At 36.6% G+C, this 72,089-nt stretch overlaps 1 protein-coding gene across 1 annotated transcript; it reads right to left on the bottom strand.

Annotated features, from left to right (window-relative positions):
* Positions 1–55,676: 55,676 nt before the first annotated feature.
* LOC149182488 (uncharacterized) lies at positions 55,677–58,486 on the bottom strand. The gene is made up of 3 exons (XM_089414575.1): positions 57,428–58,486; positions 57,236–57,315; positions 55,677–57,129 (listed from the first exon to the last, which is right to left on the bottom strand). The coding sequence occupies exons 1-3, from the start codon at positions 58,484–58,486 to the stop codon at positions 55,677–55,679; spliced, it is 2,592 nt and encodes an 863-aa protein (XP_089270701.1).
* Positions 58,487–72,089: the final 13,603 nt, after the last annotated feature.

Below are 72,089 nucleotides of genomic sequence, written 5' to 3'. Positions count from 1 at the left end.
AAAGTGAGGTGGAGGACTTGATCATAAGGTATATAAACCCACTTTTAGAAGGGGAAATGACTTATGGTGTAATGACAAGGAAACAGGAGACAAGCATTAAAAGTGACATCAAAATATTAAAGAAATAGTTTATTCAGGGTTTCAATTACACACACACACATTAGAAACATGTGCATATTTATTTAGGGTTTCAACTACACACACACACATTAGAAACATGTGCATATGGTATGGAGACAATATTTTTCTTTACGTCTTAATGTTGGTTTAAGGGGGCTTGACCCACGTTCAGAGTGTACTGCACAACAACAAAACACTCAACCACTGGCCCTTTTGGCAATGACCTACAAGAAGATCTCAATATTACCCAAAGTAGTTATGGGAGGTTGCAGAACCAGGTTTCTACAAATAGAGGGATATCCATGTAATGGCACCCATGTGTTGACTTATGTCTTATATCTATCTACAGCTTTACATACATGAATAACTTCATGATGATAATTAAATTCATAGATTGTTACTTAAACCATAAACATAAGAGAGAACAGTATAACATACGTTATCTCACATAATTTAGTAAAAAACACTCATGAGGATATATATAATTATAGATAATGAACCTAGAAAGATACTCAATACTTCCCAAAAAATTCTTCTTTATTAACAATATTTTCAATACATACACTTCTCCAACCTACACATCGAGTTGTAGGTGGTTTGCACACTTAGCTACAGACTCTTCAAGGCCTCCATGCACTCAGCTATGGAGCCTTCCCAAAATATAGACCCAAGAGAGAAAATATGATCAATCGATGAATTCTATCTATGCTTAGCTATCTTCAAATTCTTTATATAGGCTTCCTTACTACAAGACCATGGTCCACATACCAATGATCTAACAAAACAATGGACTAATAGCTGATACCTGTTACAAAATAAGGGACTTTAACCCACCCCAAAGCCCCTAAACACTGCGCGATGAATTGAACTTCATCACTCCTCTCCTCAAAATGCAGAGTCTTAGACCAGGACTTGGACTAGGTTTGGATGTGCCCAATAGGCCTCCAACACTCACCTATGACTCATCCTAAGTCACTCACTTGCAGTTCCTTTTATTTCCACTGTAATTCCATTCTATACTGTATTATATTATTGGAGTGTCTCTGCCATTTGTTTCTCCTCTTAGTGCACCTCTTCTAACAATGCCTCTATGGTTGGGCCAGCAGCCTTCTGTAATATTTTTGTCTCCCTTTTCTTCAAAAGTTTGAGCCTTTCACCCACTTCTTGAGAAATTTTGAGGGCATCATCCTATCACAGCTGAGTCCTTTGTTGCAAAATCTACTCTTTCCTTTGAAGATCATCTATCTACTTTTGGAGGTTCTTTCCTTCGGTAATACTAGTGAGGCTCTATAAGACTCATAAGGTCTTCATAGCTACCAAGATCTTGTCACGCTGCTTCTACTTCTACTGTAATTCCTCCTTTATCTTCTAGATGTTTGGATCCTCTTGTAGTGAGGTCCAAATCTACATCGTGTCATACAATAATTTCCCACTGTCTGCCACTATGTAGGAGATGCCTTTAAATGCTACTTTTAAGTCTTTCTACCTCTACTCCCATGATTTTTGTGGTGTGTCTAGCTGTAGGCACTTCCTTCGGCAACAACGAAGTGAACACATGAAACTTTCCATACTTTGGATCCTTAACCAGCTTGGACTCAGTTTTTGTGGTGGCATGTAAGGTCGGAGAACAACGGGAATCTCTTCGTCCTCAAGCTCCATGCAATGAAATTCATGCTCCTGTTCATTATCATTGATATTTTGAAGCACTTTCTACTGCATTACCTTCTTTCCTTTTTGTACAGGCTTCTTCCCCTTATCTTCTTTTTTCTTTGTGCACACTTCCTTCTGTGTTTTCTTCCTCTAGGATGTTCTGAGTTCCACAATAGTGACCTTAGGTGGCCTCTTCTCCTGCCTCTTCTATGGTTGTGGTTTTGTGGCTACCTACTTTCTTGGTGACCTCACGCGCCTTAGAGAAATGGGTGCATTCACTACTTGTGCTTCTATAATACCTGCTAATCCTCTTTCTGCAAATATCCCAACAAGTTCTTCAAAGCTCTTCTCAAACATAAAATATCTCCCTTCTCTTCACACTTAGATGCAACTTCTCAAATTCTCCAAAGAACGAAGTGTAAAATGTGGCATGGGATATGGTTTTTATAACGAATTTGAATTCCCAACCCCATGACTAGTTCAATATTTTCTCATTTAATGAAAATATGGGCTACATACAGCTAATTGTGCTTCATAAATGCTCTTCCCCTATGCCCCTTAATGGAAATTTACATTTAACGATAGCCTTTTCCTTCCAATGGTCATATTTTTGGCCAACTTCGATGAACCTTCCCTTGTAGCACAACCACCTTTTCTTTACCACATTTCCTTCGGACTTCATCATACTTATGAGTTCGTGTTGTAATCTTCTGTTGGTAGAATCCCTTTCTACAGAGTAGTTTATAGTTCCATGCCCACTTTCAACTGTAGATGGCACTGAGGATTTCCTCCCTTTGTCTTTCACCGCGAAGCTCCAAGGAAAGATTTGTCCCTGTATACCTTCAATCTGCTACCATTAACTCATCCCAGAATCAGCTGACCATTTAACTTCGCGATATGAACTACACCACATTTAGAGATGACCTTGATGATATATGGTCCTAACTATCATGTTTTAAATTTTCCAGGGAACTTTACGAATTTGATGTCATATAATAATACAAGATCTCCTTCCCAAAATGTCTTCTTCTTGATATGCATGTCATGCCAGACTTTCTCCCTTTCCCTCTACACTTGCTAATGGAACCTTGCTATGAACCTGCCTTCTTCTAGAGCTAGTATATGTGACATCCTTTCTATCTGTGAGAATTGAAATTCTCAAACTTGGCACAATGTATTCCATAGGCATAACTACATCTTACCCATATACCAACCTAAAATATGTCTGCCCTATCAATTTCTTGGATGTTGTTCTATATGCCCACAACATCACTGGAATCCTTAAATCCTAGACATCTCTTAAAGTTGCATACTTTGATTTAGCCTCTAACCCTGTATTCACCTTTTGTGTCCTCAATGTCTTCGTCATATCTGGAATGTCTATCTCAGGCCCATTTACTTTTCGATGACCTTTTGATTATTTGATGTGAATATTGTGACGACATTCATCCTCTTCCACAGTGAGATTATAGAATTCCATTACATTACGTATCTATGTAGCCCAATTAGGTTTCCATATAACTGGAACATTGTTCTCAAAAATATTCTTCTTAACTATATTCAGAGTTGCATCTACATGTTGGAAACCATCTTCAAATCTCAATTTCATTATAAATCAATCAACCATTTATACCCAGTTAGGAGTACCATGTCAAACCTCTCTTTCAAGATACCAATTCTAAGGAATTGTCTCTAGGGTATGGATCAAGCCATGCACCCATTCTTCTCACGAAATTTCTCCCCAAGATTCCTTACAGAGATGTCTGTGTTTTCTAGGATTAGTTTGGACATCATACTTATCTACGAGCTTTGTTTCTACTTGACCAAATCTTACCCACATCAACCTTCTAAGATTTTTCCAATCTCCTATATTCTTCTTATGAGTACCCCACCATCTAGTAGGAGTAGCTCTCAATTCTTATTCTAGAGATAACAATCTTTGACATTCGAGTAGCTGTCTTTCGTAATATATAAAGAAAATATTTATATTACCCAAGCCATCATACAAAGGTAAATCACATACCTCAGTTGTCATACATCACACTACATTAGTGATCCTTGCACATCACCTTATAGAAACTTCATAGAACCTATTCTGCTAGTTTTCCAAATCCTCTTTTCAATCTGAAGTGCAGGAACTATCTTGCTCCCAAGTCAGTTTTCCATCTCTAGTAGGGTTAATCCATTCTTCTTATTTTTTTGTTATTTAATAAATGTTGGTGATTTCATCTATGTTGTACTCTTCTTTGACAGGTTCAGTATACGTCACTCCCTCTGATGGATCTAATGGAACAATAACTCTCATATTATTGCTTTCAAATATCATTTGTCTTTTATTCAAGTTAAGTATAACCATTTTTAGCAAATGCCTAATCTAATTCAAGAAATGCGGAATAGGGATTACTATCACCCACAATCTCAATCACTTCGAAGTTGGTGGTAGTGTGCACTCCATCAATGTCTATTGTGATAGACGAGATTTTTCCTGGAGGGAAAATCTTCTATTGATTCATCATCTTTAGATAGATAGTTTACCATTGCAACTTCAAATAACCCATCAATTCCAAAGTCTTCTTTCGCAAGAAATTGACATTAGATCATAGATCCAAGATAACTTGATCCATGTCATATTCTCTAATCTACGATGTAAGCCTCATTTCCTATCCAATCAACTTCTTGTGTCTACGTAAATTATTTACTGCACGCATCTCACTCTGTGGTGCCTCTTTAGAAGCACAAGAATCTATTAATTCTTGCAATCCCTCTATGGCCTTTTGATTTCTCAACAACTTCATGCAAGTCTGTAGAAAAGACTTCAAGATATCCAAATACTCATCTTGTGTTGCAATCAATACTATCTCTCAGTTATCCTTCTGAGTTGGTTGCATGGTAGAGGTCAAGACCCCATCACCCATAAAGCTTCTCATTTCTTCCATAAACATTTATTTTCCTTCAATATATAAAATGCATGATATTTTTCAGTAGTTTTTCTTACCCATGTAGCTTCAACTTCATTTTTCCCATTGGCATTATCATTTCTAGTCACAGCTCTGCTTTTTGTTACAATGTCGATGCATGGTTGATCCTCCCTTATCTCATCGATCATAATTTGAATATTCTTTGAAGGTTATAGGTTTCTTCTGTCCTACATCTTCTCAATAAGGATGTGACATTATTCTATCACATGATCGCAAGAATTATAGTAGTTGCAGGTTGCCATAGGGTTCTAGCAGTCCCTTCCGAAGTCTCCTGCCTGTCCACAGTTATAACAGATAATCTTGCCACACCCTCGACCAATTCCTCCTCCTCATCCACTTCCTTGTCCTTGAAAGCCTTTATGACCAACGTGTTGGCCTGGCTCTTCATGTGTATATACTTCATCTTGAAGTCTATAACTATCAGCAGTTCATTCCATCATCAAGTCATAACTTCAACAATTTTCCTCATCATGGCCTACTGATCTACAAAAGTTGTAAAATAGTTGCTTCTAGGTTTGCACATACTTTTGTAATAGGTAGCAATCTTCAGAGTGATGTTGGCCTCTCATTTTATTAATCTCACACCATAGTCCTGGGTTTACTATATTATGTGCTCCACATGCCAAATAATCTCTAAACACAAGACATTGATCCTTATAATGACCTTCTGCTTTTCATTTTGTACACCATACTTTTGATATGGTATCTTTAACTTTCTTAAGATCCTACAATTCCAAGATTAAATTGGATAGCTGACTTTGAATATGTTTTACTCCTACATGATTATCCCTAATCGGTGAAGCTTCCAACTTCATCACAATCTCCAATGCTTTAGATTGAGTCGCAATATTCTGTTGTGTCAAAGGTAACCTAATATGTGGTAGTAGCGCAACTATGAACCATTCCTTATGGTATTCTATAGGTAGGATAAAGCTTACTTGTCCCATTAACACCTTGAATCACTGATCCAACTCCCGCACAGACTCAGTTTCTAACTATTTCATTTCTTTTAGCTCTGTGATACATAATGATTCTAAGTTTGGCTTCTTGAATTCTAATATCAATGGTTTCTTAATTTCTTCCAATGAAGCAGTCAGATTAGTAACAGAGTATACCATGTTAGTGCTCTTTCTCATAGAGATGTGATGAGTTACACCTTATTTACATCATCACTAGTGATCTGTCTTGATATCCATACTGCATGAGCTACAAACCAGAAATGATCAGGATCCTCTGATCCAAGTCCTTTAAAAATAGGTAGGTTAATGTCATTAACCATTTTCCTGATTCATGATCCGGATTAACCACAGTTCTTAGTTCATTTTGCCAACGTTTCAAACCCCAAAGGGGGTCCATCATCAGGACATCAAAGGGGGTTCATTTTGCCAACGTTTCAAACCCCAAATGGGGTTAATCCGGATCATGAATCAAAAAACGCCCACAGAAGTCTAAAATCTAACCATTTTCCTTCTTGGGGGGCTAGGTGGAGGGGGAGGGGGTGGGGATTTAGGGAAATTATGGGGAAGGGGATGGGGTGTAAGTGGGGTGGATGGATGGGGAATCCCAAAGATGCCTTGATTTTTATCAACTCCTAACCTCAACATGCCTTCAAGATGGGAGGGGAAATGTTCTAGGGTTGTAGCATTACTTCTTTCTTCTTCCCTCTCAGATCCTCCTAATAAGAGGCTATCGTTAGCCTTAATAAAATTCTTCGAATTTGTTCTATATTGTTTTCTACTTCACGTAGACCCTAGTTCAGGGTTATTCCATTTTCGTCCAAATATTAATTTGATTGCATTCATAGAATCCCCTTTTCACACAATAACATCTTAATCCAAAGATTAGGAGCTCCACTAGGTTTAGACCATTTAAAGGTACAGGGACCAAAGGAGCCGGCACCAAGAGAGTTTATAAACTTACCTCACGGTCCTTTCAAAAGTTTTCATTCGACTTCATTATGGGATATGATTGCATCCATCGTGAACTCAGTGATAATTACTCCAAAAATGCTATCAATCCATAACTCAAAAACTCTTGATATACTGTTCCTGATGTTCATGAGTCGCTGTATCAATTTAGGATTACCTCCTTTGGTTCTTCATTCTTAAAACAAGTGTTATGCTTGGTCAAATTGGATACCCACTTGTACAATTCAATGTGGAATGAACCAAACAAGATTTTGTATTTATATTCGAAGATATACTTTTGTAACTAGTATTCAACTAATAATCAAGGGTTTATGTTCTCTTTTTCTACAAATTCTCTTTCTTTTTGTTTAATCCACTCTTGGATTTCATTCTTCCATGGACGCCAAAACATATCCCTTAAGAAGATCTCGGTCCTGCCAATGGAACCATTTGTTGGTCTAAGGGGGCTTCACCCAGGTTTGGAGTGTACTGTGCACACACAAAACCCTTAACAACTGGCCCTTTCGGTAATGACCTGCAATCATATCGCAGTCTTACCCGAAGTGGTTATGGGAGGTTGCAGAACTGGGTTTCTGCAGCAAGAGGGATATCTGCATTGTGGTGCTCGTGTGTTGACTTATGCCTTATATCTATCTACATCTTCACATACATGAATAAATTTGTGATGATGATTAACTTCACAGGTTGGTATGTATTGCATAAACATAACAGAGAACAATATAACATATATTCTTTCACATAACTTAGTAAAAAGAATTCATGACGATATATATAACAATAGATAATGAACACGGAAATATAGTCAATACTTTCTTCAAAACTTCTTCTTTATTAATAAGATATTCAATACATACACTTATCTGACCTATGCACCCAACTGTAGGTGGTCTGCACACCCAGCTACAGACTCTTCAAGGCCTTCATGCACTTAGCTGCGAAGCCTTCCAAAAATGCAAACCCAAGACATAAAATATTACCAATAAATAAATTCTATCTATGCTTAGTTATTTTTGACAAAGTATTACATCTTCCTAATATAGGCTTCCTTACTGGAAGGCCATGGTTCCCATACCATGGATCCGATAAAACAATTGAATAATACCCGATACCCGTTGCAATATAAGGAACTTTAAGCAACCCCAAAGCCCCTAAACATTGCACGATGAATAGAACTTCGCCATCTCTACACGCTCCACTCCTCAAAATGTAGAGTCTTTGACCAAGACTTGGACCAAGTTGGGTTGCGCCCAGCACTTGAATTAAACGTAAAATAAAAATGAGATGTTGAATTATAATTAAGACATAGATAATTACATTATGTAGTTATACAAATGATAGAAGAGTAAAAGTTCAAGAATTGGTATTGGAGACCTTATTAGAAGAAAAAGGGGAATTGATTTGGACAAACTACTATATTTGGTAATGAACACATTCATGTATCACTGTAGAGAATCAAAATTAGAGAAAATTGAAAACATAAGAGAAATACGATGAAATGGTCAAAATAAGAATGTCAAGAGAATTTAATTTCTTATCAAGATCAATCACTAGAAGTGATAGTGAAATTACATATGATAGTAGTTTCAAGGCATAAGATGTAATTTATATTGGAAATGTAACTAGTTTCAATCTTCATAATTGTTGTACTCATTCCAATATGTATCCTAAGTAACAAACATGAGAAGAAAAATGAAAAAATTATTATTATTAAAGTGTGGGTTTCTTGCTCTTCATTGATGGTATTCTAGGTAAAAGCATGTTATTCATAATTTTAGGGTTTGTTAGGTCTTAGGATTTATTGTCATAAGTCAAAAGAGTCAACTTAATTCTTATATGACCCTTCCAGGAAAATTGTAATTGTAATTGTAATAAGAATTATTTTTTGAGTCTAGAAAGTTTTGGAATCTCCAAGAGTACAAGCTTTCTATGAGATCATCAGGTTGGGCGTAAGGAAAAAATTCAACCCCTTTAGAAGGCTATATAAAGGAGAGGCTTGAATTCATTCGAGAGACACACACTCATAAGTTTGATCTAGAAAATGGATTTTGATCTATAGTTAGAAGAGGCAAAAAAAGGAGAGTGAAGGTCTAAGAAGAAGCTCGAAGGATAAAATTTCTTATCATTGGTTTTATCTCTCTCACACATGCAATATTATAGGGTTTATGGGTTTCATAAATAAGCTGAAGTTATAGGTCTGAATTACATTAAGACAAAGTGTATAATTAGGTAGTTTATAGAGGTAAAACAATTATCCTGACCTTGTTAACTTTGGGAGATTGATCTTTCTCTAAGTAGGTCGCAGGAGGAGTATATATTATGGTTTCCAAGAAGCTGCAAGGAAAAACTTGTTTGGTTGAAGTTGCAGGATGGGTAGTAGTGTTGTAGCTAGTAGGTCGAAGTTGTAAGGAGTAGCAGTTTGGTGCAGAATATAGGAAGGACTTGAGTAAGGTCCGATTTGGTACTAGGAGAAGGACTTGATATAGGGATTGGGTCTTTTTATTTCATTTGAAGAAGATTCTAAGAAAGGAGAAGAGTTTCTTGGTTTTCCCTTTTAGGGGATTTTTCCCTAACTTGGAGCCTAATTTTTGTGTCATTTGTTGTTGTTTCATTATTAATATTTACTTGATGAAAATATATAACTAAATAAAAAAATAATAATAACTAAGTTCACAAGCAAATATTAAGGTTAAGGAATTATATATATATATATATATATATATATATATATATATATATATATATTCCACCTTTTGCTTTTTCCAACGTGGTTTTAGAGCTAAGGTGAGCAAGGAAAGAAATTGGAAGGACAACATAAGGATTCACTTATCAAGAGGAGGGGAAGCTCAATATTTAGCCCCAAGTTCAACACTGTGGTTGAGTTCCCTTAGATGGTATAGCCATTGATCTAGGAAGGGTCTTGAAGCATCTTCCCCTCCTATAGTAGACATTGAAATTTTGTATCAATTCCTCATTTTAGCTCTATTATTTATTTTAGAGAGTTAACATAGTTTGAACTCCTTGACCAAAAAATACAAGTCTTTCATTTATATGTTTGATAAAAATTTGAAAGGTGCTCTTTTCCCTCTCATCCTAAGTAACATTCATCTTGGATCGAAAAGAACAAAGGGACATTCTTTGAGGAGAAGGAACCCTTTCTCACACTGTTTGTACTGTGGCTACTGCGAGTAAAGGAGAACGTATGGGAGAAACATCCAAATGCATAAATAACTTCTCCACCATCGGCTACCATAAACACCAAGTAGAAAAATCATAAAAACCCAAATAAAAATGTAGAAGAGTACAAACATTGAACCTATTCGCCACTCCCACTTCAACTGCACCATATATGAAAAGAAGGTATCGAAATTGTTTATTAGTCATTCATTATAACTTTTGAGATGGGTAACATTCACAAAAAGGGCCCTGACAAATGAATCTTCCTTAAGATTGGATCCACAGATGATTTCAAACTCCTTTGACCCACAACATCAAAAATACAATTGAATTTTCACATGAATAAACCCGCAAAAGTCCACAATCTAGACAATGCACACAACACAACTTGATCTCCCCATGCCTTTCATCTCCGAGGACTCCAGGGATGGGTAGAAACATGGTAGTGGTACATTTCACATCATTGTAACTAGCAAAAACCCTAGCACTCCGTTCCACCATTTGTTTTCATCCCTATGCGCCAATTCATTAATTTTTAATTATTAATGTAAATAAGATTTTATAATGTTGTTTTGTTTAGGTTATTAATATTTTCAAAGAGTTTTATAGATACTAACAGAGTCGTTAAAATTTAAAATATAAACTTTGTACCCCATTATTTTACTTTAACTACACAACTCTATTATATTAATTTTAGAATTTTTTATATATTAACTTTTTAAACTAGCCAAGATCCATCTTAACACCAAATCTATCAGGCACTTAGGAGGATCAAATATCTAGATTTGTAAATCCATTTTTGAGTGGAAAACATAAGGAAAGGTTTGTACCTTAAGAGAATTGATCTCTCATAGTGCTTGATAGATGTAGAGTGAAGATGGATCTAGCCTAATTAATTATAAAAGGAAATCTTGTGCTTTTTTCATTTGACTTTGTGAGGAAGATGTATAAGTTTTTTAAAAGTATTTAGATAAATTATTTGAATATTGATGTCAATTTATTTATTTCAATATCATATTATATATATATGTGTGTGTGTGTGTGTGTGTGTGTGTGTGTGTGTGTGTGTGTATATATATATATATATATATATATATATATATATATATATATATATATATATATGTATGTATGTATGTATGTATGTATGTATGTATGTATGTATGTATGTATGTATGTATGTATGTATGTATGTATGTATGTATGTATGTATGTATGTAGCCCTGAGGGTTAGCTCAATTAGTCGAGTCCCTATTGTTAAAGCCCATTTTCTATTAGTAAGTCATTGCTTCAATTCTTTTGATTCTCTCGAGGCCAGGCTCCATGGTTAAGCAAGTAGGAAGTGATTCCTTCGGGTGGATAATCCTAATACAAATATTCTGCATCTATGAGTTTTGTGAACTGTACAAAAATTACACACACACCAACTATAATAAAATATTTTAATACCTAAAATGGTGGAGTTATAAAAGTAAAAAACAAGATGAGTATTTTTTAATAGGAGTAATAATATACAATTTAGAATTCATTTAATTTTTAATATAAAATGAATATGTCGTATTTGAAAGGTATAAATATAAATAATAAAAGTAATGTGAGTCATAAACAGAATATTTCAATGTCATATATATATATATATATATATATATATATATATATATATAGATATAGATATATATTAAAATTCAAATCCTTCATGATGAGAAAGATGGGATGCCGAGGTTTGTGGCATGTGTTTTCTTGCAACCAAGTAGTCATAGTAAACTTCATGGAAATTTCTTCACTCTTTGTATAGGGATACATGGGAATATATATGGTTACTAGAGGGTTTGTTACCTCAAAATTTTGTCACAAGCAAGTGAGTGAAAGATTCCGATTTATCAAGGATTTATGCAAGATTTTGGTGACAATTTCTTTTATCATGAAAGAGAATGGAGGGCTCATGGAGATGGAATTGGACCCGAGGGACATTCTAGTAGTTTTGGGCCTCAAGCCTACTCAGAGAAACATGGTAATACTGAGGCATCCACTTAGTCTTTTGGATGAATATAATAATCACTCGTGATCATCCTGCACAATTTTTTGGGTTTTTAGCACTTTATGTTGTGGACACGTGAATTAGGATTAGAGTTTTGGTAGGGATGAGGTGCTGACAGTGGATGATGATTTGGTAAACACTTGTCATTTTCCCCTTCCTAGGAATTCTAAAGCACCTCCTTTGAATGGTTAGATTATTTTTTCTCCTTCAAGACTAGATGTAGGAGAAATGTCATTTTCCTAAGGGTTTATAGTGATAGAAGACCGAGATTTTCATGTGTTTGGTAATATCATAGATGTGGTTTGAAATAGTGTTGGTTTAAGCCAAGGTTAGGGTTTTCTTCATTTTATCTATTGATTGTCACCCTCTAGGCTCATATGAAATGAAACCCTTGATTGATTTGAGTAGTTTGGTACGGTGACAAATGCATTAGATCTTCACTCAATAAGCCTTTAACACATCATGTGAGTTCATGGCATTTTAAGAAATACCCTTAATTTGACCACATATTGGAAAATACCTCTAAAAATCGCATTATATAACCCTCTACCAATACAAACCCAATGCATCTTCCCAATTCCAAAAACCCCTACTTTCACTAGATATTGTAGGTATCCATTTTTTCATTAACATTTGTTATACCCCTTTATATTTTCTCACTAACTTTGAGCTCCATTTTTTATATCATCCAATATAAAAACCCTTTACCACCTATATATCCCCCAATATATTATGTCCTTTTTTCCTCAATATATATCCCCGAATATGAATGTACATGGTATGGTATTGCTCCCCTAGTGAAGGCCCCATAAATGAACAGAGGAATAAGCAGGTCACAAACATAAGAACATGAAACCATTATCGCTATCGAAAATTTTTGATTGGATGGATGTCCTAAGGAAATTAGGTGAGACCCTTAGGTTTCTGAAACCCTAAAAGTGGAAAGTTTGGGGGGTTAACAAATAAAAAGGATAGTTGACAAGGAATTTTCCACATAAGGTAGTGGGACTTGAAGGGTAAGGGTTAAGAGGATGAAAGGAAAATGTATATGATCAAAACTTGAATACTACAACATAGTTTTGGGAGAGGATATACAAGTTGATGAAACTATGGAAATGGCAAATAATGTATTGGTCAATAGAGTAAATGGTAGAATGTTCTAGTTGGAGGGCTTGTGTGAATGGATAAGTAAGACATGGGGTGATACCCTAGAGAAAATCATAGAGGTAGATATATTAGTTGGTGGTTGGTTCATGCTCAAGTTTGATTCAAACGAAGTGGTTGAATGGGTCTTCGATAGAGATTATATCATAGAATCCTCCCCGATCATGCTAAAGTGATAGAAACCACTTATTTATTATTTTCATGAATATATGGACATTCTCCTGGTATAGGTAAAGTTACCTAGGCTCCTTCCCCCTCTCTAGCTTTGGATGTATTTTGTGTGATTAAGAATAAATTGCGGCAATTTCTTGAAGTTTGTATGACTTTCAAAACCTCAAGGGTGAAGAATGTTGCTTTAATTTTCGTCAATCTAGACCCACAAGAGGGTTTGTTTCCTAATATTTCCCTCACCTTCAGAGGATAACATTATTTGTAGTAGATTGACCATGAGGAACTACCCTTTCAGTTTAGGTGTTGTCACTACTAGGGCCATCTTGTGAGGGATTGTCCACTGAGATATATGGGGAAAAGGGGACCTAAATTATAGCAGGTTGATAGTACATAAGATATATAGGTGGAGGAAGGATTTGGAGCCATTCTAGAGAAAAATAGGGTAGGCCAGTAGGATAAGGACCATGCCCCATTGATTAGTGAAGAGATTTTAGATAAGGGAGCATATCTATCAAAGAGAGGTACAATGGATGAATGAGTAGAGTAAGGAGATGAAGATTAGGATACATCCTCTATTAGTACACGTGTCTCCTCTATGCCCCCCCCACCCTTTGTTTGTTTCAAATGTTGTTTTTATGCATATGGAGCTCGTTCCTTCTAGGATTTCCCCTACTTCATGTTTATCATCTCCTCTTGTTTCACTAGATATCCCAATTGACAATGTCATTATTTCAACTATCTCATCAACTCCTCCCTAAAAGCCCCTTTGAGTGTAAGATCCCATGCCTCCTTTAGATTCTCATTACAATCTCTAACCCATAATATTCAATGGAGAGTTTATAGAAGAAATTTCCATTGGGTAGGAGGGTCTGGGTATACTTCAATCCATTATGGGCGAAGACTACACTAGAGGAATAAAATCGCATATTTCTACGTCCACACTAAAGGCTTTCCTTGATATTGCTAAATGGAAACATAAATATATCTATGGGGAACCTAGAGTAACATAGGACCTATTATCCATTTTGTCTTGATTCTCATTTCCTTCAATTGCATGGGTCTAGATAGCCCCAAGAAAAAACTATACCTAAAAAGGATGATACAATCCAAAAAAATTGGCATTATACTCTTGGAAAGTCAATGTGATTGTAGATGAAAATTGATTCTGCTTACTTGATAATTGCTTGTTATATTTGTTGGATTTTTATTACTTAGTTTTACTTCTTTATCAAATAATTACAAAAACATGAAGACCACATAGAAACAATATATAGGCCCCAAACCAAGGAAAAATCCCACAATTGGGGAAAACCTAAAAATCCTTTTTCTTATAGAAAGAGATAAAAATGACACTTCCAATAGGCAAAGACCAACATCTCCTCCAAGCACCAATTTAGCCCTCCATTCTTTTCCAAAATTAATTTTCAATAAGATAACTTATTATGTCACCACATCCCTTCTTCCATAGTGATCCTTTTTCCTTCTTGTAGCTTGTGTTTCATGGATCTTATAGCCTTCAAATAGCTTTCTTATCATAGATACTACAACTCACACTTCACATGTACTGCAGTTGTTCTTCAGCTCATATACCATCATGGAGGAAGTTTGATATAACTCATATTATTTCACAGAATTATGAACATAGAAAACTTGTATCTACTCCACATAGAACTCACACATGTTCTTCCATCTTTATTTAGAACTTCCACAAACTTTCTACAAAAAAATTCAACGAAATTTCCTTGAGAACTCCCACAAACATACTATAGAAACTCACATATCCTCTTACAGAAACTAGCGTATCTTTCCATAGAACAACAATGAAAAATTGCATACCAAAATTAATAAGAACATTTGTTGATTAGGATGGCTTGACTATTTGGAGGGATGACTTGGTCTTATGGAGATAAATTTGACTCCTTAGGACCAAACAAAAAAAAATTGTTTTTCTTACAAAGAGTCCAAATGGAATTTGACTCAAATTTAATTCTTTGACTTAATAAAAGCCTAAAATTGAGAAGAACATGCTTAACTAAAGAAATAATAATAATATAAATTATAGCCTTCAAATAGCTTTCTTATCATAGATACTACAACTCACACTTCACATGTACTGCAGTTGTTCTTCAGCTCATATACCATCATGGAGGAAGTTTGATATAACTCATATTATTTCACAGAATTATGAACATAGAAAACTTGTATCTACTCCACATAGAACTCACACATGTTCTTCCATCTTTATTTAGAACTTCCACAAACTTTCTACAAAAAAATTCAACGAAATTTCCTTGAGAACTCCCACAAACATACTATAGAAACTCACATATCCTCTTACAGAAACTAGCGTATCTTTCCATAGAACAACAATGAAAAATTGCATACCAAAATTAATAAGAACATTTGTTGATTAGGATGGCTTGACTATTTGGAGGGATGACTTGGTCTTATGGAGATAAATTTGACTCCTTAGGACCAAACAAAAAAAAATTGTTTTTCTTACAAAGAGTCCAAATGGAATTTGACTCAAATTTAATTCTTTGACTTAATAAAAGCCTAAAATTGAGAAGAACATGCTTAACTAAAGAAATAATAATAATATAAATTATAGCAGGTTGACTTACTTAACGCAGTTGAATCCCAAAAATGATATCTAATATAATGCACTGCGTAAATCCCCCATACTTAAATTCAAAAAGAGTCAAGGGATCTCTACTTGAATGGTTCATGAGGCACAATACTTGCTAAAGGTTTTGCAAATGGGGTAGCAAGCTAAGTGGGCTTGATTGTGGGGAAAAACTCCATAGTTAAGCGCGCTTGAGCCAGAGGAGTTCTGGGATGGGTGACCTCCTGGGAAGTCCTGGTTACCGGGTGCAAGCCCCAGAAGTGATGATTGATGCTATGTGATTCGTTCTCCACATTTCACTAGTTTCAATCCCACTTCTTCACCCCTGTGAGCATCACCCAATGCAATGAGTGCTAAGTGAACTATTCAAAAATCATGAGAAATTAGTCAGTTACGACTACCTCTCATGGAAATGGTCATACGTTTGAATGACTTACTTAACGCAGTTGAATCCCAAAAATGATATCTAATATAATGCACTGCGTAAATCCCCCATACTTAAATAATATAAATACTTTTCAATTTTTTTTATTTTGAAACAATTACAAAGATAAATATGAAGACTGAACCTAGTTACTTTTCCAACACTTCCTCTTAACTAGGGAGATATTCATAAAGATTCAATAGGTCAATATTAAGTTGAAATATTTACATGATAAGGGATGCAGATTGATAAGCCTCAATGATAATAGTATCATCAAAGCCAGCATTGTCACATTACCAAGGCCTTAATATGTACAATGTATATCTCCACAAGATTGGAGCACAATGTTGGGAGGAAATCTGTGGCACACCACACCACTTCTCTCAGGTACATCACCTATCATACCCAAGGTATGTCCTCCATCAGATGATTTGATGAGCCTCATCATTGGGTAGCTATATGGGCTTTAATTCACCTCCTGGCTTAGTCAAACCAACCATTCTCACAACGTATTACATACTTTTGATCATATTTTGTTTATGAGATGAGTTAGAGTTGGATATTTTTCTTTGTGGTCTAATGTCCATTTAATGTAGGATGAAAGGATAAAAGCAAGGAATTTTAGCAAAGACCTTGTTCAAAACTCGAATGGGACAAGGGAGAGGAACTATAGGAGGTAAATCCTCCTCATTTACTACCCCTCCATTCGAATATTCCTCCATCAGCGTGGAGTACAAACAGCCAAATCATGAGGACTAGAAAGCAGCTGAGAAAGTGAAAGTCAGAGCACCAGTTTATCTCCAGTTTGGGAGCCGAGCCTCCCTAATTTTAAGGAAGTCATTGGAGACTTTAGAAATATAAGTAGAGAGGCCTAGGACCTCAGTAGGATTTGGATTTTTTATTGTAAAACTCTACTTTATTTTTGAGCTACAAGACTTGCGACAATTTTGATGTAATCCATTGTTTTGATAATAAGAATGAATTTTGTTTTGAGCCAACAATGAGTTAACTCAAAGGGATGAAGCTCTCGGCTTAGGGCCCAACCCTATCAGATAAGGCTCCTCTTTATTGTACATGGATGCTAGCATAGATTCATGGTTTATTCATTCATTTGCTTAAGTAGCTGCATTTCCATTACAGTAGTGTAGCGTAGATTAGTTGTGTTTTAGTTTACTTCCATTTGTGCGTTCTTTCAATTAACAAGTTAGACAGGAGTTCTTGCATGAATTTTGTTGTCTTGATTTAGTACAAGGTTCATTTCATTGTCATCTTTTTCCATCACTTTTTTCTCATATGCTCATTTCCTTCAGCACGAAATGCTTAAGTGGAAGATAATAAAAGATGTCTTGATCATATTATGCTCGTAGATTTCCTTACTGTCTAATCCACAACAAACTTGACCAATCATCATCCAATTCATTTCAATGCTTGACTTTATGTGCTCCAGATCTCCACCGTCAATATGTCTACCTTGATCCAATGGCTATCGCATCACCTAATCGCCAACTAGCTTGGCCTATCTCCACTGTTGATCGATCCCGCATGATCCAATGGCTATCACACAATCTCGCGTGAATTCTTCCATAACCGATATCCTCCCGAGATCACGTGAGGAAAGTGGTTTTCTCATGGTATGTCTCCATCACTTAGGTTAATCACGTGAAAATTAGAAATACATCTTAAAGCTTTGAGGACGCGTAAGAAATTGCTTACCACCTACAAAACCTGCCCCATCATTCCGCATGTTTTTTTACCCTTCTGTCGCCACGTGACTTGATGTGATTCATCCATCTATTCACTTCATTGTCATGATAAGATCTCCACCATTTATGTCCCGTTAATCTTGTTCGTCCATCTATTGACTTAACCTCCTGCAATAAGATCTTCGCCACTCAATCTTTCTTTAATCTTGTTTGTTGATCGATCCATCTATCCCTCAATTCACTTAATCCCCTGCGATAAGATCTCTATCACTCATCTTCCATTTTTACTATTCATTGATCGATCCAATGTTTCCTATGCACTGTTGCCTCATTACGTCCTCCCTTCGCCGATTTCGATCTTCGATTGCTTTTCCGCTTGACTCCTTCCCAAAATTTGTTTTGTATATCATTTAAACGCTGCGACTTCAATCAGACTCTAAAACTATCTAATCATCAAAAAAATAAGAAAGTGAAAACTGATTTAGTTTAGTTTCCTTTCTTACTCATCAGTTTGGTTTGATGCTCTTTACTTCTGTAACTTAGATAGCCGCATTAGGTTAGTGTTGATTTAGCAATTCTTCTTAGCATAATTATTTAAATGGTTAATTAGGATATGGTGTGATTTAGGATTACATGTTGTATTCTTCATTATTGCAGTAGAGTAGATCTCTTAGAATAGATTTTCTCTTCTTCCATTAAAGAATCAAGCTTCTTCTAACTCTATAGAAGTCTGGCTTAGAACCCTTGGGGTCTCTGGCCAGATGAACAAGTGATAATAGGCAGGACTTTCACTTCTACTTGTGCATATAGCATTGTCACCTCCAAGTTTGTATGAACGCCAGGTTGATAAGTAAAGTTGGTAGCCCAGGAGTTGCAGCATCCTTGCTGCAATACTGGCGCTATCACTTTTTGGCACTGTTGTCGGGGTGGTGTCTGAGTAGAATGTGAGTACTGCTTTCTTTTCTTCTATTTCTAGTCTCCAATTTTATGCCATTAGTTTACTTCTGCAAAATTAATCTAGTAGCTTCCTCTCTTTCATTTGTCATTATCTGCTTTCCTTTCCATTCTACAAGTAGAATTTCAATTCAGCAAGTAGTTTATTTCTGTTAGTTGTTTTCATTCAGTTAGCAATTACATTTATGCAAAGTAATTTCTTGCTAAAAAAAATCACATAAAATCCCCCAAAAACATTTCCTTCCATGCCTCGTAGGAGTAGGGACAATTTAGGGAAATTCTTGCCAAATACCCCCACTAAGTCCAACAACCAACCTTCTCTCTTCTTCGGTGGTTGTGAACTGGAGGAACCTTTAGGTGAGAAACCTCACATAATTGAAGAACCTATAGGGGAATAAGAAGAAGAAGAACCCATTCCTACTGAACCAATGGATGAAAACAAAAATGACAGAGGGAATAGGGAGAGAGTTGACGGTGCCTTCCCCATCAGGGAAACCAATGGGGACACTAAGATGAAGAATATAAGCCCCTCTGTCCTACCCCATTTCCATGGAATGACCACAGACGACCTTGACACTTTCTTATTTGAGTTTGTTGTTTTATACTGAACCTATGACTATACAAATGATGAGAAAAAGTTAAAACTATTTCCATCTACCCTCAAGGATGCAACATTGTGTTGGTTCATGGGTTTACCTAGAGATAACATCACAACTTGGGCTTAGATGCAGCAGGATTTTAACAACAAATATAGGGACTACTATAGGCTAAAGGATACTAAATAAGATATTTTCAAGATGACCATAGGCTACGATGAATCCTTAGAAGACTATGAAGAAAGATTCTAGCTCAGTTACAAAAGGGTGAGGTGCACACTTGACCCCAAGTCACTAAAGTTGGTATTGCTCGTAGGACAAAGGGAATATCTTCTGGATACCTTACATTTGTTAGCAGGAGGGTATATCTACCAATTACCCTATGAGGATATCAATACTATATTTAGAAACCATTCTAGGGCAGCCAAGAAAAAGGGTAGGAGTAGTCAACCTATGGCCAGTACATCATCTTCCAACTCATCCATCAAGGGTGAAATTGGAAACACGCTGCAAGATTTAAAAAGTGAGATGTTGCAAACCGTTGCCTTACAATTGAATACCATGAACATCAAAAGGAAGCAAGAGGAAGCATAGAGAGCCTTGTCCATCTTTTGTCCTATATGCATCAGGAGGCATCCCAGGAACAAATGTCCACTGAACTGCATTGAGATTTGCTCGGTTTGTGAAGAAAACCACTCCACAGACAAGTGCCCTTCTTTACCCAGACTCAAAGCTTTATATTAAGGAGCTGAAGGGGTCACTGAGCAGCTTTGTTACATCAACCAAGGAATTCCTCCTGGGCCTAGACCATACCAGCAGGGTATGCAAGGGTCATCCCATGGATATTACAACCCCAACCAAACCACAGTTATACCTCCTTGGGGACCTCTTGCTCATCCTTCCTTGTCTACACTGCCTCCTTGGTCCTATGCATCTCAGTATCATTCTCAAACATCCAGCCAGTTATTTCAACCTTATGTTCTGCCACAACCTCAGTGGAATACCAAACTCTAGGGGTGGAGGCCCCAGTACAACAATGCTCCAACTCTATTGCCTTGACCACTTACCCAACCACAACTTCTACACTCTGCTCCACCCAAGAAACCCTAGATGCCTACCCAGCCAAATCCAAACATGAACAATAGGCAGGCTCAACAAGCATACAGTGGAGAGACATCATACCCAACTTATGCTGTAGAAATCCAGGAGATCAACCTAAGATCTGGGAGAATTCTCCCAGATAACCAACCTCCCTCTCCAAATAGGGAGGTTGAAGAAGAAAGAGAGGAAAGCAACCTTAAAGTAAATCCACCATTTCCTGAGAGATTATCCCAACCATTCCAGCCTACCCCAGAGGAACTTGAACTTCTATGAGAATTGAAAAATATATGTGTAAAGATCCCCCTTCTCAAATCAATAAAAGATGTTCCCATTTACAATAAGTTTATTAAGGAGAAATGCTTCAAGCATCCAGGATGAAGAAAAAGGGATTCCCCTACCATTAATGTCATCGGGAAACTATCTGACTTAATGCTGGGGTAGGTAATATGTCCAAAATATTTGGACCTTGGAAGCCTTGTAGTAGATGTGCACATCAATGGCACCATCATCCCACACACTCTGATCAATATTAGGGCTTCCATTAATGTGATGACCAAGGACACCATTCTCAAGCTCAACCTCCAAGGGTCATTGAGGAAGAACACAATAGTTTTTCAACTTACAGACCATTCCACAGTCACCCCTGAGGGAATTGTGGAGGATGTGATGGTCTCCATTGACTCCTGGGAGTACCCTGTAGATTTTCTAGTTCTTCGGCCTAAGGCTAAGCTTACTAGTTACCCTCTCATCCTTGAGAGGCCATGGTTGGCCACAACTGATGCTTACATTAGCTACAGAGCTGGGAACATGACCATTAAGAATGGCCATATGTCCAAGCAGTTAGTCCTATACCCTCTTGCTCAACCTTCTCTAGAGCATGATTTACCTTTATGGTTGGAGGAGGAGGAAGAAGATGAGGTTTATTGATCCCAACTTTATGCTTTGGAAGCAACCATAGGAGGAGGACAACAAGATGAGGATGACTTAATTGAACACTTGCTCCAAAGTCCAACTCCTAGTTCATTAACATTAGAAGAAGAAGTAAGGGAAACCCAGAACAATCATCCAATTGACTTATGCTTGGCCAATTCCAACCCACCTCATGTCAAAAACATAGAATTTGGCCTAGAGAAAACTTTGAAAATCAATCCATCTCTTTCTTCTCTCGAAGAGGAAAAGCTATGCAACATGTTGAGAGAAAACCTAGAAGCCTTCACTTGGAGTTACAAGGAAATGAAGGGAGTACACCCCTCAGTGTTTACTCACCACATATACATCAAAGAAGGTTGCAAGACAGTCTGACAACCATAAAGGAGGATGAATCTAGCTCTTAAAGATATAGTCAAAGAAGAATTGAAAAAACTGCGAGATGCAGGATTCATTTACCCTATCTCTAATAGTGAGTGGGTCTCTCCTTTAGTTTTAGTTCCCAAGAAAAATGATAAGTGGAGGATTTGTGTCGATTACATGGAGTTGAACAAAGCCACAAAGAAGGATCATTTTCCCCTACCCTTCATTGAGCAAGTGCTAGATGGCCTGGTAGGGAAGAAGTTTTTTTCTTTCCTAGATAGATTCAATGGGTACAACCAAATCCAAATCTACCTAGAAGACCAGGATAATGCCACATTCACCTGTCCTTGGGGTACTTTTCACTATAGGGTCCTTCCTTTTGGCATATGAAATACTTCTGCCACTTTCCAGAGATCGGCCTTGAGTATTTTTGTTGAATTAGTACATGATGCGATAGAAATCTATATGGATGATTTTACACCTTATGGCTATGATTTTCAAGAAGCCCTGACTAACCTAGGCAAAGTATTGCACAAATGCATTGAAATGAACCTGTCTCTCAGTCTAGAAAAATGTGAATTCTTAATTATTTAAGGGATGGTGCTAGGTCATTCAATATCTCAGCAAGGACCCAAACAAGATAGCAATCATCCAAAGGGTCCCACCTCCTCAAAAGTAGAGGGATGTCAGGAGTTTCTTGGGGTTAGCTGGCTACTACCAAAGGTTCATAAAGGACTTCAAAATGTTGGCCTCTCCTTTATTTGGGTTGTTGGCCAAAGATTCTGAGTTTATATGGTCAAAGAGCTATCAAGAGGCCTTAGACATTTTAAAGGGTAAGTTAACCACTGCACCAATTCTTCGAAGCCCAAACTAGGACCTCCCTTTTCGTATTCATGATGATGCCTCACACAAAGCCATAGGAGTAGCCTTAGGTGAGGTAGAGGAGAAATTGCCCTATGCCATCTACTTTATCAGTAAGAACCTGTCAAAGGCTAAGCTAAATTATACTGTGACTAAAAAGGAACTCCTGGTTGTTTTACATTCATTAAACAAATTTAGGCATTACATTACAAGCTATCAAACATTTGTTCATACTGCCCATGCTACAATCAAATATTTAATGAACAAACTAGATGTGAATGATAGAATTATAAGATGGTTGCTTTTATTACAGTAGTTTGATCTAACTATTGTTGATAAGCCTCATAAGGAAAATGTTGTTGCATACTTTCTATCTAAGATGAATCTGCCTGCAGGTGAAGAAAGAATGGTGGATGACCAGTTACCAGATGATCATTTGTTTAGTATTTTAGTTCTCTCCCCATGGTTTGCTAATATAGAAAACTATTTGGTATCAAAACAGTTCCCACCAAACATGCCCTCTAAAGAAAAGAGAAAGATAGCCAGGAAAAGTGCCCCCTTCACCTGGATTGTGGGCATTCTCTTCAAACTTAGTCCAAATCAAATCTTGAGAAGCTGTTTAAGGGAAGAGGAAGTTTTTGACATCCTTCTGACTTGTCATGATGGGCCTTGTGGAGGTCACTTTGCAACAAAGAGGACAACATTCAAAGTGTTACAAGTGGGCTATTATTGGCCCACTCTTCATCAGGATGTGAAGAACTACATTACTCAGTGTGATTGGTGCCAGAGGATGGGAAAGCCTACTCCAAGAGATGAAATTCCCCTACGACCTCAAGTGACTTTCGAGCCATTTGACAAGTACGGCATGGACTTCATTGGGCCTATCAACCCTCCTTAAAAAAAAACAGTACATTATTGTGTGCACTGATCATTTGACTAAGTGGGCTGAAACCAAGGTAATTAAGGTAGCAATAGAAGAGAAAATGGCTGAGTTCCTAAGGGAGAATGTATTCTATAAATTTGAGTACCTAGAGAGCTAGTCATAGACCAAGGCAGCCAATTTACCTCCAACATGATTGAAGAACTGCTCAACCATTAGAAAATCAAGCATAGGACCTGCACTCCTTATCATCCACAAGATAATGGGCAAGGGGAGGTGACCAACAGGGCACTTAAGTGCATCTTAACCAAGGTAGTGAGCAGCAGCAGGAAGGATTGGGCAGAGAGACTAGTTGAGGCCACCTGGGCCTATAATACAACATGGAAGACCACCACTAGATTTACACCCTATGAGCTGGTCTATGGGAAAAAGGCTTTGGTGTCCATTGAGTTTGAATATAACACATTGAGGACGGTAGCCCAACTATATTTAGATCTTAGTCATGCACAGAAAGAAATATTGTTCCATTTGAATGGCTTGGATGAATTCGTAATGCAGGACCTCCTACATAAAGAGATAGTTCAGCTTTAGAGGAAGATTTGGCATGATAGACATATTAAGGAGAAGCAATTTCAAGAGGGTGATTGGGAATTGTTATATGATTCGAGGTATAAATACTTCAAGGGCAAGCTAAGGACAAGATTTCTTAGACCTTATGTGGTGGAAAGATGCCATGATAATGTTTCAGTGCAAATCAGGTCTATAGATGAAGAAGCCATTCCATTGCTTGTTAATGGACTCTGATTGAAAATGTACAAGAGTCCTTTATCAAAACAAGAGTTCATTGACAATATTAATAATACAATGATGATGGTGGAGCAAGTTCTAACTCCTCCCTCATCAAGACACTGAAAAAAAAAAAAAGGAAAAAAAAAAGACAAAGGAATAAGGATTCAGGTGAAAACCTCCATGAGGCGCCTGAGTCCCATCTTTTGGTTGAAAACCTTGTGAAGCAGCCCAATGATGAAAAAAAATGAAAAAGGAATAAGGATATCCCTAGGTGAAAACCTTCCTTGAGGCGCCCAGGGCAAACATGTAGGGTGAAAACCTCTTTGAGGTACCCTAGGTGTTGTCTCAAAAAAAGAAGAAGAAGATATAATTGTTATTTGCAGGTCAGCAAGAAAGACAATCAAGGAGCAAAGAGAAGATCCAAAGGGAACCCTACCTCACATATATTCATCTCCTCCACTCCTTACCATGCATCCCTCCATCAATTCCATTGTTTTTTCAGTTCATTGCTTCTATTTAGGCGATGACTGTGTTTTCTACAAGATCCCCTTTATTCCTACAGGATCCCATGAAAACCTACAAGAAGCAATCCGAGGGTGAATGGTAGGTTGGTTAGGTCTTCTAGTAGCCTATCCCACAGCATATCAATTATCAGCTACAGGTCTTCACCAGGATGATCCAAGAGCTCCACAGCATAAACAACATCAGTTCTTCAGTCACAGACTGCAAAGGGGGAAGAAGAATGACCATGCAACAAATAAACAATGTAACATGTCTCATCTTTGACAACTATACCATGGCATCGAGACCAAGGGTAAGTATCCCACTCTCTCACTCATATGCATAAATTGATCAAAATTCGTAAAGGTTAGGAGGTAGTTGGTTTATAAGTGAAAAGGTGGCTAGTTAACTTGGCCACCTTCGTTTAGTCATCACATACAAAACCAAGTGTCCTCTCACACGTGGCCACAGTTAACTCAAAGACAAAGGAGGAGTAGGAAAGGAAGTGGTTAACTATGAATCTAAGAGGTGGGAGCTAATTACAAGGAGTGAGAAATAAAACATCATTTGCATGCATTCATACATTCCACCTCCTTGAAACTCCCTCACTCAAGTCGCACTTATAACTATGGCCACCCACCGGAAGTAAGGATCCATCATTCTGCAAGAGAATTTCTACAGGAGCATGCACAGGAGTTCTTACAATAATAGTCTACAAGAGCAGTCTATAGGATACACAGAAGTGGTCTACAAGATAGATAGAGAGGGGTTTAAGAGGTAATATCACGAGAACTATCCACTGCCACCATTCTAAAGAGGTAGGATGTAAAAATCCATCCCCATTTACAAGAAAATGAACTAGAAATGCTCTAAAAGCTAGTGGATATAACAACTATGGGAGGTGAATTACATACATGGGAAACTTTTTTTTCTCCTTAATTTAAAATTATTGTGTGAAACCTCTCATTTCCTCCTCAAGACTCACAAGAAAGATGATAGGAGAGTTTAATAGGAGAGAACCGACATACACTGTGAAGATACAACAACACTGTTAGGCCCCTATACTACTAGTGTAACCCCTTATTGTTATTAGTACAACCCACTTATTATATCGATGTAGCCATGTAGTGCCCATATTGTTACTATTGTGCCCCATCGAAGCCCACTATTGTTATTATTGTGCCCTTACATTATTATTGTTATGTTGGCTCTGATTATGTTATGACCCCTTAGACTCCTATATATAGAAAGGAGGTATTTTCATTTGTATCATCCAAGAATTGTTCATTTATGTAATTTAAAGGAGGTGTCCCCCTCGAAGAGACTGAATTATAAGGTGTTGATCTATCTTTTCTATCTTTTCTTTAGCTGGCTTCATAACATTTGGTATCAGAGCTTTGGATTCTAGGGTTTCACTGCTCCAAACAAGTCATCATGGAATTTTCGCTATAACTTCTTTTCTGCGATGTTTCAGAAGCTAAAAGAGGAACCCATTTGAGAAGAAATCGTATTGAATCTCAGGTCTGAATTTCAGAGCTTTTCGTGCTATATTTGCAGAGATATGATCTGAGGAGGTTGGTATTTTTGCAGACTCCCGAATTACATTCCAAACAGGTGACTTGGGGAAAATAGTCATAACTTTCTCTCTGAGCATTGGATTGAAATTTTGTAAGAAGGTATAGAAAGAGGAAGGACCATAGTTTCTTGTATATATTTTTTAGTGCCAAAGGTTGAAACAGTGACACGTGGCACTTCATACAAGTTCGCTCCTCTGGAAAGGTCTCTAGTCAGGTCATCTTGGGAGATTGTGCATAACTCTTTCTTGGAGAATCCAATTTGGATCAGACTGGTGGCATTGGAAAGAGGACGCAGAGGGCTATTGCAGGTCACAATTTCAGAACTTAAAGATTTGAAAGTACAGAGTTACAGTGATTTCAAAATCGAGCTCCTAAAATAAAGAAAAAGCAACATGAGGGAGTTTGATGGCAAGGATCTGGTAAATTGGATACTTCAGATGGAGCAATATTTTGATCTACATGGTGTATCACTATTACAAAAGGTATGTATTGCATCTTCATATTTAGAACCAAATCAATTTTTATTGTATGAAGGGCTTTGTTCTCGTAAACAACTTGTTACGTGGTAAATTTTCACGGAGGAAATGGTAGCACATTATGAGGATATAAAGAGCAACACCTTATTTAGATCAACAACACAACAATTGGAAAGAGTAAAAGGGCTTTGTGACATAGTGGAAAATTTTTTTATGGAAACTAGGAAGCATACCACTCACAACTATAAATATGGAAGTGTTGTTTCTCCTAGCCTTCCACAACGTATAATGGTTACACCACAACAATTGGAAGAAAAAAGAGAAAAGGGGCTCTGTTACAACTGTGATAGAAAATGCACTAGAGGTCATAAGTGTGATGAGAAGAAATTATTTTACATAGAATATGAAGAGGAGGAAGAAAAAGATCAAGAAACATCAAAAGAAGAGGATATACGCCAGGACTCCACCCTAGAGAAAGAAGAAATGAATCAGACCATATCTTGTAAAGCATTGGCAAGAACTACCACTCCTCAAACTCTCAAGATAGAAGGACATATCAAGAAGAAAAAGGTGCAAGAAGTGAAAGATCACATCGATAAAGAAGAAATGAATCCAACATATCTTGTAATTCATTGGTTGAAATTACCACTCCTCAAACTATCAAGATAGAAGGACATATCAAGAAGAAAAATGTTCAAGAAGTGAAAGATCACATCGAGCATCAAGAAATGAATCTGACCATATCTTGTAAAGGATTGGAAGAAATTGCCACTCCTCAAACTCTAGAGGTAGAAGGACATATCAAGAAGAAAAAGGTTCTTGCAGTGGAAGATCACATTGAGCATCAACAACAAGTTCTCCAACTTTTAAAGGATAACGCCACTTCGGTGCAAAATCAAATGAAACAATAGGTAGATCAACATCATAGTGAAAAATGTTTTGATGTAGGTAATTGGGCATTTTTACGGCTACATCTCAAGCAAGCCATTTATGAGAAGAAAATGTTGGCAATACTATATGCACTTAAAAAATGGCGACCTTACTGAATGGGAAGACTCTTCAAGGATGAGGATGTGGAAGCATTGTTTTATGCTATTTCTATTATCCAACTAGATTAGATAAACAAAGCAAGGGATGAATGGAAGAAGGACAAAGAAGTATGGCCACTTATTCAAAAGTTGCAAAAGATCCCAATTCAAACAATATTGCCAGAAATCGTAAAGGAAGAAAAAATCATATTGGAACATGGAGCAGTCATAGAAACAATAACTCGACAGCTATGAAATCGATCAGTTTCAGAGTATCTCATCAAGTGGAAGAACTTACCCACTAAAGATTCCACATGGGAGGACAAGAATTTTATACAGAAGCATCAAGAACTACTCAAGCGTTGAGGACAATGCTTTTTGAAGGAGAGGGGCATGTTAGGCCCCTATACTACTAGTGTAACCCCTTATTGTTATTAGTACAACCCACTTATTATATCGATGTACCCATGTAGTGCCCATATTGTTACTATTGTGCCCGATAGAAGCCCACTATTGTTATTATTGTGCCCTTACATTATTATTGTTATGTCGGCTCTGATTATGTTATCACCCCTTAGACTCCTATATATCGAAAGGAGGTCTTTTCATTTGTATCATCCAAGAATTGTTCATTTATGTAATGTAAAGGAAGTTTCCCCCTCGAAGAGGCTGAATTATAAGGCATTGATCTATCTTTTCTATCTTTTCTTGAGCTGGTTTTATAACAAACACCCCCAAGTGCTTGAAAACTTTATAAGACAACAATGGATGGGGTTTTTCAAAAAATTCACATGGTATGATGATGAGGTGGCTCAAGAATTTTCTCATTCCCTCACTCAACATAGCAAAATCCATACCACTATTATAGTTAGAGGGCTCACTATAGATGTCACCCCAGAGCTCATCAGTAGGGTCACCACACTGCCCCTAGGAATTCCATGGAGAAAAGAAGACAAAGTAGATAGTCAGGTGGCAAAAAGGAAATTATTTTTAGAAGGTGAAGAACCCACAAAGGATAACAATGGAGTAAGGAGACACAGTCTGCCATACCCATGGAGTGAGATAGGTTACGAACTCATCAAGTATATCTCATGTGAGGATAGATATAGTTTTGTTTATGGCTACCATTTTAGGATGCTTGAAGAATTAAGATTTGGGGTAGAAACACTAGTTCACTAAAGACTCAACATACCCTATTTCTTAATGCAATCACTCATAGACTCGAGCAACAAAGTAGAGGAAGGGAATTCCCAATAATTGGCTCACCATGGGTTGATCAGGATCCTCATTGATGATTCCGTCCAAAACCTCAGGATCCCTATAACATGGTCATTCTTCAAAGACTTACCAGTAGAGGATGACATCAAAACCCTCACCTATGATGTTAGTCCTTTTGTGAGTGAGGAGGAGGAAAAAAAAAAACAAGAAGATACAGAGCTAGATGGGTATGAGATGGATGAATAAGAAACTAATACAAATGAACATGATGAAGGAGAAGAGAAGGATGATGATGCTAAAACAGAGGAGGAAACGAAGGAAGAAACTGATGGAGATAAGAAAGAACAGCAAGAGGAAGAAGATAAGAAAAACGGAGAGGAAGAAGGCATTGAAACAAAAAGGGAAGAACACAAGGAGGAGTCACCTAGGGTGTCTCTAGAGGCCCCTGATAGGTAGGCAGCAGCTGCCTTCACTGCTCTCATCACCCGAGTCAAGAAAAATGGGAAAAGAAGGAGGAAAACCCCTCTACATTTCAGGACAAGAAGGAGTACAAGAATCAAACAAGGGAAGCCCCAAACATCAACAAAAATCCCTATTGAGATGGAAGATTCCCCTACACCAAGGGATATAGAAGCAATAATAAGAGATCAACTTGAGAGGGAAAATGCACGGCTAAGAGGATAGCTGCAGGAAAGGGAAAACCAACTAGCATGTATGGTTAGCCTCTCCTTGGAGGCCATCCAATGTAGGATGCCATCTAAATCCTATGCTCTTTACCTCAGAGAAAAATGGCTGCAGTTTCAAATTAAAACACTAGCACAAAGGGCCACCATGCCATTTCAAGACTACAGGAAATTTATTGATCTTGGTGACCAAAGTACACTAGAGGATAGGGCTAAAATGGTTGATTTTTACTTGCACAACATGGCCCTCACAGACATGAATGTTTGGGATCCTAATGCCAAGCTACGAGATCTACAATTAATGGCTTTGGCAACATGGATGAACCATGAGGAGTCAAGGGTTGCAGAGATGAAAAGAATATTGGCCAAAGAGAAAATGAACCTCTTTTCATCAGAGCTAAACAATCAAATCCCATGGCCCTAATTAGCACCCATAATCTAATTGCAAATGATCCTCAGCTCGCACCTAGATATCTTGTTGCCCAAGAGTAAGCAATTTCACATTTTGAGGATATGTTTAGGCTACTAGGAGAAGATAGTATACATGCCTTCTTAAGGAGATGGAACACACTACCACACTGCTTGAAGATTAGAGAATATCGCTCCCCTCAAAGCTTGAGAGAGGCACTCAACAGGACACAAATGTATAAGCAATCAATGCAAAGGTTGAAGGTCAATTGGATAGGCCTAAATCTCAGTCCACCACTACTCTTAGGGATGCTAGAAGGGAGAAAAGAAGAACAGGAAAAGAGGTAGTGGGAAGAAGTAGAAAGGAAAGTAGACTTCTATGAACAAGAAGAAGAGACCATAGCAGAAGCATGGGATGTTAGACAGGCTACCAGATCCATGAAGGACATGGACATTGACTCAGTTTCTCATGGGATGAGAAACACTTTCAATAGGGGGTGATGATGAGCCTCATCATTGGGTAATTATATGGGCCTTATTTCACCTCCTAGCTTAGTCAAACCAACTATTCTAACAACTTATTTCATACTTTTGATCATATTTTGTTTATGAGATGAGTTATAGTTGGATATTTTTATTTGTGGTCTAATGTGCATTTAATGTAGGATTAAAGGATAAAAGCAAGGAATTTTAGCAAATACCTTGGTCAAAACTCGAATGGGACAAAGGAGAGGATTTATAGGAGGGAAATCCTCCTCGTTTACTGCCCCTCCATTAAAATATTCCTCCATCATCTCAGAGTACAAACACCAAAATCATGAGGACTAGAAGGCATCCGAGCAAGTGGAAGTCAAAGCACCAGTTTATCTGAAGTTTGAGAGATGAGCCTCCGTAATTTTAAGGAAGTCATTGGAGATTTTAGATGTATAAGTAGAGAGGCCTAGGACATTAGTAGGATTTAGATTTTTGATTGTAAAACTCTACTTTATTTTCGAGCAGCAAGACTTGTGACAGTTTTGACGTAATTCATTGTTTTGATAATAAGAATGAGTGTTATGGCCCAAACCTATTTGCTAAGGTTCCTCTTTATTGTACATGTATGCTAGCGTAGATTCATAGTTTAGTCCTTCATTTGCTTAAGTAGTTGCATTTCCATTACAATAGTGTAGCATCGATTAATTGTGTTTTAGTTTGCTTCCATTTGTGCCTTCTTTCAATTAACAAGTTAGACAGGAGTTCCTGCATGAAGTTTTTTGTCTTGATTTAGTACGAGGTTCATTTCATTGTCGTCTTTTTCCATCACTTCTTGCTCATATGCTCATTTCCTTCAGCACGAAATGCTTAAGCAGAAGCTAATAAAACATGTCTTGATCAGATTATACCCATATATTTCCTTACCATCCAATCCACAACAAAGCTGACCAATCACCATCTGATTCATTTTAACACTTGAATTTATCCACTCTAGATCTCCACTGTCTATCTGTCTACCCCGATCCAACGACTATCACATCACCCTATCACCAACTAGCTTGGCTGATCTCCACCGTTGATCAATCCTACATGATCCAACGGCTATCATGCAATCTCACATGAATTCTTGCATGACCGATATCTGCCCAAGAGCATGTGAGAAATTTTTTTTTCCTATGCTACGTGTCACTCACTTAGCTTAATCGCATGAAAATTAGAAATACATCTTACATATTTGAGGGTGCATGAGAAACTGCTTACCACCTACGAAACCCGCTCCATCATTCTGCACATTTTTTACCCTTCTATCGCCACATGGCTTGATGTGATCCATCCATCTATTCACTTCATCGTCGGGATAAGATCTCCACCATTCATCACCCATTAATCATGTTCGTCCATCTATTGACTTAACCTCCCCCGATAAGATCTCCTCCACTCAATATTTCGTTAATCATGTTCATTGATCAATCCATCCATCTATTCACTTAATCCCCTGTGATAAGATCTTCATCGCTCATATTCCATTTTTATTGTTCGTTGATTGATCCAATGGTTCCTATGCACTACTGCATCATTACGTCCTCCCTTCATTGATTTCGATCTTTGATTGCTTTTCTGCTTGACTCCTTCCCGAACTTTATTTTGCATATCATTTTAATGCTGTGACTTCTGAGATTTGATTTGGTTATTCAATTAGGCTCTAACACTATCCGATAATAAAAAAACTAATAAAGTGAAAACCGATTTAGTTTAGTTTCCTTACTTACTCATTAGTTTGGTTTGATTCTCTTTACTTGTGTAACTTATATAGCTGCATTAGGTTAGGGTTGATTTAGAAATTCTTCTTAGCATAGTTGTTTAAATGGTTAATTAGGATATGGTGTGATTTCACATTACATGTTGTTTTCTTCATTACTGCAGTAGTGTAGCTCTCTTAGAATATATTTTCTCTCCTTCCATCAAAGAATCAAGCTTATTCTAACTCTATAGAAGTCTAGCTCGGAACCCCTAGGGTCTCTCGCTAGATGAATAAGTGACAACAGGCAGGACCTTCACTTCTACTTGTGCATATAACATTGTCACCTCCAAGTTTGTACGAACCACAGGTTGATAAGTAAAGTTGGTAACCCAGGATTTGCAGCATTCTTGATGCAATACTGGCGCTCATCATGATTTCCCTCAAGGACATGTCTATCCATGGGAGCAGTCTTTATCCAAGTCCATGTACTTAAGTTATGATCTCAATCCTTATCCATCATAGTACCTGACACAAGCATAACTAGTGTCTGAACATACTCCCTCTCAACCTGGGAGGAGAAATCAATGCTCACTCAATCTCAAATACGGGGAGCGCATCAACAAGCCTCAAATTGTGTCAGAGCTACTCATATTCCCCTTACATCAGCTACATGTGATTGTTGTAGTTTCCTTAACCAACATTATTATCACTAAGTTTTATCATCTTAAAACTCCTAAACTAGGGCTCCAAATCTACATTCTAATAGATTATGATTCCTTCTCTAATGATATTGTACTTAAGGATTTCATTTACTACATCCTTTAGATATTCCCATTTTCTATTCTCCTTTTCATTTCAAAAGATTGCTCGTAGGGATACCAAGCCTTCCCTTGTAGTGTGACAAATAAACTACTTTTGTCACTCTCCTTAGGGCCTTCAGATCTCCCTAACTTATCAACTATCCGAATACTCTAGGATGTTACATCTTAGGTATTTCATAGTCTTCCCTCTAAAAATCCTTCCAGTGGCATTGGAACATTTCTTATTATAACATCAACATCTTCCTACTATACATCTCCTTTCTACTACAAAGGCAACAGAACTGGGGCTTGACAACACTGCCCTCTAACAACTCTTTTTCTCCACCAAAGGACTGTACACAAGGAAATCAAACAAGAAACCCACTTAACATAACTATGCACCAAAAAACACTATAGTAGGCTTACTCTAAAGCACTATTCAAAACTCCATGAACAAATCTTCTCTTATTCTCTAGTCACAACCCTCCTTTCTACCCAATTTCATGTGCATGTATTAAACAACCTATGGAAACAACACTAAAAACAAATTACATTTACTTGGGACCCTATGGCCCTTATACAATCAACTTACCTGGGCTTCTTAGGTCTCCTTCAGTGTCTCAATATCTTTTCCTCCATCTGTCAGATAGATAAAATATCACAAGACTTAGGGTTTCTTGTCAACTTCCCACATAACACTCGATGCCCTCATGCATACAATGTAATTGGGATTTCATTAATCTTCACACTTATTATTGATATTCCCACCTACATACACCAAAATAGGGTACACGTTTATGCTATTCAAGCCATTGAACAATCCTTCCATTACACTTCTTCTTCTATTGTAACAATCCACTTCTACCCAACCTTCTTTGCATTATTCGTGTCTTGTGATTTGTGGCCTAAACATTGTACCATATCTAAGACAAACTTTGGCCTAAACATAGGTAAAAAATAGCTCCAAATCATAGTATTTTTTTCTCCTTATCAGAGATATATCCAACACTTGGTCCTCTCCACAAGGAATAAACTTAAGAAAGATAATACATACATGATAGGGAAAAATTATTTGACTATTAGGCATAGGAAGAAACTCTAACTAGGGCATACAAAGCTTTTATCCTACGTGCTTAGAATATACACTCACTCATTTCATTTAGCAACATAAGGAAAGGCATCCATACCTCTTTACAAGCTCGACACAATCCCTAAAGATCCTTAACATTTTTAGAATCCAACACACTAAAGTACCTTAGTCTATATGCCTCCTTACTGCAACCACTTCCTACCATTAGCCTCCACAGACCCTGTGGTTACTTTAATCATTTAAAGACACATGATAAACCTCCTCTCAAACCTATGATGTTCTATGTAGCTTTTTGAGGGAACTCAACCCTCACATGACCTTGATTCCAACTCTAGCTAGGAGTCTCATCCCACCTACAAACGCAAAAATCATGTTCAGACCCTATCATAGAGTATTACTATAGATACACATGAAATCATGTCCAAAACAACCCATGAACAAATCTCCTTTAACTTGGCCTGCTAGAACATTAAAAGGGACAACACCCTCTACTTTATACCTTCTTGCAAACACATCCATCTTGAGATATACAATTCTTATGCTTGTCTTTTCATTGATAATAGGCACTTGTGGATGGTCCTTCATAACTACTTCTTATTACAATTTTTTGATGATTTGTCACAAATTCTTTACAAATATGTTGAATTCTATTGATGAGTTTTAGATCTTCATGACATGTTCTATATTTCATTGTTCAATTCATTGTTATGTCTCTTAGATTCATGCAAATTTTACCAAAGAAATTCTAGAGTGCAGGAACTTGTTTCTTATTCTTCTTTGTCTATGCATCACATAGATAATGAACGTTTCACATCATAGAGGTTAGGATCATCATATAGATCATTCCATTTTCCAAGATGCTATAAGAAAGCATCCAGCCCAAGAGATAGTAGGCATATGAACTCATCCAATCCATAGAAGAATATGCATGAAACAGGTCATAGATGCCATCAATATAAGCCTGAAATTGTACCACTAATAAGAGTGTATATAGTGTTAGGTTTTTATATGTGAACCATAAGTCTTTTAATTGAAAGTTTCATACCTCATATGATAATTGCTACAAAAATGCCAATAGAAAATGATCTTCATCTCCATCCTATTAACCATAGCTCTGATACTATGTTGGGAAATCAATGTCCCGGTAGATTAAAATTGATTCTCCTTACTTGATACTTACTCGTGATATTTGTTTCCTTTTTAGACTTAGTTTTATTTCTTCATTAAGCAATTACCAAATAATTAGGAGCACAAAGACACAAGATATAGGCTCCAAGCTAGGGTAAAGCCCCATAGTTGGGGAAAACCCGAATAATCTTCTTCATATATCATTAGATCAAAATGAGCTCTAAGACCCAAAGACCAAGACCTCCTACAAGCATCAACTTAGCCCTCCATTCTCTATAATAATTAATCTTCAACAAGGTAGCTTGATATATGACAAGGTCCCTTGCTCCTCTGTGATCCTTCATCCTTCCTATAGGATATATGTCATGGATCATACATCCCTCCAAAATCTCACACATCATAGATGCTACACCTTGCACTTCACATGTACTATAGTTATTCTTAGTTATTCTTTTCTTATTTTGGTACAAGTACAAAGAGAAATGTCAAGACCAAACGTAGCTACTTTTCCAACCTTTACTACTTCGAAAAACACTAGGAGAAAATGATAAGGTATTTGATATATTGAAAAAAATGTTCCTTAGATGGTTTTAATTTTCGATTGATGCTAGAGGATGTTCAAAGGGATTTCCTATGGGCTTCAAAATAAAATCCATAAAATGTCTTAGTTTCTAGGGCTTTGAATATATGCTTTAGGAAAACGTTTTTTCACCAAAACTTAGTATGGAGTTATTTGTGGTCAATATTTATCGTCCATCGAATAAAATATTTCATTACTTGAATAATTTATTTAAAAAATCCTTTATGAAGAAATACAACCTCATTACAAGGGGTGACCTAAACTTCTCCTTGGGAACCTCCAAAGTATGGGGCCTCCAAGCACTCCTGGACCCTTCCACTGATTTTTTCATTAGGAAACTTATTGCCATTTATCTAATTAATGTAACCCACATCAAGTAAAAATAGTCATGGTGTAATAGGAGGACTGGAGATGCGATGGTAACCAAACTATTGGACAAACTTTTGATGGAAGAATATTTGGTTTGAAAAATTCCCTTATTTTGTTAATGGGTGGAATTAGCGAGTCTTTTGATCATCGCTCGATCTTCCTAGAGGTAAAAGGTGGACATTAAAAATTGGTAGTTGTTTCAAGTACAACCCCTCCTCAATAAATGATGATGGCTTTCTTGTAATTTGTAAAAGATACTTGGATCCCTTTCAAATATAATTTGTAATCTTCACCATCCCACCCATTTATGTACAACCTCAAAAAGGTGAAGTAGGTTATGATTCAATGGGCACATCAAAAAAGGATAGAGATGATGCGAGCTGAAATTTGTCGAAATAGAATCAGATATATTAGAATCTATAAAGGGTGGGGGATGTCAATTGGTGGAAGTAAAACAAAGAATTCTTCACTTAGAGGGATAGAAGAAGAGACTCCTACATGAAAAGAAGAACACTAGAGGCGAAAGAGCTAAGTATTTTGGTTAAAAAGTGGTGACAAAAATACAATTTTTTTTCAAAATTATGCAAAAGGGTGCAAAAGTTGTAACACTATCTAGGAGTTTCCCAAGTCAAATGGAAGTTGAGTTGTAAAATTTTAACAACTAGAATCCATGGGAAAATGTCACTTCAAGGTACCAAGGGAAGCCACAATTAATAATTTTAGTTAATGGATTCTATCCTAGCTAGGGAGTTGGAGGTTATTCTTAAAGGAATGCAAAAGGATAAAAATCCTAGCCCAGATGGTTGGACATTGGAATTTTATATGGGATTATTTGAATTAGTAGGGAGTCATTTACTCAAAGTGGTTGAATATTCCTTCCTATCTGGAAAAATCTATGACCCTTTAAATTCAAAATTCATCACCCATATCCCAAAGAATAATAACCCTTAAAAATTTTATGGCTACAGGCCAATCCCCTTATGCAATTATGTCTACAAAATTATCATTAAAATTATTATCAATAGAATTAGACCCATGTTGTCTAGAAATGTATCTAAAGAACAATTTGGCTTCTTAGAAGGGCATCAAGAACACAAAGCTATACAAGTGCCACGGGATTCATAGTCTCAAAATCAAGAAATTGAAAGGAATTATGGCCAAAATTGACCTGTTCAAAGCTGACAACAAAGTTGGTTGGGTTTTCATTTGGATGATTCTTACCCACCTTCAATCTGAAGTTCCTTTGATCAATTGTGTCATGATTTGTCTCACATTTAAATCATTAATCAAAATATTGACCTCCCCATTCTTTCATGCCCAAGAAGACCTAAGACGAGGCTACACACTATGTTGCTCCTATTTCTTCTAGTAGTAGATGGTCTGATCATGTTACTATTGGAAAAAAAAAGATGGGTATAACTAAAGCGCATTGAGGTGGTGGATAAACTTTTCATGACACATATCCTTTTTTTAAGACATATTTCCTTTTTTTAATGGGTTAGGACAAGATCTTAGCTCTATCCATGATGTTCATGCATCATTTAAAAAAGAAAGTAGGACAATCATAAATGTTTAGAAATATGCTCTTTCGTATGTTGGATTGTCTCATGGGGAGGTGTGTAGAGCGCAAAACTATTTTCCCTTCACCATCGAAATGTTTCACGTATTATGAAATACCTTGATTTTCGTCTAAAGATAAATGTAGCCAAGAATTCCAACTAACAATGGTTATTGGTTAGAGTGGGAAAAGGATTAAAACATTGGATTTTTCCAATGGCTATTGTGGGTCAAATGACTACTTTTTATCAAATCTGTGCTCAAAGCCATACTTTTATACTCGATGGCCCTAACTTGGCTCCTCATAGGAATTATTTAATCTATCAGAAACCTTCTAAATTAGGTGTTTTCTATGGTCGAGCTACAAGGATGAAGTTGTTATTCCATGGGTACACTATAACATGATATCCCTTCCAAAAGCATGGGGTGGTTGTGGCTTGAAATATCTTCCCATTTTTGCAAAGGATCTAGTTATGAACGTTCGGTGTGGATTGTTTTCTAATAACAACTTACGGGTAGCAGTCATATATCCTAAATATATAATTGCTCACTCTAGTGATGAATGGATGTGATTACTTAATATATGAATAACCAATTAATTTTTAATTTGGAAAGCGTTAATATCTTCTTTTGTAGTGGTTGGAAGCAGGGTTGTGTAGTGTGTGAGAAATGGGGAAAGAATTCGAATTTGATGAAATATATGGACTAGTTGTTTTGGAAATTTCTCTCTCCCAATGAGCTTGTGACACACTTAAATTATCAAGGAATAACCTTTCTCAACCAGATCATTGATGAAGGTTAGTTTACCTTTTGGGTACAAGGCTGGAAAGGTACCACAAAATTAGCTTTTCATGATGATTTTTCTACTCTATGGACAAATTATGTAAATTCTCTTAAATAATTACATATCATAATTAGATAGAGGGAATACTCCCTCATATGGGTCGATTAACCAACAAGGAACTGCACTCAAAAAACTAGGTATATCCACCAAATCATTGAAAGAGAAAGGGAAAACCATGAATGTTGGTGGAAACATATTTGAAAGATCAATTGTATAGAAAAATCGGTACTATTTTTGTGGTGTATTATTAACAATAAAATTCCTAGTTGGGACAACCAAAAAATATATTACAAGGAAGGTTTAAATTGGTGTATACTATGTAATGATGTTGGAAAATATGTCATACTTTTTTTCTTACATTTTCCCTTCACCTAGTTTATATATTCAAAAACAAAACAACTTATAGATCGGTGGGCTGATTCTTTCCTAGAGGTTTGGAAGTCCCAATAGGATACATCAAACAATGAATCCATCAGGAATATACCTCCCCTCATCTACTGAGGGATGTGTCTAGAAAGGAACAATGATATATTTCAAGACACGTCATTAGCTCCTGATCTCATATTTTTTCAATTGGCAGAATTTATGCTCTCCTACCATCAAAAGAAAAACATTATGATCCTTGCATCATCTCTAAAGAATTAATCAATACACAAATTCCTTGTTCATACATTGATGAAGGCTCCAACAAAAATAATATATGTGGGGGTGGTGTGCTCCTTTATATAAATGGACATCATTTCATGAAATATAAGATTATCCTCAAAAAAGGATCCAATAATTTTGCATAAGTTCTCTCACTCAAACTCATATGTTAGGCTTTGGAAAATAATTGTCACTCACCTCAAGTTTTCATAGACTCTTTAAATGTTATCAAATGGTTGAATGCCTCTCAAATATGTCACAATCACACATTACTACCAATTTTATAAGAACTGATCCATAAACTATCATGGATATTCCACTGGATAGTTCATCATAATAGATCTAAAAATATTATATTAAAAATCTCAAATTTTATATTATTACAGTTTTATTAAATTTCAAGATCTATAGATTTAACTGTAATTAGTGCATGCACATGAATGGAAATTATGCAGAAAAACAGAGAATGGAAAAATAAGCTCACACAGACACATAAGGCACGAAATATGCTCTGGGAAATCCTTTTGGGAGAAAACCCTGCTGAAATGTGAGGTCGCTTCACTCTTTTTCTATGTCTGGAAATATGTCTGCAAGTAAGAAGAAGCAAGGCTTGTGTCCTATGGGCTGCTAAGGTGCTCAAATCCTCTCTATGTGTTTTACCTCCTATCTCCCTTAGCTATATTTTCTCAGATATGGAACAATACTCTCCAAAATCATGGAATGCCTCTTCCTCCTGGTGGCCAGGTTATAACACAACATGATAGCCTACTAGTATTTAAGTTTGACTAAATCAACTCTTGATTAAAGTTACAATCTGGACCCTTATAGAGTTTTTTTCATCACAATCATGTGGATAGCCCCTTTTCAATGAATAATGGGGGTTGACATGACATTTTCTCGAACCGTGGTGGTGAAAACAGGAAGGTCAACTTCTGAGTGTCATAACTTTCACATACATAGTTCGATAATTAGAGAAATTTTGAGGTCTAAAATGGGCCTCAAAACAAAAATGGACAAGAAAAATAAAATTTATAATAACTAATAGGATTTCAGATGATGATGTCAACCATGGGGGATAAATCACCATTTTTAGAGTCAAAAAGTAAAAAGATAAAAAAATAAAATAAAAAAATAAAAAAACTACTTTTTAAACTTGTATTTTCAACTTATCTCCATATATGTTTACTCAAATTTCGAGCAGGGTAACTCATTGGATGAAGAATTTAATTCCTCATCTAAAGAGTACCCATGTTGCATATCTTTTATGGACCTTGCTTCACAAAAATGAGAAATACACGGTAAATGTGATTGCAATCACGCGTTTTTAGGTATTTCTCATTTTTCATGTAGAAAGGTCCATAAAAAGTATGCAATATGGGTACTCTTTGGATTAGGAATTAAATTTTGCATCAAATGAGTGCTCCCACTTGAAATTTGAATAAAACTATAGGGAGATAAGTTGAAGATACAAGTTGCAAAGGTATTTTTTTCTTTCTTCCCTCTAAAATTTGATGATGCAATCTAATCTTATTTTATTATTTCCGCTATTATTTTATAATATCCTTAGGAGGCGCAATTTATACCCTAAAATTTGTCTAATGTGACACAATTCTTGCACCATTGAAAAGGCCTTTGTGTGTAAAATAGCATGAAATGATGTTGCATTAATGAAGTAAATTTTTACACCCATAAAACATTCTTTAATACCTCAAAACACTCCTTCAAGGTTTCAAACCTTGATTTGTCAAACTAAGTCTTGTCAGAAACAATGGTCCCATGAGCTGATTCATCCACTTTTCCCACTCCAAATGCATCGAGATGGATGAAGAAAAATATATTGATCCATTATAGATCACACCTCCCCATATTGGGAGGCTTTTGATCTCGAAAGATCCTACTAAGTGAGGTGAGGAAAATTTCCTCCACATTCTCTCTAGTGTACCATTTAGATTTTCCCAGAAGCTGTCCCTTCAACCTAATCTGCCAAAGGTCATGCTACCCCTGTCTTGTATCTCTAGACCTATTCTACAAAATTGTATCTTCTATGAATTTTTCCTATGCATATGTAGACAAATCTTCCATAGAAGGTAGGACTTGTTCCTCTTCCTAATCTAGAATTGTTTTAATTCCCTACATTCACAACTGAGTAAATGTGCATATATGGTGGTAGATTGAGTCGATGGGCATTACCACCCACCTTTTCTAGTATCACAATGGGACCACAGCTCAAATCCTCAATTTTATTACAAGGCCCCTGCGACCTATCCTTGTTCAACTTTACCCATACTTTGTCTCCCACGTTGAATTATTCCTATGTTTTGTGTTAATCATATATGGCCTTATACTTCTCCTATAACTTTTGTATTGTTTCTTGTACGTGTAGATGGATTTTCCTAATCTTCTATATGACATTTTTAGCCCTTAAGGAATCTCCTGTAAGATCTTCCCTCACTCCACCTTACTTCCCACATGTAATATATAAAGGTGAAGGTGGAAAATATCAAAAACAAGTTTCAAATGGGGACTTTCCTATAGAAGTGTGCACTACTCTATTGTAAGAGTTTTGTATATATACCATATTTTCATCCTTGGTATTTGGATGCTTCTAGTTGTATCCCCTCAAAAGATACACAAAATTCTCGTTGACTACTTCTGTCTGACCGTCTATCTGTGGATGGAATGCTATAGATCTCTTCAAATTTGCGTCCATCTTATCCGACAATGTAGTCTAGAATGCACTGTGAAATCTTGTATCCTTATCTAAAATGATGCTCCTTGGAATCCCAAAGTGCACCTAGACCTGTCGAAAGAACAATTCTTCTACTTCTTACTGACTGATGGTCTTTTTATATGGAATCAAAATACACATCTTGTTGAACCTATCTACTACCATGAACAGGTAGTCATCTCCCTTCCTCGTTGTTCGTAAACCTCCCAGGAAGTCCATAGAAATGATGAGTAGGTACGGGTAAGAGATAATATAGGCCCTATTTCCTATTTATAGGCTTTTTGGTACAACAAAGCATGCACCCTCTTATTAACTTAGCTACTTGCTCTTGCATCTTGCACCAATTCACATACCTCTACAAGTTAGCCATGGTCTTCCCTACACCAAAGTTCCTTGCAACCTTAGTAGTGTTAGCCTCTCTAATCAGTTGATGCTCACCTTTAGGAACACATATCTTACTCAGCCTGTGTAGTAACCCATCCTGGAGATGGTAGTCATTAGTTTTATCTCCATTATGCACATGACTCTAAGTTTGCAAATTTTGAAACTCCTCCTTGAAGTCCTCATCCTCTAAATATGGCTCTCTGTATGCATCATGGATGAATGGCTCCATGTGCATAAGAGTCCCCAAATTTGTTATATTTTATGTGGGTGGCCTTAAAATCATGTCGACCAATTTTTTTTTTCTTCCCTTGTTATACTTTATCACCAAATGAAACTACTCAAAAAACGCCATCGTCCTGTAATGCTTGGTCTATTGTAGCTTACTATGGGCCTGCATGTGTTGTAGAGGTTGGTGATATATGTGGATTATTATCTCCTTTCCCATCAAATAATGCCTCTAGTTTTTCACAAATTTCACCATGGCATAAATATCCGTATCATAGATAAGGTAGTTAAGAGCTCCCCCATGAAATACTTCAAAATGGTAGCATACAAGCCTTCCTCCCTGCATAAAGTCAACTCCCATAGCATACCCACTTGCATCTATCTCCACTGCAAAGGGTTGTTACAAGTTTGTTAATGCCATAAATGGTTCTTGAATAATCTCCTTATCTAGCTCCTCAAAAACCTTTTGTTGACCTTTTCCCCATTGGAAACCCTTGCCACTTGTTGTTATGGTACAGAGCGGTGTTTTTATTGCTGAAAATGAGGCTATGAATTTCCTCAAGTACTGTGTTTCCCAAATGAAACTCCTAAGCTCATAAACATTAGTAGGCACCAAATATTTCATGATGGCCACCATATTGGAAGTATCTATCTTTAATTCTCCTCCACTGATCACATACCCTAGATATGTCGAAAACTACGTCGAAAACTCACACTTCTTGAGATTTGTTAGCAGTTGGTGCTTCTTCAATGTTTCCAATACCTGCATCAAATGTGAAATATTATCCTCTCAGGTAGAAATATATACCAATATATCATCCAAATAAACAATAACAAATAAATATATAAATGGCATAGTACATCATTCATTAATCTCATAAACATAGTAGGTACATTACATAGGCCAAATGGCATGTCTAACCACTCATAAAAACCTTGCCTAGTTTTCAAGGTGGTCTTCCAAGTATATTATTCTTTGACTCGAACCTGGTGATATTCATAAATCAAGCCCAACTTGGCGAATTATTTTTCTTGCATCAACTTATCCAGTAGATCATCTATCCTATGTAGGCAGTACCTATTCTTGAGTGTGATTTTTTTCATATCCTAGTAATGTTTACACACCTTCCAAGTCACATCCTTCTTTTGCACAATGATGATGGGTGACGCACATGGTGATGTACTTGGTCGAATGACACGCTGTTCCAAAAGTTGCTACAACTATTTATTCACCTCAATTTCTTCAATAATAATGTGCCTATACAACCCGATATTTGGCAATGGGGAGTCTATAAATAGTTGGATCTCATGCTCCACTTGCTTCTTAGGTGGTAACCACTTAGGATCTCTAAAAATATCCTTATATGCCTATAACAACTCCTCCAATTTTTGTTTATATTTCTTAGTACACCCCTCTAGGGATTCCTTGTCTTCTATTAACTCCTCTATAGACTAGATTTCTAAGAAATAGAACATACTTCTTGCTCGGACTAACCAATTTCTTTGCTTGGTTGGAACTTATGAGTGAAATTTTTGAATTTCCTTTGTGCATGTTGATGATGAAATATTATCCATCCTTGAAAAATTAGGACTAGTTGGATATCTTCATGAATATTGCATCATGCATGTACACTTATGGACTCCCAAACATGACTCCACGTACATCAAGGGGAACCACATTTAGATCTACTTCATCAATAAAATCAACACTAATAGAAAATATAATTTTGGACTATTTTTGTTACCTTCATCTATGCATCCTTATTTACCCATCCCAGTAGTCATGGGTTTGGATGATCACCAAATTCTAGCCCCAACTTCTTAACTAGATTTGTTGCAATGAGATTCACCTGCGATCTTGAATTAAACATAGCATCAACCTTTGACTTCCTGACATGTATATTTATATTGAAGAGTTTGGTCATTTATTTCACTTCCTATTTTTGAAGGCTATTTAGATTCACCTCATTCTACACTAACATACAAATGATCTTCTCGACCACATCTGATGTTCTTTCAACTTGGTTGCTTGAATCTATGACCATGAGATTCCTCTTTTTATTATATTTCTTCTCATTCTTAGGGTTTAGCTCTAGATGCAACTTCCAACACTTATCCTTCATATGGCCATCAATGTTACAATGGTTTCTAGGACCTTTGCACTAGTGTGTTGTGGCTATTGTGTTTTTATATTTTCCTCCCTTTTTCTTCTTCTTCCCCTCCTTAAAAGTGTCTTGTTGCTCCTTCTACTTTGATCCAGTTGATTGTCTTTTCTTTAAGCCTACATTTTCCTAGTATTTTTCCTGTACACAAACCTCATCCACCAATTTGGGCTTCAACGACATCGCTTTCTTGCGCATATAGCAACACAGAGCCCCCAAATACTTGAGGAGTACATATAGGTTCTTTGGATAGATACCCAACGTGATATTCATCTTTCTAAATTTTGTGGTGTACTACTACATGATTTGGCCTGAATTTTTCCTGAAGTAATCCCATCAAATCAACTTTTCCTCTTTGTACCCAATGGCATAAAATTGAGAATTATTGAGGGTTTTGAAATCTGGGCCACTTAATCACTAGAGGTTATCCCTCCAACCTCATGGTTTTCGTGTGGCTCGCCCACCCAGTCAGTGCATGGCCTTCTAATTCCAGTTGTGAGAACCATATCTTTTGACTTTCCTCGATCAGATGAACATTGAAATAAACCTCCAGTTGCTGCAAATATTGTATTGGCTTTAGAGTGTCGATCTCACCATGGTATGACTTCATATCGAATTTTGCTTCAATTTTAAATCCGGAATGTGATTAGTTCATGGCACTTGAACTATGTTGATCTTTTTCGAGTTCTTCCTTTAACTGGTTTTTCATTTCTCCCCAATATTTTGATCCCCTTTTTATTTGTCCTCTACATTTGAGCCCACATCTTCTCCAAATATCCCAAGCTTATTGTTGACGGCCGCTATGAGAAAATTTACATTGTGATTAATACTTATGACTTGTTTTTCAAGTCACAAAAACATCACCTCTATAGGATCATGAGGGTCATTCATAGACTCATCAACCATGATTAGGGTTTTACAATTTTCAACCTCGTCTATCTAGATTCCTAGCAAACTCCATAAAATACTCAAAGAAAGTTGCTATGGTACTAAATGATCAGAAAATTGTGATCGATATTCCACTGGATAGTTCATGACAACATATCTGAAAATATTATATTAAAAACCTGAAATTTTACACTATTACACTTCTATTAAATTTCAAGATCAGTAGATTTAACTATAATTACTACATGCATGCGAATTTAAATTATGTAGAAAAATTGAGAAAAAAAAATATAATCTCACACATGCACATAAGACATCAAATATGATTTGGGAAACCATTTCAAGAGAAAACCCAACTAGAAGGTGAGGTCGCTTTGCTCTCTTTCTCTATTTGGAAATATGGATGCAAGTAGAAAGGAGTAAGGTTTGTGGCCCATGACCTGCTATAGTGAATAGATCCTCTTTATGTGCTCTACCTCATATATCTCTTGGCTATATTTGCTCAGATATGGAACAAAATTATCTTGAAAGAATGGAATGCATCTTCCTCCTAGTGGTCTAGTTATACCACAACCTGATAACCTACTAGTGGTTAAGTTTGACTACATTAACTCTTAACTATAGCTATAGTATGGACTCTTTGAGAGTCTTTTAGATCAAAATCACATGGCTAGCTCATTTTCCATGAATAATGAGGCTGATGGGACATTCTTTCAAACCATGGTGGTGAAAATAGGAAGGCCAACTTGTGAGTGGCATAACTTTCACATACGGACTTTGATTGACATGATTCATGCACCATTGGAAACGTCTCTACGTGTAATAGAACGAAATGGTGCTCCACTAAAGAGATAAAGTTTTACAACCAAAAAAGAAAATCATTTGATTCCTTGAAATGCTCTTAGAAGGTTTCATACCCTATTTTTCCAAACTGGGTCTTGCCAATAAAAATAGTCCCGTGAGATGATTCCTCCACTTTTTCCACTCCAAGTACATTGAGATGGATGAAAAACAATATAATGATCCAATCTAGATCAAGAAGTGATATTTTTAAAATACACTTTGGACTACATTTTTCACTGTCATATATATAGGGAAATAAACATTGCAATAGACCTCCTATACAAGGAGGGAATTAGACAACCTATGGGCACTTGGTAGGTATGAGAGCACATAGATCGAATAGTTTTGAGAGTTCTAGCATCATTACTTTTATAATTGTTCTTCTGATTCTTAGGGTTTAGCTCTAGATGTAACTTCCAACACTTCTCCTCCATATGGCCATCAATGTTGTAGTGGTTTCTAGGATCTTTGCACTAGTGTGTTGTGGCTACCATCTTTTTATATTTTTCTCCTTTCTGCTTTTTGTTCCCCTCCTTAAAAGTGTCTTTTCAATATTCCTAGAAAACTCCATAAAATACCAAAAAAAATTCTTTGAAACCAAATGATCTGCAAATTGTCATGGATATTCCATTGGATAGTTCGTGACAACATATCTAAAAATATTATATTAAAAACCTGAAGTTTTACACTAGTTTTATTACATTTCAAGATGAGTAGATATAGGATTTTAGACCACTGTGGTTTAATACTTTTGACTTTGTTACCGGAGAATCCACAATAAGAACCATTTTCTGCCAACGTTTCAAATCCCAATCGGGATCCATCATCAGGACAACTTGAATGCTTGATAGAAGAAGAGCATAATTGAGAGATTAAATAGTAATGAGGAGCGTAAATTGAGATGAATGTCGACTCTCTTTTTGAATAAAAATTTTCTTTTGATTAATAATAGAAGAGAGATGTGGGCTCTTTTTTGATTAATAATGTTGATTAATTAATGATGAGCTAATTAATTGCTATAAATTATTATTTTGATGATCATTATCATAATTAATATTAATATTAATTTTAAATTTTTATTAATTAATTTTAAATTTTGATTTTATATATGAAAAAAATTATTAATATTAATTGTTAATATTATTATTAATAATAACTATTATTACTAATATAATAATTAATAAAATAATTAGTATTAATAATATTCATATTGATCATAATTAATATTAATAATATTAGTGTAATGTATTAATATTCAAATTATTCAAATTTGTTTAAAATGAATTGGTATTGATAATAATAATTATTATATTAAAATTGGTATTATAATATTAAGAATCAATATAAATAGTTAATAATTAATCATTATTATTAGTAATAATAATTAATAATTAATATCAAGATCCAATAATTAATATTAATAATTAAAATAGTAAATGTTCAATTTTATAATTAGTTTAACTATTTAATAGATTTTAATTAATTTTTAATAATCACGATTTATAATAATAGTTGATGATAATAGTAATAGCTATTATCATAATTACTATTGTAAATGATTAATTATGAGCTAATTATTATTATTATTATTATATTTAGATTAATATAGTGGGGTTACTAACTTACTAAAATTAGAAAGAGGGGCGGGGAAAGAGGTAATATTTCCACAGAATGCTAGCCTTGAGAAGTATTAGTGACCTTAATTTCTATGATTAGGGGAAGCCAATTTCCACTAATCTCCATACCATTGTCTCTATTGAGATTATGCGGGTGTTTGATAATCTCAAGAGCTTCTCTAATCTTTCACCTATGATATTGTTCTTCCCTAGCGATAATTGAGGTGCTTTCCAGGCAGACATGGTGTTTAGTTTTTGAGGAGTGCTCTGCCAAGGCCGAAGTACAAGACCTTTCATTCTTAATATCAGCACCATGTTCCTTGAGTTTGGTCTACACGGAGCGACCTGTTTCACAAATGTAGCTTTTACCACATGAGCAATCTACTTTATAGACTCCCTTAAGTTGATGTCTATCTATACTATCTTTAACCAATCTCATACCTTGCCTAATGGTTCCAGGTGCTAAGAATTGCGTGTTTATGTTTTTCTTCCTCAGGGTTTTAGCAATATTATCTGTAACTCCATGAATGTAAGGTAGAAATACCCTACCACATTGAGGTTGGTCTTGAGCCTTAGGTTCATGAGATAACATCTTTTTCTCCGCTTTCTATATGGCTCTTTTAATCTCATTTTCTTTGTAGCCTATACTCTTAAAGGTTGAGAACAAATGTTTCTTTTCTTCATTAAGATGCTCAGTGTCAGAGATTCGAAGGGTCCTGATAGCAAGAGTGTTTAGAACACCAAATTTCTGGGCTGGTTGATGGTGGGAATCAGCGTGGAGGTAGCTTTCTGTGTGGGTTGACTTCTTGAAACCAATGTCAACTGCGTTCTACTTAATGTTGCCCACCGGATCTTGTATATAATAGTCTTGATTCTACGTGAGCACATTGATGCAATCGTTGTCTACCATGTTACCAAAGTCACCTGCGTTCTGCACATTTCTTCTATGATTAATGCTATCCACCGCATCATGATTACCGCTTTGATAAACGCTGTCTAAACTGTTGTCATTGTAATTAGTGCATGCATGCAAATGGAATTTATGTAGAAAAAAAAAGAACAACAAAATAATCTCACACACACACATAAGACACAAAATATTCTCTATAAAACCCTTTCAAGAGAAAACCAAACTAGAATATGAGGTCGCTTTTCTCTCTTTCTTTGTTTGGAAATATGGTTGTAGGTAGAAAGGAGTAAGGTTTTTGGCCCATAGCCTACTACAGTGCATAGATCCTCTTTATGTTCTCTACCTCATATCTCTCTTGGTTGTCTTTGCCTAGATATGGAACAAAATTCTCTTGAAAGAATGGAATGCATCTTCCTCCTAGTGGTCTAGTTATAACACAACATGGTAGCCTACTAGTGGTGAAATTTAACTACATCAACTCTTAACTAGAGTTACAATATGGACTCTTCGAGACTCTTTTAGATCAAAATCACATGGCTAGCCCATTTTCCAGGAATAATGAGGCTGGCAGGACATTCTTTCGAACCATGGTGGTGAAAGTAGGAAGGTCAACTTATGAGTGGCATAACTTTCACATATTGACTCTTATTGACACGATTCTTGCACTATTAGAAAGGACCTTGTGTATAGAATAGAATGAAATGGTGATCCACTAAAGAGGTAAAGTTTTACCACAAAAAAAATGTCATTTGATGCCTCGAAATACTCTTGGAAGATTTTAGACCCTATTTTGTCAAACTGGATCTTGCCAGTAAAAAAAATCTCGTGAGATGATTCCTCCACTTTTTCCACTCCAAATGCATCAATATGGATGAAAAATAATATAATGATCCAATCCAGATAAAGAAGTGATATTGTTAAAATAGGCTTTGGACAACATTTTCACTATCATATATATAGGGGAACAAACACTGCAATAGACCTCCTATCCAAAGAGGGCATTAGACAACCTATGGGTACTTGGTAGGTATCAGAGCACATATATGGGATAGTTTGAGAGTTCCAGCATCATCATTTTATCAATAGATGATATATATAATTTCATGTACCTATATGTGGTTTATACTGGACTTTCATATATGTATCTTCATAGTATCAATTTTATTATTATTTTTGCTAGAAAACAAAGTACATGACAACAATGTATGATGGTAGTACATAGTATGTCAATAGTCTCGAGGACACATGAACATATATATATGTGTCTGTGTGTGTGTTTATGTGTGTGTGTGTGTGTGTGTACAATGTTTCAACTCCTAGACATGCCACTTCTCAGCTCTTGGATGTGTCACATGTCACCTTGACTTTGACTTTGACTTTTTGTTCATGAAACTACAATCTACAATATCTTTCAAATATTGGTCCATTCCATTGTAACAAAGCCTCTTCACAAGTTCATAATATCAATGGAAAAGTGAGCATATATCCATATTTAAGAATCTTTTCATACTGTCATAAAATATTTTGATTGTGAAATAAGTTATGATTTTTGGACATGTGATGTTGATAAGCGATGGTATTGGCCCATGGTATTGTAACAACCTATTTACAAGTTAATAATATCCATGGTAAAGTGGGGGTGAATATTCATGGTTAAGAATCTTGTCATATTGTTATAAAATATTTTGAGTGTCATATAAGTTATGGTTTTTGGGCATGTGGTATTGATGAGCCATGATATTGTAGCAAAGTCTATTCACAAGTTAATTGCAAAATCAAAATATAAAAAATTGATTTTTTTTAATCTTTATTACTTTAACTTTTATATTATAAATTGATAACATTTAGATTTTTACATTCATCCCAAATATTGGGGTTTATTTTACTTATTACTTTTAACTTTTTATTTATTACTTTTAACTTTTATTATTAATTGAGTCAACATTTAAATGTTTACACTCATCCAAATATCATTTTTAACTATTTATGCTATTGGCCATTGAGTGCATTTGAGATGAAGGATAGGATTGTAGGGGCATTAGTCTATTTATATGAGGGAGGATGCTTTCCGTTCAATCCATTCATGTTATTTGGCTTATCATTACGTAAAGTGAGAAATGGATGAGGGAGTATTGCTATAGTGTTGGCACCATAGGTTATGTAAATCACTATATGGGACCTTGGTTCACAATGATTTTATGAGAATAGAGTCAATTTCCTATTGGTTAGCTAGGTGGTGGTGCATGTTGTTGGGTTCTTAATCAACTTGGGTATTGGGGAAGCAACCTCGACCTTCTTGCAACTATTATTATCTTGTTTGTTGATGCAGATGCATACGATGAACACAAAATTTGATGAGGTATGGACCATAGCTTACCAAGGTGATGGGATGGTCACATGGTAATGCTAGGGAAAAAATTAAAAGTGTGAAGAAAGTTTGAATATTTAATTTGGGAGTGAGTTTGATTGTTTGAAATAAGATAGAGAAATTTACTCATCTTGATAAATTATTTTCTATTGTAAAAGGTATATATATATATATATATATATATATATGTATGTATGTATGTATGTATGTATGTATGTATGTATGTATGTATTATTTTGTGGAGAAGGGGAAATGATTCAGCTTTTTTGTGACTATTAGTTGTCATAGTCAATTTCCTTTGGGAAACAACAAGAAGAAGATTTTTTGGGAAGTTATAGAGAGGTGAAGGGAGAGGAGAAAAATAGAGGGAGAAGAGAAGAGAGAGGGAGAGAAGAGAGAAACTCATTTCTTTGTGTAACCATAGTTCTAAAGTGGTAGACTACCTGTACTTTCCAATATGTGTGAACTAGAAGGTATTTTTGTGTGAATGGTGTAATGAATAACAATTGGATTTTAAGTTGTCTGATTGTTAAATGAATCGGAATGTTGTGGTTACAATAAATATATTTCTTCTTGAAAATAATTATTATTTGTAGCGTTATTCCTACTAATCCATTTTGAGAGCCTGTAACATGTTAAATTGATTTACACTAAGAGTTGGAACACTGTGGCTTTAATTGTTGTATGATTTGTTCATTTATCTTTTACATTCTTATTGTAATGGATTCAAAACCTTGTGGAGAAATGTCATATTGTCTTTTAGGATAGTGGTTACCTAGTATTTACAACAATTTGGGTGTTTTTACAGAGACAAAGTACCCTATTTGGAGTTTTGAAGAAAAAAAAAAAACCCTTCCACTTGTTTTCGATCGCAAAATTTGTAATAATATGCAAACCCGATGAAGAAAGGCAAGTGAAATTGTTCACCACATCAATGAGAAAGTCAAGGATGTTGAGAGTTAGATTGGGAAAGAGACAAGTCATTTCATCTTCCACAAAATTATTGTACTGAAATTTAACAGTGCACCGCGAAACCATCCTATAACAAACAACGTTATGAAATATTTTTGTAGTGACTACACTTTTAATTAGAAATTGATGCTACCAAATAATTTTGTAGCGATTGATAAAAATAAATGTTTTTTTGAGGACTGCATGTTCATTTTAAATCCCCTTTTCGGCATGCCTATTGCACCAATATTCTTATTCTTAGTCTTATTCATACTCTTATCTTGAATGCATATATTAAATGTTTCATGAAATATTGTTGAAATGGATGTAATTGGATGTAAATATGGAGCTATGTGTGGAGTAGATTGGTGATATTGCCACTTGTGTGATATGGTTGCCATCATTTGTTCTCTATTCATTTCAATTTTCATTTTGGTCAGTTTGGATTGAACCCTATTATTGTTGTTGGGGTAGATAATGGGGTATTTATTGCCCTCCAGTCGCTCTTTCCAATTTAGCTTGTTGGCATCAATATCTTTCTTTTCTATTTCTATATTATGTTTTTTGTCATTATGTGGCCTTGGAGGGAAGCGTGGGAAGAGTAAGGAGCACAGTTGCCAAGTTGGGGTGGCTAATTATATGATTCAAAGTTACCATGGGAAGGATGAGTTATTAGGAAGTGGTTTTTTATTCGTGGAGAGGCACCACATTGGCTTTTTAGAGGGAGGAGATCCCCATGTCCTTGGGGATATAGTTGGTAGTGTTCAGCTTGGTTACAATGACTATGGTAAGGTAAGTAAGTGGTGGTTTTGTTATTGGAAGGATTCCCTCATAGCACAACGTTGGTTGTGGACTTTTTGTGCACCTCAATGAGGCACCGATGAGGTGGGGGAGGCTAGGTTGAATCATGGATTGCGAAATTGGGGCTTGGTCATTGTAGTGGTTGAAATCTTCAGGACCAGAGGATGATTCACTTGTGTAGAAAACACAAAATTTTGCTGAAAGAAAAGACAGTTGTCAAGGGAATCCCTTAATGGAACCTTATACTTCGCCAAGGAGGACAACCTTAGAGAGAGGAAAGCCCCTGGGGACATGGAGTTATGCATCAAGTAGACCCACAAGATGATGGGGAGGAGTTGGAGTAGTTGCACATCGTTTCCCCTAGGCGCATGTATTCACCTCTACCATTTAATGCCCTAGAGGCCAAATTTTGTCAAGTGTTAGTAGCAGTTGAACAATTGGTTCAAGAAAGACACAATGACCAAAATGAGAACATTGTTTTCCTGAATGATATACAATATAATTAGTGGCTTATTCTAAATTGGTTATTCTCTCTTTTAAGAGGTCATAAGTGGCTACATGAGTGGTTGGAAAACTTTTAAATGAGAATGACATACATGGATTTTCATCTACATGAATCATTTTTCCACCCTCGAGAGGGTAGGCTTGAAAATTAGGTTCTGGGTAACTTGGATGGTTAATGATTAGGGTGGGATGTATTATGATTTTTTATCAGTTTTGGTCGATCTGGGAAATCGATCTTGCATCTTCTAGTTTTCTTTTGCTAATGTCTGTGTATTTTTACTTGTATTTGTTGGCCAACAAGTTTCATAGGAGTGAGGCATTTGTTATTTTAAAGTTATGCTCACAATTGTGTAAATTTTTCATGAATTATTAGAAATGATTCATTCACAAATAAAAATAAAAATTATAATTATAATTAATAATAAAACCAACCTCGATTCATCTTAACTCCAGATTTACTAAGGGTCGAGAGGGATCAAATCCCTTGACATGGAAACCTTTTTTATAGTGGAAATATATTTGATCCCTCACAACACTTGGTATATCTGGAATTAGGACCGATTTACATTGGTTTAATTTTTTAATGTGATATGAATACTATTGCATTGATGATACTAGTACGAAAGAGATGTAGTAATGTCCTCTACCCTTATGTTATGTAAACATTTTGACGTAGCAAAAAATAGAATATAAAATAATAAATAATAAAAAAGTTGCAATTCTCTCGATAATTAAAATCATAAAAATAAAAAATAAAAAATTAATAATTTTAATTTTAACTTAAAAATTATAAAGTTAAATTAAATTACAAAATTACCTTTGTTTTACAAGCCCGTGGTATTGCATATCCCATGGAATTTGTCCATGCTATTTGCTATGATGAAGCCAATTTAAAGGCATGATGAAATCCATTATGGAATACGAGAGCACTAGCTTAGATCCATCTTAACTCTATAGTCGATCGCTTTGGGTGCTTGAGAGATTTGAATTTATGATGGATCTAAGCTATTTTATGTGTGTGTATGTATGTATGTAGTTAAGTATATGTTCCGAAATATGAATCATTATTATTAATCTTTTTTATCACAGAAAAATTCCAACCTTTTATTAATAAAAAGGGTTACATAAAATATGTAAGTAAGACGCCAAGCTTGAAACCGCCAGCAAACAGGGTGAGACTCAGCTAGCAAAACTACTCGCTGACAGAAAACCCGTTGCAAGAGGGAAGAACTCCTCCCAAACCGCTCAAAACATTTGAGCATAGCCCTAACGGCCCGCAGCTAATCAAAGAAGAGCCACCACAAGGGGAACAAAGCCTCCAAAACCACCAGCAACGTTGGAATAAAAGACCACGCGGATCCACAATAAACATCCACAATATCATTGAGGATTTGGAAGCCGCTGCGAAAATACTGGAACCACTGCCCGGGCATCCACAAATAGGGAAAACAACCCAAGAAATCCGGCAGGGGAGAAAATAAGAGAGATGGAGACATGGAAAAAACAGAAACACACACATATATTTACAGGAACAGAGAAAACGTGAAGAAAGATTAAGCGAAGATGGGTTGTTCAACAGGCCGAACAAACCCATTATCAACCTCCGAGACAGCCCACGACCCCATCTCACGGTCTACTCCTTCTTTAGAAAGACGGTCCGCTTCAGAATTCCTTTCCCGATATATATGACTAAGAGAAATCTCCATGAAACGATTCCTGAGCCGAGAAACTTATCTAAACAGAGGAAGCAGAGTAAGATTGTAGCAGTGATGAGCTCTGTTGAACCATTGCACCATATTCATGGAATCCCCGAAAAGCTGAACTTCTCGCACATTACGGAGAATAAGCCAACAGAGGAGGAGATGAAGGGCTTTCAATTCAGCAAAATTATTTGAACCCTGTCCCAGACCTACTGAGGCTTTAACAATCTTCTCTTCTGAAAAATGTATGATCAAGCCAGCCCCACACTGACGATTAATATCTAAAGCCCCATCAAAATAAGCCCACGGCATAGAGTGTCTAATGACTTCTTGACAAACAGCTCTGGAGGAATTAGGAGCTTGAGGGATAGGAATGCTTTCATAGATGGCCGCTCCCTCAGCGGCAAGTCTTCCAATAGGGAAAGCAGAGTCCTTGAAAATAGCTTGATTTCCGGCCAACCAAGTCCCCCATGTAATGAGTAAAGGAATGGATCGTTCCCTTTCATTTAATGAAATGTTCCACCAACTCTGCCAGGCCTCTAAGAGTCCTTGCCCTTCCCATCTATGAGGAACATTTATTAAGCTTAGCATTGCTGCCCAAAGACTAGAATTGTAAGGGCAAAAGAGAAATAAATGTTGAACAGTTTCGGCGCTGTCTTTACACAGAGGACATCTACCAGGACCAATTCTGCCTCTTCTTTGAAGGAAATCCCACGTAGGAACTTTCTGGAAAAGGACACACCAGAAGAACAATTTCGTTTTAGCTGGTCCTTTTAACTTCCATAACGGTTTAGCCCACCAGTCTGGAATTTCCCAACCCTTTTGAGACATCATCCATTTGTAACCTTCCTTTGGGGAATAAAAGCCATTCTGAGCAAAAACCCATTTTAACTCATCTGGAGAGTCAGAGAGCTGCACCGAAGAGTTGACGAGATCCCTTATGTACCTGTCCCATTCCTCCAACCTGTCTTCGGTCAAATCTAAGTCTCGTCCTTTAAGCCACCCTTGCTTCCAAATGGAAGAGGCCCGGGGATCAGCTACCTGGTTTAAAGTGAATAAACCCTTGTCTTTTAAAACTACAACCAAACCTTGAGATAGATTAAACCCCTCAGAACAACCAATCCAAGGATCGCACCCCAAGCGGATCTGAGTTCCATCTCCTACATACCATGCCAACCCCTTCTCAATGATGTGAACAGAAGCAACCACTACTTTCCAGACCACCGAGGAATTTTTGGACGACTTTTGCGGCAGTCTGATCCAATCAGACGTTGATAATGGATCTATATATTTCCTTTTAGTCACTGTAGTCCATATATTTTCCGCTGTAATGATCCTCCAAGCCAACTTTGTTGCAAGGGATTGGGAGAAATTTGCAAGATTTTTTATACCCCAACGCCCCCACTCTTTAGGGCGAGTAATTTTATCCCATGCGATCCACGGGGTAACTCTCTTAGGCTTTGACCCTGCCCACAGAAAGCTGCTGCAAAGTTTCTCAATTGAGTTTATAATACCTTTGGGCACCCAAGTCAAGCTCGTCCAATACACTGGAATTGCCATTAAAATAGATTTTATTAAAACAAGCCTACCTGCCCGGGAAAGCCACTTGTGGCTCCAATGTTTCAATTTCGATTCCAATTTTACAAGGATCCATTGCCAATCTTTTATCCTGTAATTATCTGGTTTTAGATAGAACCCCAGATATTTGAAAGAATCCTCAAGCGATTTAACTTCAAAGTTCAGAACCAAGGTCACCCTACGCACCTCCTCTCTAGCCAGACCAGAACAGGTAATAGTAGATTTTCTCTATTTATACAGAGGCCAGTCGCTTTCAAAAAGAGGTCCAAGATCCTCTTAAGCATCCTACAATCATCAAGGCTGCCATTGCTGAAGAGTATAATATCATCCACGAAGAGAAGGTGAGTGACCCAGAAATTTGGAGCAACTTCTATTCCTTTCAACAGACCTTGACTTTTTGCTTCATGGATCAAATGACTGATTCCGTCTGCTGCCAGCAAGAACAAGAGGGGAGATAGAGGGCAGCCTTGACGCAGGCCACGTTCAGGACTGAAGAAATTGGAGGCTGCTCCGTTGATCAGAACAGCTATGGAAGAAGACGAGACACAACTCATAATCCATCTTACAAGTTCAAAACTAAAGCCCAGATGAGTTAGCAAGAGTCTCAGGTACAGCCAGCTGATTCTATCATAAGCCTTCGATAAATCTATCTTAACAGTGACTCCTTTTTTCTTTCCAACTTTGAGACTATGGAGCGTTTCTTGAGCAACTCCCACAGCTTCATGTATTTGCCTGCCATCTAAAAAGCCAAACTGTTCCGGGGAAACATTTTTAGAAAGGAAGGGTTTTAGCCTGACAGCAATGATTTTAGCAATAAGTTTGTAAACACAGGTACACAAAGAAATGGGCCTGAAATCGACAAAAGAACCTCGGAGATTAGACTTGGGAATGAGAGTTAAAAATGTAGCATTAAAGGGTTGATAGATAGAACCTGAAAGTCTGGATTCTTCCACCACCTCCACTAACTCATCACCAATGAATTCAAAAAAATACTGGAAGAATTCAACAGTCCAGCCATCCGGGCCGGGACTTTTTTCTTTTTGCATCGATTTGAGGATGCTTGCAACCTCCTCTTTAGAAATAGGTGCCATGAGAAATTCATTGTCTTCCTCCTCTATGAACCGAGGAAAAATCTGGGCAACCCTTATAACTTCTGCGATTGTGGCTTCACCTGGGGCTTTAAAGAGGTGTTTGAAATAGTTTACCCCTTCAGTAGCCAAATCTTCGAAAGAGAGCGCTAAGTCACCATTTGCTTTCTTCATTTCCCATATTGTATTTGTGTTTTTTCTCCCTTTGGCATAATTCTGGAAAAACTTGGAATTTTCGTCCCCTGCCTGTAACTAGATCGCTCTACTTTTTAGACGCCAACTTTGCTCCCTGAGCTGCAGAATTCTCCTTCTTTCCATTTCCAACTCATGTATCCTCGATCGAGATGCACCTGAGCCATAGCCCTGACTGTCTGGATCCTCGAGAAGGGCAAGTTCTGAGATCACCGCTTGCATTGTTTCTTCCTCCTTTAGCTTCTTTTGAAGGGCCCAACATTTTGAAGCAGCCTTCATCCTTAATAAGTTTTCCATAAACAGCTGACTTCGGTTCTCATTCTCATTTTCCATGGCTTTCCTCCAAGTTTTATGAAAAAGACTAATGTAAGATGCATCCAAAAGCCAAGAGGAGTTAAACTTGAAAGGGATACCTGGCTTAGTTAAATCACCTTTCACCTCCAGAAGAACCGGGAAATGATCAGAGAGGCCACCATCTCCAACCCAATGCCTGAACGCCTGTAGTTTCTCCGCCAGCATATCGCTTATTAAGAAGCGGTCTAATTTCTTCCCAATCCAGTCATCGCCAATCCTGCGATTGCTCCAAGAGGGGCGCATCTTTGATGGGTTAACATCGACAAGAGGCGACAAGGCCAATTTCTGATGGATGAAAGCAGAGAGGGGATCCACTCTAGCATTAACCCCCCATGATTCAGTCAGGCCCAACGAAAAATTGAAGTCTCCACCAATAATAAGATTTGGATGCGCCAAAAAGGACTTCGCGAAGAAAGAGTTCCAGAACTTCTCCCGCTCCGAATTAGGACCATAGATATTCAGAAAAAGAAAAGGAACACAGAGTTCGTTGGAATAGAGTTCCACTGCCAAAATGTTTTCTGCTCCCCATGATGAGATTTCACGCACTACCTTCACATTAAACCCCAGAGCCGCACCTCCAGAATGCCCATTAGCATCCACTGCGTGAAAACTCCATCCCGGCAAAAGCTTATGTAGACAGCCTATAATATCATCTCCTTTCCAAAGCGTTTTGTGAAGAAAGAGGATATCAGGTTTGTTAGCCCTGACCAGATCCTTCAGAGCTAGTTTTTTGGGGGTACTAGCAAGACCCCTGCATTTGAAAGATAAAATGATCATTTAAAACCTTCGGGAGGTGATTGCTTTGCTCTAAGCACCCCTGGCAGTGACAACTGCTTTCCTCTAGCAATATCAATGATAGCCTTCAGCTTGGCTTTCGATAAGTCTGACTTCCTCCCTCTTAACTTCTTTGGACCTATGGACACCTCATCCATTGCCAAACCACCTGCTACCGGCTCTTTTCCTTTTCTGGTAGCTAAAGGCCTTAGATTGTAATGAGATTCACGTCCTCCATCTCCGAAATGCATAGGAGCAAGAGGATGGGGGATGGAACCAACATTAGAACATTGTCAGTTGTGTTTAGTCCCATCTTCGTGTCTGTCATATCTTTTGAGAGTTGGCATAAACGATCTAACTCACCACTACACGACACATGCAAAGCGCTTGATAAGAGAGGGGAGGAGTATTTAGGGGGGGAGGACATGCCTGATTCAATTCTTCCATTGCATTGACTGCTGAGAAACCAGCTGCAGAGAGCTGATTTGAAACAACAGCACTCGTTGTCACCTCAGACTGAGATATTCCAATGCCCTCCATAGGTTCCGGTCCTAACTCCTGGACATTTGCCAGAGCTTCAGCCTCCTTGGACTGAAACTCTTCCTTCTGAGCATTGATCTTCATTTTTTCCTTTTCCTCTGTCTTAAACCCATTTTTCCTCTGCCTTCGACGTCTACGATGACCACGAGGACAATCCCGAGCCAGGTGACCATATACTTTGCACCGGTGGCATCTGAACGGGAGGTTTTCGTAGTCCAGGGTCTGGATGAACTCTTGGCCGCGATACTTTAAAAGTATATCATCCGCCAAACCTTCTTTTGGATTTAAACTTACCATAAGGCGGGCTGCGCTCCAGTCATGAGAATGTAAATAGGATTTGTCAGCATCAAGGAACTTACCCAGAGTATTTCCGATTGAGGAAAAAACTGAGTCAGTCCAGAAATGAATAGGAAGTCCCATTAGTTTGACCCAGACTGGAAACTCCTCTGATTTTTCTTTCTGGGCATCAAAGAGAGGCGTCCATTTCTTGAATAAGATAGGCCTCTTCCCTAGGCTCCAGTGCTTTGACAACACCCATTCGACATGCTCCTTTTGCCCAAAACGAAGACAGAACCAGCCTCTGTCAAGCATCTTGACCTCTTCTGGTTGTCCCGGAGCTTCTTTCCATTCTGCCAGTGCCCATTTCTTAATGAAGGCCACCGAGAAACTCCTTCCACCAACTCTGCCGACAAGAAGGGTTTCTGATGCTTCCAAAGCCCTGTCTATGTGGATATCCACTCCGAAGACACAACTGGGTCTTGCCGCCTTTTTCCTGCAAATTTTGGGCTTCTTCCTCTTTCCACCCAGATCCTTCGGCTTATCTCCTCCCTCTACAGCCTCGAAAGACTCAGAACTCTTATCAGTCTGTAGATAGATGCTTTCATTTAGCTCCTCAGCCCTCTTGGAACCCCCACCCACCGATCCTACCATATAACTTAGATTTTGACATTCTTCTCCTGAAACTTTTACATCTCTTCCTGGCTTTTCAAACGTCTAGGGCCGAGCAGAGCTAGATAGCCACCCTTCCCACATTATAGTTCCCCAAGAGCTCCGGGCGATAGCATCTGTTACCTTAACTCCCGCATCCGCTGACCTTTCCACGCTTACTGACATCACTGCCTGCATCGGGAAGAAATGATGCAGGTTCTCCTCTGATTCTTCCAGGCCCCAACAGGCGAGGAGGTCTTTGGGTGTCGGATCGATGTCCAATGACTCCTTTTGAAAAAAACACGCTCACGCTTCACCTGAAACCGATGCCATCTTTGCCAGGCAGAAAAATCAACTTCCCTAAACGCTATCGCCTTCGGTCCCACAGCAGCTAACTCCAGGAACTCAGTCGTGGCCGCCATGGAAGGCCGCGCGGGAAAACAAATTCGAAAAAACCCCTGCATGCTCTCGGCCCTCTTATTATTAATCGGTGGCAGAATTCTAGCAAATTATTGTCCTATTCACCACTATTAGTTTAGCAATGACCAATAAATATTTATTTTATCTTAAAAACATTAAATATTTTCTTTCAGTATTATTTAAAAAAATATATTTTTCAAACATTTAATGGTATGATAACTTAAGGCATCATTTTTAAATATTTTTGTACTGATACTTCATTCTTATGATTTGCATGAAACCATATAAAAGTGAAATCCTTGAAAGTAGTTCATACTAAAGTAAATAACATATTTTCTATGAGCTACTTCGCAACATAATTTAATCAAATATTTGCATAAAAAATGGATAGGAATAAGATTTAAATAAATATAATTACTAGGAGTTACTTGCCACATTTATTTATGCTTTTCTCAACAATTCGGTAGGAGTAAAATTGTAAATGTCTAGACTTACTAGTGGTTACTACCCACCAAAATTTATGTAAGAGTAAGCAATTAATATATCCACTTAGAATCTCAGTGTATTAATTCATACCAAAGCAATATTATAGGGTTTTATTTTCTATTGATCATTACTAATTTAGCATTGACAATTGACCACTATTACGAATTCCTACCAAAGCATGTGATCCAAATCTTTTACTCCAAGGATGAATACAAACTTGCATTTAGAAGAGCATGCAACCAAGTAGCATAAACACATGAAATAAGTGGAAATCAAAAGCAACCATGAGATCAAAGGAAGAAGATAATTTAATGATGGACTTCGCCCAACTTGGGATACATCTTTGGGCCCTGCTTAATGTGGGAAGGCCTCTTTCATTAAATGCCAGTAGACACAATTTACAATCAATTTTCTAAACGACCCTTATATGTTCATTTTCCAAAATCATCTGAAAATAAAAAGCTCAGTTGCAGAATGGACATCACAATTTTATTCGTAGTATGAAATCATGTCAAACATCTATAAACTTGTCCCCTTTCTAACACCTTCAAAATATGAACCCTCAGGAATCTTGAATATTCCCCCAAAGATTCCTCCTTGGAGATGGGAGAAAAATATGTTACTCAAATAAAAATTCTAAGTACACCACTATGATCCTTACGAAATTCTGAGAAAAATGACTATAAAGTCAGCATCATTATGCTTCTATCAAAAACTAGCCTCCAAGGGAATATAAAGATTCATCAAGCATCAAAGAATATTCTTATAAGATTCTATCTTGAAAAATGTGTCATACATGGTTCCACCTCAGCCACTGTGTCAAGGTTCCGCGCTCTTAGCCCTCATGCTTGACCTCTACCCTCCATTCTTCATTCTATCTGACGCATGAAAGAGTATGCGGTTTATATTATTTTCATTGGATGAATTTACCAATGGCCCACTTGGGATTTCTAGGTTGGTGGATTATATTAAAGGCTTTGGCAATTCAAGAGGCCCCAGGGTCAAACCCTTTGGGACCCTATTTTGGTATTAGCGCCTTAATTAAAATTTTTGTCTTTTATTTAATTTTGGGCTTTGTTTTGTTGGCGTGTATTGTTTTGGAGGGGTCACTCATTCACAGGCTAGCCTACATGGTTGGGCGGGTTTGAACCTCGCCATACCCATTACTTATATGGAATGCAACGGTTGGTTGGAAAGGCATGTCAACGAGTGGCCCACATATAATAATATATATTATATATTAATAATAGCTCATTGGGGTGGCGGGGGTGGCAGCCTACTGCCCCCCTATTTTTTTTTATTTTTTTCTATGTTATAACAAACTGGCAAAAAAAATCGACCAGATTTTAAGGGTCACCAGAAAAATTAAAGAGGTGACAAATTTTCCTGTTCTAACTGTTGGAATCTATGCATCAGTAATTTCCAAATTGTTGCCTCGTTAGTGGCTATCATTGGGCCTAGTTTGACCAAAACTTTGACCGACCATAACTTTCACATACGAACTCGAATTGAGGTGTCATTCACGTCGTTGGAAAGGTTGCACAGAGATATTTGAGTTGACCCTACTTCCACTTCAATCTAGTGACTTTTATTTTTGATGTTTTCCAAAGCCACTTGTGAATTTTGAGCATTTATGGAGCCACATTGATCATTCCTCCCCACATAGGAGCTTTTGGTCCTCGAAAAGCATGAGCCCATCCTGAACACTTGTGTCCTTCTCAAGCCACACTTTCAACATCTTCATTCCATGCAAACCTATGGTACATTCTTTACATACAAGACAAAACATGACTCAAACAACCCCATACTTGCCAAGAGTTTATAACATACACTATGTTGTTAAGTTTACATGATAATATAAACCAATACCCTAGCTATCAATAAAAGTCCAAAAAAACATCATTTCTTTAATAAGTGATTAAAAAAACCTCATCACTTTTACAATTATATTGCAACACATGATTTATAAAATGTAGCAATGATAAGCTACCATATCTAGTAAAACCATCGCTTACTCAACAAAGTGAATGGATCATCTCCCCGTGGCAGATTTTCTTGTTGAACATATTCACTAGTTGGTTTTTCATAAGTTCTTCCTGGGTATCGAGTATCTGGCATGCAGCTCTCTGGTGCCCATCCTCATTGCGGTAGCTACAATGATTCCTCCTCCTCCAAACTTGATGGATCATCATGGAACGCTTATTCATGGTGTGCCTCTGATAAGTGCCCTTGGAATCCTCACTATTAGTGGAATGTGTTGAGGTTCTCCCATCATCCTTCATGCGTTGGTCACTGGTTGTCTTGGAGCATTCTCTAACCCCTCTTCTGACATACCCAAGTCCTTCATAACAAGGCAATTCCTCCACTTTGATGGGATTAAAAATACCTTAGCCATTAATGTCGAGGACTTTCCATTGATACCCCATCTTCTTCAAAAATTTTGATCTAATTCTTGTAGTATGTTTCTCAAAAGCAGTGAAACCATCATCATAAAAAGTACATGAAATTGAAGAATCACTTTTTATCTCAGGCTTATTATGCTGCAACTCTTGTGAGACATCCTCCTTGGCTTGTAACTAATGTTACAACATTTTTTTTTAGTTCTTTGCTTCTTGTAGGAGTCTCCTCAAGTTCTTGGAGCCATGCATCATTCAGTGCCCTCCTCATTTTTGGCACAACATCTACTGAAATCTTTGTCCGTTCGCCTGAATTGGAACCCAAGTCAATAGGTTCATATTCTGAAATCCCAAGAGATGAAATCTTCATTACATCACCTGAGTCTAATCCCAGGTAAATTGGTCCAACACCTGCAATTCTTGCAACTCTGATCTTCTCATCATCCTCTGATTTAGATTCTTGGTCTTGTTACATAGTTTCAACTATCTTCTGCTTCACTTTTTTATCGTTCCTCTTAGGCATTAATTATGGAAGTATTTTCCATCAATTCTCCTCGTCATGCCCTTCATTCACATAATGAGTACAAGAGGGATTTGATTCTCTTTTCTTAGCTATTACTACCCTTTTCGAGCGGTCATCTTGCTCATGCCTCCCCCTCCTTTCAATATGTACAACCTTCACACTAGATTCATCAAAGAGACTTAGGTTCATATAATAACAATGAATGAAACAAATAACTATGCAAAGAGCCAATATATTTCATCAATATCTCAAAAGTGTCTAGTGGAACATTCAATGCTAATGTTTGTTTTCTAAACTCCTTTGTAAAATTCTGAAAAGTTTGTCCTTTATTTTGTTTCAAATGTTGCCATTTCATCATGGCCTTCTATCTATAATCCAATGGTTAAAATTTTCCTCTTAAAGTATAAATCAACTCAAACCAAGTTGAAAGAAGTTTATGACTACTCTTACAACCTTTCTGCAACTTTCCTTTTGACGAAGTGATAGAAGTTCCACTCAATCGAAGGGATTTGAGCTCGATCTTGGTTTCATCTTCTTTGATTTATTGCATGCAGCAATATACTTCAACCTATATTATCTAGTTATCTAACTGTTATGCATTAGATTCTCCACTAAATACAAGTAATTCAAGCTTGACATGCATCTTGAAAAAGGGATTTTTAGATGCATTCCTATGATGCCTGTTAGAATGATGAGAAGAGGAAGAATAAGAACTTTCACTATAAGATGGAGAGGAAGGAGGCTCATCTCCTCCACTTTCTTGATTTACCGAGGCATGATAATTTGGTTCTTTCTTCTCACACTTGATTATCTTCTCATATTATGAAAACAAATTTCAACTTTTTTTGCGATGGTGAAGAAGATCTTGTGATAATTTCGCTCTTCCTCCATTCAGGCTAGCTCATCTTCCATGTTCTGTCTTCATGCTGAAAGCCCTACTTTGAGATCAAAGGATTTGAGTTTCCCTTCTCCTCATTGAAGCTTGTTCCTAGTAATCATTCACTCGTGCAACTTGCAAGAAGAAGAACTGCTCTGATACCAAACTTGAACTAGATCTTTTACTTCAAGGATGCATACAAAACTGCATTTAAAAGGGCATGTGACCAAGTAATGTAAACACATGAAAGAAGTAGAAATCAAAAGAAACAATGATATCAAAGGAAAAAGATAATTTGTTTCCAAAGTTCACCCAATGTGGGCTTCATCTTTGGGCCCTAATCAATGCGGGGAGGCCTCTTTCATTAAATGGAAGTAGAAATAATTTACAATCAATTACATAACTGACCCTTATACCTCCATTTCCAAAATGGTCTGAAAATGCAAAGCATAGTTACAAAAATGGACATCACTGTTGAATTCGTGGTGTGAAACTGTGTCAAACGACTATAAACTTGGCCCCTTTCTGACACCGTCAAAATCTAGACCCTCGAGAATCTCAAAGATTCCTTCCTAGAGATGGTTGAAAAATCCACTACTCGAATGAAAATTTTAAGTACACTACTGGACTCCTTGTGAAATTATGAGAAAAATGACTATAAATTCAACATCATTCTGCCTCTTTCAAAAATCAACCTCTAAGGGAATATAAAGATTCCTTAAGCAACAAAGAATATTCTTGTAAGATTTTTTCTTGAAAAATGTGTCAAGCATGGTTTTGCATCGATCACTGTGTCAAGTTTCTGCCCTCTTGGCTCTCATGCTCCACCTCTTCCCTCCATCCTCCATTCTATCTAGTGCATGAAATAATATGTGGTTTATATCATTTTCGTTGGACATATTTACCAATGGCCCACTTAGGCTTTCTCGGTTGGAAGATTATATTAAAGGCTTTAGCAGTTGGGGATGTCCTAGGATCAAACCCAACGAGACCTTCTTTTTGTATTGGTGCATTAAATAAAAAAATATATTTTATTTTGATTTTAGGCTTTGTTTTGTTGGCGTGTGTTGTTTTAGAGGGGCTTCCTGTTGGCGGGCTGACCTACATGGTCAGGCTAGTTCAAACCCCACCGACCCCATTACTTATATGGAATGTGATGGTTGGTTGGGCAAGTCCATCAATAGCCAACCCTCCTACCATAAGATATATTATATATTAATAACAGTTTGTCGGGTTGGCGAGGATGATTTCCAACCACCCCCCCATCCATGCGCCGGTAATTTCCAAATTGTTTTCTCATTAGTGGCTACCACTAGGCCTAGTTTGACCAAAATTTTTACCCACAATAACTTTCACATGTGAACTCAGATTGTGGTATCGTTCACGTCATTGGAAAGGTTACGTCGATATCTTCGATCTGAATTTGGCTCCACTTCAATCTAGTGAGTTTTATTTTTGAGATTTTTCAAAGCCACTTCTGAATTCTGAGCATTTCTACAGCCACCTGGATCAGCATGACTCTAGAATTTGATTGGCATTGACCACTAGTAATTTAATGTTCACAATGTAGGTTATAATTTTTTACATTGACCACTAGTAATTTGGTATTCACAATGTCGGTTGTAATTTTTTATGTAATTTTTCCCTTAGCACAATTTCTAACTTAAGTGGTATTGACTAAGCTTCCTTGCAACACTTTTCTCTCTTCTTCAAATTTATTGTGTGTAGAGGTGCTCTCCATCGCAATGTAGTAGAGATATTGCAATGTAATTTTTAACATTTTGACTAAGTGAAATTACATATAATTAAGTAAATAAATAAAAAATAAATTAAATGAAAATATTAATATGATGTAAACCTTTTTAAAAGGGCAGAATAAAATAAAAATAAAAATAACCATATAAAAATAAAATAAAAATGACCCATGGGATTCATGTGCAATATAGCCTTTTAAACGGGGAAATTAAACCATCCTAGATCCATCTTAACTCTAGATCTATGAAGCATTATGATGGATCAAGTCCCTTAAGATGTAAACATGTTTTAGAGTGAAAGATATTTTATCCCTCCGGGCTTGGTAGATCCAAAGTGAAGATGGATTCAGACTAGTTTTAATGTGATTATGTTGAAAGGCTCTCCAACCTAGTATGGTAGAGATGTTATAATGTCATGTTAAACACTTTGAGTCACTCAAATTACATAAAAATAGAAAAAAAAAACAAATTAAATTTAGAATATAATAACTATAATTATTAATAAACATTTTGACTCACTCAAATTACATAAAAATGAAATATAATTAAAAAGTAAAATAAAATAATCATTAACTATTTTTTTTTATAATTATAATTAATTGTAATAAAAATTAAACCACCTAGATTCATATTAATTTTGGATGCAGAGAGAGTGATAAAATCTTGAGGTGGAAACCTCTTTTAGGATGAGAAGATATTTGATCCTTCTCAGCTCTTGGTAGGTATCAACTTAAGATGGATTTTGGCTAGTGTGTATATTATGATTTTTCCTTGCAAAAACTTGTGAGTAATTTTGTTAATAAAAAAATTAAAATTACAATACAAAAAATTAAATTCAATTGCTTTGCCATCTTTTATTATTTTTATTTTTTATTACCTTTTTAGTTAAGTCAACATTATGTTTTTTTATTATTAGTTTTTGATACAATGTTTTATTTTAAGAATAGTATAACGTCTCTCTTATAATAGGTATAAATTTAGATGTTTATGATCATCTACAACCACTACAATATTTGCCCCATATTAAGCGAACATTTATATTTTTACACTCATATATGGACACTATAATGTCTCCTCCATACATCACTTGGTAGATCTTTAGTTAAGATAGATATATGTTGGTTCTTAATAATATCATTTATATTATATAAATATCACATCTCTCTATATAAAAGTATTTTCATATTTAAGTTTAGAAAAACCCTGATTTAAATTTTATTGAATATCCACAAAATATTTTTAGTAGTAGTAAGGAATGAAGGAAATGTCCTTTTAATGGGTGAATTTAATGCTCAAACTTCAAGCAACCAAGCTATTCTTCTAAGCAATCATTCCAACCCTAGTCCTCTTTGGTTAGACGAATACCTTACTCTCGCTAGCCGGTACAAAAGGAGCTCTGAAGACCTTGGGTAGAATTTGTTTGGGTCGGAGCTAGTCAAGCTCTGTAGTTCTCAGGATCTCATAATTTGCAATGGTCTAAAGAAGTGGCCCAATTCTAGCTAGATGACCTACATCCATGGGCTTGGTAGCAGCGTGGTAGACTATGTTATTTCCGATCTCCCTTTATGCAATGAAATAATAAATTTTGACATCTTAAATGACCAGGAGCTTAACTCTGATCATAGGCCTTTACTTATAACTCTAAATTTTGTCATGCATAGAGATCCCAAAGAAGATAATCCTTATAGCTAAAAGAACTTCATCTTTGTTAGAAATAAAAATGATCTCTTTCTAAATGAATTAAAAACTAATTTGCTTCCTTTATCTAGTATAGACAACATAGAAGACCTCTATCATAATATTACTACAACTCTCCCATATTCTATTAACAAGTTCTCAATTGAAGTTTCAAGTATTAAAAGAAATAGCAAAATCAACCCATGGTATGAAAAAGATTGTAAATGTGCGAGGAGAGGAATTAAGGAAGCTATTGACGAGTCTCTTAAAATTAGCAAGATAAGAATATACAGTGCCCTAAATAAAAGAAAAAAGGTAGTATATTCATAAAAGACAAGAGAATCTCTTACACCTCTCTAAGGTAGCTCCTAAGAAATTCTGGAGGCAGATTCTAACTAGGAAAATTAAAGATATTAACAAAATTTATTTACACAACTCAAATTCCTATCTTAAAAAGCTTTATGAATCTCCAAATGTCATGGATAACTTTGAAAACTTGCTCACAACGAAATAAGTCTTCTCATTAGAAGACATTGATTTGGGGTTAAACGCCTAGAAAATGGGAAAGCTAAGGACATTCAAGGTTACGAGGTAGAAATCTTAAAAATTGGAGGTCCTATCCTCATCCCCCATATCCACAAGCTTTTAAATCAAGCGGTCAAGCAAGGGTTCGCTAAACCATGGACTCAAAGCCTCATTATCCCTATTTTTAAAAGTAGGGATACAAATAACCCCTCTAATTATCGAACAACTATGATCAGCCCTCTGTTAGCCAAGTTATATGGTATTATTTTGGAAAATATGTTGAGCATATGGCTTGAAAGTGAAGCTAAGCGGGCTAAAGGCCAAGTGGGTTTTGGAAGGCAGCACTCAACAAGGGACCACCTCGTTACACTTAGGATCATTGTGGAAGAATGTCGCAATGATAAATCCAGTCCCTTTTGTTGCTTTGTGTACTTTAGAAAGGATTTCGATACGGTTCCTAGAAATAGCTTGTGGAATAGATTATAAGACATAAAGGTTCTTTTCGAGTTGAGAGTTGCCGCTATAAGGTTATAAAAGAATGTAATTGTCAAGTTAAAGAGCAATGAGGGGTAGTCAACAGATATTAAGTGTAATATCAGAGTTAAACAAGGTTGTTCCCTCTTCCCTACCCTATTTCGAATTTGCATCGACAATCTAGAAGGTTGTTTAGAGGAAGCAGGTTGTGCTGGCATGATCTTAGCTGGGATAGTCATCATCCTTCTTCTCTATGTTGACGATATTGTTCTTCTCACAATGTGCGCATCTGATCTTGATAAGAAATTTATAATTCTTAAGTATTTATGCTCTACCATGGGTATGACTGTTAACACTAACAAAACAAAAGTGATGATTATCAAATCCAAAAAGGACAGTCACGTTAATTTTATGTATGACAATAGTAACTTGGAGGAAGTGTCTTCTTACAAGTACCTAGGAATTGATATTCATCACAAGCTCAAATGGAACTATAGCATTGATAAAACGATTAATAGGGGGTGAAAAGCTTATCTTAGTGTTGAAAATAATTATAGAATGACAAACCTCGTAATGTGGGATAGAAAGATGTTCCTCTTTGAAACTTTAGTCACTCCTGTTATCTTATATGGATGTGAGGTTTGGGGTTGCAACATTTCTAGATAATCATGGAGAAGGATTGAGCAAATCCAGAAGCGTTTGATAATGTATAACCTCAAAATTAAAAGCAATACACCCTATCCTATTATGCTTATAGAAGTGGGTCTTTCCCCTATCAAGAGCCTAGCTATGACTAGGCTTCTGTTGTACAAGCACAAACTCAATAACATAGGATACCATAGACTTCCTAAGATAGCTTTAAATTCCAGCCAAAACCACCTAAGGCTTAAATGAGGTTGGTATAAAGACACCAGGGCCTAGTTAAATCATTGGGAGATCGACGAGAATGTTGCATTGCAAAACATTAATAACATTAAAAATATTGTTACTTCTAAGTTCAAAGAAAAAATGTGGTGTGAGAAAGATTTAGGAGCTAAAATAAAATTAAGATATTATAAGGAGGTCATCAACCCCACCGTAGAACATGAAAAGTATCTCTCTATTTTAACTAGCTCAAAGAAGAAAATTAATATAGGATTAGAATGAACTCTCATGAGCTCCATAGTGAAACGGGTCGTTGGGCAGTTCCGAAAACACCATGGATGGAAAGGATCTGCCATCTCTATGAGAACATGAACATCGAGGATGAAAATCACTTCCTTTTAGAGTGCCCCATGTACAACCACATTAGATCTCAGTTTTATAATCTTTGTTGCAATACTCACCTTCCTAGTTTTTTACGATGTCAAAATTATAGTAAGCTTGAGAGGTTTCTCTCCAAGCTTTTTGAGCATAGGAATAAAATCTTAAATCAAACTAAATAATCCATTTCTTTAGGTCCGATAGACAAAAGTTTGGTCTTAGTGGACATTAACCATCATCATCATCATCATCATATATATATATATATATATATATATAAAGTAATTATAGTGATTTTTTCTTTTAGATTTAACATGCTATAAAATTAAAATAAAATAAAATATTTTTATTCTGAAATGAGTTATGGTTTTCTAAGAGGTCTTATTGATAAGTCATGATACTGGTCCATGGTACTGTAAAAATGTACATGTACAAGTTAATAATATCCATCGTAAAGTGGGGGTGTATATGTCGATGTTACAAATATTGTTATATTGTAAGTTTATTATAAGTATCAAGTTTTTATGTGCTTGTTGATTAAATTTAAATATGGTTACGAAATCATTATTTTAATTTACATGGTAAGATAGATCTTATTTTATAGCTACTATTTCTA

This window comes from Pinus tabuliformis, chromosome 3_2, assembly GCF_031772625.1.
Source record: "Pinus tabuliformis cultivar Carrire ecotype Pingquan chromosome 3_2, CPIR1, whole genome shotgun sequence".
Classification (NCBI taxonomy): domain Eukaryota; kingdom Viridiplantae; phylum Streptophyta; class Pinopsida; order Pinales; family Pinaceae; genus Pinus; species Pinus tabuliformis.
This window is presented reverse-complemented; position numbering and strand designations above follow the sequence as displayed.

What these genes read in the sequence shown, in the direction of transcription:
- LOC149182488 (XM_089414575.1), bottom strand. Translation starts at nt 58,486, where the DNA reads ATGAAGAAAGCAAATGGTGACTTAGCGCTCTCTTTCGAAGATTTGGCT. An exon ending in ATCTACTATTACCTGTTCTG is followed by an intron (nt 57,316 to 57,427) that starts GTCTGGCTAGAG and finishes AGATAATTACAG; the next exon opens with GATAAAAGATTGGCAATGGA. An exon ending in CAAGTGGCTTTCCCGGGCAG is followed by an intron (nt 57,130 to 57,235) that starts GTAGGCTTGTTT and finishes GAAACTTTGCAG; the next exon opens with CAGCTTTCTGTGGGCAGGGT.